Source organism: Aedes albopictus, chromosome 3 (genome assembly GCF_035046485.1).
Source record: "Aedes albopictus strain Foshan chromosome 3, AalbF5, whole genome shotgun sequence".
In the NCBI taxonomy this organism is placed as follows: Eukaryota; Metazoa; Arthropoda; class Insecta; order Diptera; family Culicidae; genus Aedes; species Aedes albopictus.
Genome location: NC_085138.1, coordinates 98,180,656 through 98,252,744, shown reverse-complemented (window position 1 = coordinate 98,252,744; position 72,089 = coordinate 98,180,656). Strand labels below are relative to the sequence as shown.

At 42.5% G+C, this 72,089-nt stretch overlaps 2 protein-coding genes across 3 annotated transcripts in view; both read left to right on the top strand.

Moving 5' to 3' along the window:
* The window catches only part of LOC115256313 (protein ultraspiracle), a 474,548-nt gene extending 445,098 nt beyond the window's left edge, over positions 1 to 29,450 (top strand). For both annotated transcript variants that reach the window (XM_062856938.1, XM_062856937.1), the window contains exons 2-7: positions 8,210 to 8,594; positions 15,517 to 15,718; positions 15,805 to 15,954; positions 28,244 to 28,414; positions 28,478 to 28,703; positions 28,776 to 29,450. In XM_062856938.1, coding sequence (XP_062712922.1) covers positions 8,210 to 8,594; positions 15,517 to 15,718; positions 15,805 to 15,954; positions 28,244 to 28,414; positions 28,478 to 28,703; positions 28,776 to 29,020 — 1,379 coding nt within the window. In that variant the 3' untranslated portion in view covers positions 29,021 to 29,450. The remainder of the gene's footprint in view (positions 1 to 8,209; positions 8,595 to 15,516; positions 15,719 to 15,804; positions 15,955 to 28,243; positions 28,415 to 28,477; positions 28,704 to 28,775) is intronic.
* A 26,639-nt stretch (positions 29,451 to 56,089) lies between these two features.
* LOC134290294 (uncharacterized) lies at positions 56,090 to 61,531 on the top strand. The gene has a single exon (XM_062857395.1). The coding sequence runs from the start codon at positions 56,090 to 56,092 to the stop codon at positions 61,529 to 61,531; it is 5,442 nt and encodes a 1,813-aa protein (XP_062713379.1).
* The last annotated feature ends 10,558 nt before the right edge of the window (positions 61,532 to 72,089 follow it).

Genomic DNA, 72,089 nt, shown 5'->3' with positions numbered 1-72,089 from the left:
TTCCTGCCTACTATTCAACATCGCCCAGGGAGGTGTTATGTGACGAGCCGGACTCAACAGACGGGGTACGATCTTCGCGAAATCCGGCCAATTTGTCTGTTTTGTGGATGATATGGATATTATTGCTAGAACATTTGGAACGGTAGCAGAACTGTACACCCGCCTGAAACGTGAAGCAGCAAAGGTCGGACAGATGGTGAATGCGGTTAAGACAAAGTACATGCTGGTAGGTGGAACAGAGCGAGACAGGTCAAGCCTTGGCAGCGATGTTACGATAGACGGGGATATTTTCGAGGTGGTAGAAGTATTTGTCTACCTCGGTTCCTTGCTAATGGCTGACAATAACGTGAGCCATGAAATACGAAGGCGCATCATCAGTGGAAATCGTGCCTACTAGGGGCTCCAGAAGAAACTGCGGTCAAAAAAGATTGACCCCCGCACCAAATATACCATGTACAAGACGCTAATAAGACCGGTGGTTCTCTACGGACACGAGACATGGACGAGGAGAACCTGCAAGCACTCGGAGTTTTCGAGCGACGCGTGCTAAGGACGATCTTCGGCGGCGTGCAGGAGAACGGTGTGTGGCGGAGAAGGATGAACCACGAGCTCGCTGCACTCTACGGTGAACTCAACATCCTGAAACTGGCTAAAGCTGAACGGATACGGTGGGCAGGATATGTTGCAAGAATGCCGGAAAACAACCCTGCAAAATTGGTGTTTGCTAATCATCCGGTTGGTACCAGACGGCGTGGAACGCAGAGAGCACGATGGGCGGACCAGGTGGAGCGTGATCTGGCGAGCGTTAGGCGTCACCGACGTTGAAGAGCTGCAGCTGCAAATCGAGTATTATGGCGGCAAATTGTTGATTCAGTGTTTTGATGACACAACATCATGAATTTGATGTTGAACTAAATAAATGAAAAAATGAACTTGCAGACTCACCATCTGTTCATTGATTTTTAGGCTGCATACGATTAAGTAAAAATAAACGAGCTTTGGCAGATAATATCAGAACATGGTTTTCAAGCCAAACTAATTAGACTGATACAAGCAACGCTGGATTGAACATAATCAATTCTTCGAATCGTAGTTGAGTGTCTACTATTCCGTGAATCCAACACTGTATCCGTAAAAATGGTAAATGACTCCCATAGATCCACGCATCGAATCTCTGCTTCCTGAAGTCGGTGGCAGAAGTTCAAAGCCATCAACTGATCTAAAGTAAAGAAAGAAGTTTGAAACCCAATCTGGTTCGATGCATATTCATGACTAAACTCAAGTCGTCCTCGGTCTGATTGCAACGCATGCATTTCTCAATGTATGCCATCCACCGATCGGAGAGACCAGAGCCCCAGAGCAGAGATCACTTTTCGGACAATCCCTTCAACCATGTGCAGTGCATCCCGTCGACGTCGAAGTACCTACACGGGGAACAGTTATTGTGAGAGCAAATATGCACCGCCGTTGATGTTCTTCCTCCCGTATGGGATACAAGCAACACAGAGCAAACGGTTGCAGACGGCCGGTCTTTGTGCAAAATTGTGTTACGACGACGACGACAGTGACTCGATCTGGCCCAGATCCGGTCGAACATCTTCTTCCAATAGAGGGGCAGTAGCAGTTGCAGCATCCAGTTGGTTACCACCGGTCAGTCGGCGTCTGGAGATGGGGTTTCGTTTGGATGAACTTGTAAGTGTATGTGTCGGTATATGTGTCAGAGTGCATCTCGTCGTCGTCTCGTCCGCAGCATTTAGAATGCAGTCAGTGGAAGCCGGTTGACCTTGAAATTAAACGCGCTCGCTGCTGGATCATCTCCGATCGGGTTTTGCTACAGTTTTGCACTGTTTTCCTTACTCGGGACGGTTAGTGGTAGCCGGAGTCTGAGTAATTTATTACAGCAACGGCAATAATATGTAAGGGTAGAACAAAGCAAGTTAAACATAGCGGTAGAGGCAAATTGGATCTGGAGATTGAACCGCAGAAAAAAAATCATTCGTCAATATTCGTCGTAGTCCAATGTTGGACTACAATTTGTCCCATTCAATCTACGCGGAAGCGGAATGAAGAATTCTGCTCCGCTGGTCTTCTTATATTCGTCTGTCATTTCTCCGGCATTCGTGCGAAGTGGCCAATCCAATGCAGCATGCCATGTTTTATAATCATGACAAAATCCATCTCTTATTTCACTTAGTATTATTTTTTTACCTCCGAGTATTATTCGCATTCGCAGCACATTTCGTTCAAAGACACCAATTACGCTCCAGCCGACTTCCGTTTGGGTTTAAGCATCCATTATCGCTTTTCGAACATTTATTTACAAGTAGTTTTATCGTTTCCAATCAAAACAATGATAATAAGAATGTATTCACCGTACTTCATGCTTTATCTGATGCACAAAATTCCGGCCATGCCCTAATACCGTGTACCTCCTAATACCGTATATTTGGCAAAAAAAACCAAATATCTTACTAAGTGTATTATTTTCTTTACTGCGTAACTAGTTCAAACGTTAGCATACAAAACCATCTTAAGTAGAGCGGGATAAATTTAGCATATGTGAGTACAGAGTATTAATGCACAGTATTAGGGCATGGCTCGTTTTGCATTCCAAATACAGTGTTTCGACTAAAACTGCAAACTGAAAACATTATTGATACTTTTCACTTTATGAGTCACTTGGGCAAACCTCTAGTCTAGAGAACGCACTTACTTTCAGTCCTGGGCACCCACGGTGGTGCAGAGGGCCGAATTGAAAGATTTCCATCCTGGGCGATTGCCAGCCATCGCCAGGTCGAATTTCTGTCGACTTGCTTGATTTCGTTATTGAGGCTGCGCCGCCATTAGCCTCTGGGTCTTTTTTTTTTCCTTCTAAACTATAGGGGGATAAATCTGCTCAACAGACACCCTAACAGGAAGGTTAGGGTAGTGTGGGGTTAAGGCCGTCTTATACAACACAAGTAAAAGCCAGGACTACTCTCTCCTCGACCCACTAAAACACATTCCTATGGTCGCCAAACCCTACGTCTCTCCGGAACCACCAAGAAGGTATTGCTTCAGAGAGGGGCTAGTGCATATCGCACCCTCAAGGTTAGCTGCCGTAGCCTAGCAGCAACGAACATCGATGACTCGCTCTGGAGAGTCCATCACGGTAACATGCTGGCGCTTAGCCAGTTTCCCGAGTGGTCCTCGCCACTCCCTTTGTTTTCGGAAGGCGGGCAGGGTCGACCCCGCCCGCGCCCAACTGCTTGGCAGACATCAAGAACTGATGCCCACGTGCAACCCGATCTGACCTGCCCGTAAGGAAGGGTATCACTACCCTTCAGGCCCTATCAGATGCACCCGAAGGTTGCAGACACCAGGGTGTCACCTACCCCGACCCTTGCCGGGGACCCCTTTCCAACCGTGGGCTCAGATCCAACCCAGTAGACTGACGCCACGACAGCACCGCTACCGGGACTTCCTCTCCGCGGCCACTTAATCACTGTAAGGGTCGATCTCTACCGCAGGGCACCGGTATGACCTACGAAGCCGACTTCGAACCCCTGGACCACCTCTTGTACTGCATCTGGACTAGCCATTCTCCGAGTCCACGCGCCACCTCCTCTGTAGCTCTCAGACGATATGGGTGATAGCCGTTGAAACGGCATTCCAGCTAATCTCATCCCTACACATTCTCTGGACCAAGTTGTTCGGAGTTGTGTCCTCCCCGCATGTGGCAAGCATGGGGTCACGCATTGTGCGAAAACGCGGGCACACGAACAAAACTTGTTCCGCCGTTTCCTCTAAAACCATTGCACACTGGGCATTCGGGAGAATCCGCATGCCCGAAACGGTGTAGATACTGTCGGAAGCAACCATGACCTGTAAGGACCTGTGTCAGGTGGAATGTAATTTCCCCATGGCGCCTATTAATCCAACTATCTACCCTCGGTATCAACCTATGGGTCCACCTTCCTTTGGTGGAACTGTCCCACGCGCGCTGCCATTTGACCATAGACGCCATCCTGACAGTCCTGCGTATGCCTCTTGTGTCGCGCATTTCGAAGGACACCATGTCCTCACTGATAAGAATGCTGATAGGCACCATACCAGTAATGACGCAGAGAGCGTCGTGTGACACGGTACGGTACGCGCTCGCAACCCTCAGACACATAAGCCTGTAAGTACTTTCCAGCTTCCGTCGGTAGCATTCAGTACTTAGCGCGGTACCCCACGCCGGGCCGCCATACCTAAGTATGGATGTAGCAACACTAGCCAGAAGCTTGCGCTTACTGGCGTACACCGCTGAGCTATTGGACATCATCCGGGACAGTGCCGCAATAGCTGTGGAAGCTCTTTTACAGGCATAATCGACGTGGCTACCGAAGGTAAGCTTATCGTCGATCATCACGCCTAAGTGCTTGACAGAGCGCTTTGACAGGATAGTGCACTCTCCTACACTGATCTCCGTCTGCTGCGCCGACTGCATGTTGTTAACAACCGTCACCTCTGTCTTGTGGTAAGCCAGCTCCAGTTTCCTGGACCGCATCCACGCCTCCACAACCTTGATTCAGTGGTTGGTAGTCAACTTTACCTCCTCGATCGTTTCACCGTAGACTTCGAGCGTAATATCGTCGGCAAATCCGACAATCACCACTCCCACTGGGTACTCTAACCTCAACACCTCGTCGTACATGACATTCCATAACACCGGACCCAGGATGGAACCTTGCGGGACTCCTGAGGTTATGTGAAAGCACTCCGACCCACCTCCGTGTCGTAAACTAGTACGCGATTCTGAAAGTAGCTTCCGAGAATCTTGTACAAGTACTCCGGTATCCCTAGACGCAAGAGCGCATCGGCAATAGCAGCCCAACTGGCGCTATTGAATGCATTCCTTACATCCAGAGTCACTACCCCGCAGAAGCGAATTCCCCTCCTCTTAGGCTCGAGTGCTTTCTCGGCGGTTTTTGTAACCGACAAGATAGCGTCTACGGTGGACCTCTCCTTCCGGAAGCCATACTGGTTGCTCGAAAGACCATTTACGCCCTCAGTGAACCTCAACATTCTATTGAGGATGATCTTTTCGAGCACCTTCCCCGCCGTGTCAATCAAGCATATTGGCGAAGACCACATTATCAAGAAGACTTGCAGCACTGCTGAAAATCGGGAGTCACTGCTAGCAGCGCCACCCCGGATGAAGGTGGCACTATTCATGATAGTGCGTGTAAATTTTCATACTCGCACCAATACACTCTTACACTTTTACACAAAGGTACCACCTTAGCTCACCAGGCGGCGGTGCCGTCGGTGACGCTTGCCATTAGTATGGGAAAAGAACAGAGGTGCATGTCTTCTTGATAAAGTAGTCTTCGATATTGGTCTATATGCCGACGGGTCTCCGGGTGGTTTCCCCGCCTTTGGCAATAGTACCAGGTTCTGCTTCTTCCAAGCTTCTGGAAAAACTCCCTCGTCCAGGCATTTCTGCATAGCAGACCTGAACATCTCGGGAGCCTCTGCAATAGCTACTTTTAAGGCCAGGTTCGGAACTCCGTCCGGACCTGGGGCCTTACCTACGCTAAGGGACTTAGCTATCCCCGCAAGTTCCACATCGGTGACCCGCTCCTCATCGCCAGGCCCAGTCCCCGGCTGTCCTACGAAAGGGGGCCAAGGACTAGGATCATGACGCGGAAAAAGTCCTCCAATGATCCCCTCCAACATCTCTGGAGATTGCTCTGTAGGAGCCATCCAGTCTTGCGAATAATCGCGACCATCACGAGACAATCACTTGAACCGCTTTCTGGAGTCACCCTTCCCAAGGTGATACGAACCAGCTAGCATGTCACGCCTGGAATGACAAACATGTTGTGTGTTCCACCCTTCGCAGCTTTGCAGCGATAGCAGTTGCTGAGTATGCTTCAGGCGGGTTGCGAGAGAATCAATCTCTCTGAGCAACGATGCATATCGGGCGAAGTGAGAGCGTTTGCCGTAGCCAGGGCGAACTGCGTGGTGCGCTCAATGTGTGCGTTTAAACTGAGCTATGCAAAACGAATAGGATTTATGACGTAGTACCGTGCTTGTGATAATACACATGCATAGTTTTACATGCTGTTGCGCGTGCATCTGCTTGAGGCGACGGAGAGAGTCATGACACTCACATGAGCCGTATCCAAGTCAGGATGATTGTAGCAAAACAAGGGTGACCGGGTGACTATGATGGGATTCTGTCTTTTCTGGTGTTAGCGACTGTAGAGAGAGAGAGAGAGCGAATCAGAAACCGCAGAGACAGGGTGATACAAGCTTGGTGTTTATCAGCTTTTTTGTGACTTGTACGCTGATGCTTCGCGACACTGGAGCCATCACACCTCTCGTCTTGGCCATAACGATCCTGTAGGCGTCACCCCACGGGTTCGTATTGGCACTCTGACAGAGACCCTCAAAGCAGGCCTTTTTGCTTGCTCTTATATCGGTCTTACGCGCGGCTTTTGCAGCGGCGAACACCACCCGTCGTTCGTTTCGCTCTTCCTCTGGGCCTCTGGGTCTGACTCTGCTGCGATGTCCTGCTGGGTTCCAGTCTAACGCTTGCTTGCAAATTTCGTTTCCGACCCTGCGTAGAGTGTGGCCGACCCACCTTCACTTTCGCTCCCGAATTTCTGTCGCTATCGGCTTTTGATGACATCGACGTTGGAGATCCAATTGTGAGGCCACCATGCACAAATTATATACCGCAGGCATCTATTGATGACGACCTGCAGCAGCTGTTGAGTGTTCTCCGCGGAAACACACCAAGTTTCACTAGCGTATAGCAGCATAGATTTCACGTTCGAGTTGAAAACTCGGATTCTGGTGAGTCGACTGATCTGGTTGTTTTTCCATACATTTCTTAAACTCGCAAAAGCAGCCCTCAGCTTCTTGATCCGTGCACCTATGTCGATCTTGGTGCCGCCATCGGCCGCCATTTGGCTACCAAGATATTGGAAGCTTTCAACATTCTCCACTGATTGCCCAGCTACCCTAAAGCTGGAAGGGTTGACCGTGTTTATATCCAACGATTTGGTCTTGTTGACGTTGATGGTAAGACCTGCCGCCTTGGAGCGATTGGCAAGATCATCGAGCTTGCTCTGCATACCAGAGCGCCGTTGAGCTAGAAGAGCAACGCCACCAGCCATTTCGAAGTCATTCAGGTGCTCCATAGTAATGGGCTTCCACAGCAATCCACGATTTGGTTCATGGTCAATCACACCTACCAGGATCTCGTCAATTACGATGAGGAACAGTAGCGGTGATAGTATGCATCCTTGCCTCACTCCATCAACGACCCGGATGGGATCGGACAACACACCGTTGTGCAGTACTCAGCACGAAAATGTCCTGTACTGTACTTCAATGATGCCGACGATTTTCTCAGGGACACCCTGCCGCCTGAGGGCTTCCCACATGTTTTCGTTATTGAGACTGTCAAAAGCTTTTTCGTAATAAATGTACATCAGGTAGATAGATTCTTGAAATTCATTGATTTACTCCAGGATGATACGGAGCGTGACAATATGGTCCACACAGGATCGTCCGGCACGGAATCCGGCTTGATGCCGCCAGAGAGTTGCGCCAATCTTCTCCTGTATCCGGTTAAGGATCACTTGACCTAGTTGACCTAAATCTATACAAGGACCAAACTCTTTGAATACTACATTAAATTAACGCTTCCCCTTAATACTGTGCAGCATAATGCCAGCATTCGTAACATACAACAATCGTTCCCAACAAGGATGGAAACATTCACTTGCAAAGAGTTACACTCATTTGCTATTCCCTCAACTCAGAAGCATGCAATCAAAAAACGATGTATGGACGACTTTTGCCTTGTTGATTTGTCTAAAACTTTGCCGAATAGATTAGGGGTCGCACACGCATACCGAAGTCGTGAGGGAGCGGCAAAGGCAACTTTCCACGAGGTGAATGTAAATTACACTCACCTCGTGGAGAGTCCCTTTCACAGCTCTGTCACGACTTTGGGATTCGTGTGCGACCTCTACTCTATTCGCAAACTTTTAGACAAAACCACAAGGCAAAAGTCGTCTATACATCGTTTCTTGATAGCACGCTTCTGAGCTGAGAAAATAGCAAGTGAGTGTAACTCTTTGAAAATGAGTGTTCCCATCCCTGCTTCCCAACGGTACTTATAGTTAAATATCTAATCGAAATACGTCTCCCTTCTTCCCATTCGCAGGTTTCGATGCCGCCCTCGTTGGTCACATGGGTCCTCTGTCGCCCCAAGACATGAAACCCGATCTCAAACCGGACATATCGCTCCTCAACGGAAGTGTGGGCCCGTTCTCGCCGGGCAACAACTGCGGCCCGGCCAGTCCCGGTACGTTCAACCAGCAGGTCGCGGCAGCCCTTCAACAGCAACAGCAGAATGTCAACAACAGTCTCAACAGTCAGCAGCAAAATTCTGGCGGCGGCGGCGGCGGAGGTGGAGGTGGGGGAGGGACACCCACTACCCCCACCAACATGAGCCAACAGTATCCGCCAAATCACCCGCTCAGCGGTTCCAAGCATCTGTGCTCGATCTGTGGCGATCGGGCCAGTGGAAAGCATTACGGTGTTTATAGGTAGGTCGTTCGATTTCCTTACTGCTTGTGCATGGCTCTGCTGGCTGATGGAAGCAGCAGACGCGCTCGTCTAATTAGATGCAAATTGTGATCACATCTCGAACGCCCTCAAGCGAGAGGTTCGGATTTGCAAGAGAAAAGGGTAGACGTAAAGGGAAGGACCGCGCACCATTAGAAATCGCGCTTGCTATTTATGATCTTCGTGTTCTACTGCTACACATCCATCACTACGAGCGCGCGGTTGTGCTAGGCTAGGGCATTCCCGGGGAAAAGATCGCGAAAATTATTCAGCTGACCTCGACATTTGCTTTTAACGCTCCGGGTTGGCGTTAGGCGAGAGAATGATGCATAGCCAGCAGGATCAGCAAAGATCAGCACGCTTCAGAATCAAGCGGTTTTATGAGGGCTCACAGAGAATGTGATGATCGAGTAATGGGGAGTAGGGCAAGTGCCCCTATGAGTTGTGGCAAATTGTTTCTGAATTGAATTTTGTTCTTACGTCATCCTATACATTGTAAATTTTCAGTATGCTTTAACTGTCAAAACAAATCTTTTACGTGTTGTGCTGCAGTTCCTTGCTGAAACTTTGTGGTTCCGCGAAGAATTTGCATATTTATCTGGATGGTTATTCGGAAAACATGTTTAATTAAGAAAAATCTGTATATTCATACTGGAGGTACAACACGAGAGCTCACAAATCAAACAGGCATTTCAGGTAAGCCCACAACTCCGAGAAGATGCTGTAAATTTTAGGTGGACGTGGATGAAACTGGGAGTTTAATTTCCCACAAGGATTTCTCCATTAATTTTATCAGGGACTATTTCTGGAACTCTTATAGAAATACCTACTTCATAGGCTTTCCATATAAATTTCTCAAAGGGGTTCTTCCTTTCACGGCATTTTCCTATGTATTACGCATTAAGATCCTCTCAGAGGTTGTGCCAGATTCCTTCCGGCATTTCCTGAAGATTTCAACAATTCTCTCCACAATTCCTCCGTGAATACCTTTCAGGATATCTGAATGCCGACTGATTTTGCCTGAAGGTTCTCGCAGAGATCTTGCACGATTTCCTCCTACTTTTATAGGTATAGTCCTCGCGCGATTTCTCCCAACATGATCTCCAAGAAATTTCCATGGGATTTTTCCTAGGATTTCTATAGAAGCTTCTCCCATACTATTTCTTAGGTGTTGTCGCGGTGTTTCTCTTAGAGTTTCTTCCGGGATTCTTCTTGAATTTTTTCCGCAATTTTTTTTTCTCAAAAGTTCTTCTCTGGATTTCTCCCAAAATTTCCACAGGAGTTATTCCTGGCATCTCCACTAAAGTTCCTCCCAAGATATTTCTGAAGTTTTTCATGGGTTTTCTACAGCAGTTCATTTCAGCATGTTTTTCAGAGGTTTTTTTTGCGGACTCGTTCCTAGAAACCCTCACGGGATTACTCCAGGAGTTTCTCCAGTAATTCCATAAAAAAAATCTTGTCTAGAAGTTTTCGTGAGGTATTTAAATATTGTTATAAAGGTTCTCTTGGGATTTCTCCTCAAGTTCCCCTTGCAATTTCATTTGGAGTATCTCCCGAAATTTATCAAAGAAGATTTTCCTGAATATTTGAGACTCCGCCAAAAGGGTTTCCTGAGTTTTCAGAAAGCCCGAAAGAAGAAGGTTTCATGGGTATTTCAGAGCGTTTTAGGACTTCCAAATCGTACCTAAAACCTCCTTCAACGCTAAAATACATCTGAAACCCTCTATTTCACCCTAAACCCTCCTGTTATTCCCTGAAACCCTTGAGACTCCCTGAAACACTGACACTCCATGGAACCTCATGAAACCCTATTAAAAAACCTGAAGCGCCCCTGAGACCCACTGAATTTCTTCTGACCCCGTAAACGCTCTGATATACTCTATCAAACCATCTGACCCCCTGAAACTCCTTAAGATTAGCTTTAATACCCTCGATAATCTGGAACCCTTCGAAACACCCCTAAAACACTTCTGGATACTTCTCAGATCCTCTTAAGGACAGACTTGTTAGAATCCCAAAATGGCCGCCACAATGGCCGACTTTGGTACCTACTCACGATTTCAAGGGCACAAATCTCTTCGTAAACAAAACCAGCGCACCTGATCTTTTTATTTTAAGCTTATTATAAGTGAGCAAGAACAGAATAATAAAATTCTTTGTTGTGTGAAGCTTGCTTTTTGAGATTTGTGCGTTTGAAGTTTGGATGCACTGTTGAAGCGGGATGTTAAGACGTTTGTCCTTAAACGTCCCTGAAACTCTCTCAACACAACTGAAATTTACACGTTAATAAAAACACAAATAAAAACACTGAAATTTCCTTAAACGCACTCAAACTGAAACCTTGAAATTTCCTAAAAACATCTGAAACCCGTAAAGCCGATAACCTCGTTGAAACTGCCCTAGAAACTTCTTTAAAAATCCTCTGGAACCCCCTGAGCCCCCTGAAAGCTTATGGACATGTTCCAAGAAACTTATGTATGTTTCATGGAACCTCCAAAAACTCTTTTCAAACTCTCTAAAACTCCCTGAAATTCCACCGGAACCCATGAAATAAGCCTCTCTGCGACCCTCTTATACTCTTCATTAGGACTCCCTAGAAGTATGCAAACTTTTAAAAGAAGTTCCCAGAGAAACTACTGGAGGAATCTGGCGAAAAATTCAAAGATAAACTCGGAGAAGATGTACTTCTGAAATACCGGAAAAATCTTTGAAACTGTTGGCATGTTGGAGTTACTAGGTGCACTAGCGCCACGTGGTGGTGAAATTCGGAACTATGAAATCCATCACCAGAAAGTGGTTTTTATTCTGAACAACTTTGCCGAAGACAGAATGTTGCTATCTTGTCGATGTAACGAGAGAACTCGCTAAAAAGACATGGCACTTATAACCAATCTGGGAACAAAACGGAACTGGAAGAAATTAAAAATGTGGAATGAATGATTCGCCTGGTTCTCACCGGTTCCATCAGTTTTTACTACACCTTTCTAAGACATTGTAGGATTCCGATAACATAAAAAGATTGAAACTTGGTCACTAACTACTGACTGAGATATAAATGTGCAAAAAAAATAGTTCCACATTTTTTTTTTTTGCCTGTCGATACTTTACGTTACAAAAACCCTGTTGGTATAAGCAGTGTTAGCCAGTTAGTCTAACCAACCCAGATCCGTGAACTTATGTGAAACTCAGAGATATCCCAAAATACATTTGACGGCTACGGTAATGTTATATAGCATCAAGTTACGATTCGTAATGCTGTGTAACTCTATATAGCCAAAACAGAAACTTCAATTGCTGTAGACACTAGATTTTAAACACAATAATAGTTTGGATGACATCAGCTGAACTGATGACGTCGATTGAACAATCAGAAAATTGATTGGATATGATAGATTACATATCGTCCCTGGCCAAGTTCGCAGGGGTTGACGGTATTAAAGTGAAGGAGTTTCATTTTGATTATTGTAATGTAGTGTTCTTTAGTGAAACATATCACCTTTTTAACACTTTAATGCGCCTCCAACGGTTCATCACGAACCGGCTGCTGCAGATGGAGTATGGCTGATCATATGCATCAGACATGCTCGATAAACACGGAGGAACCGCCAGGGCTCAGTAGAGTCTATTCCCAAGCAACAGTTCCAAGTCGGTTGGATTTGAGAAGGTTTTGATGATCGTTACAAATCCGAATAAAAGTATTATAGGATTTGTGACAGGTTTTGGAACCTTTAACAGCCAGCTGACTTTAAAATGTTGTTTGGGCTCTATTTCCCACGTTTCTCGATTGATTTTGATTAGTAATTCATTAATGTCATAGTCGCTTTTTCGATTTTTTACCATGTTAGTTGGTCATATTTTCTTTAAATAATGCAATTAAAATCAACCGACGAATTGATAGTGGGAAGGAGATTTGCAGCACTTAATTGTGCTGATAGATTCGAAGCTAACGTGCGAACATTTAAACGCATTGTTGACATCAATGCGTTCGACGTGACATTTTGGACAAAAGCTGACTGCTTTTTATTAACTGAACAACGTTACTTTTGTATGACTAGGTTGACATTTCTAGGCCACGCATGAGAAAATGACATGGTTTATCGAGGTAGGACCGATAGGATAGAACGAATTTGAATATTTTTCATAGTATTTGTAGGGGGATGAATACATAATAGTTGACAAGCAATTTTTGTTTTATTACAATCAACTGACCAACTTTGCGTATTTTTGTTCTTTTCTTAGATAGTGTTATGACACCAACAGAAAAATATCAGGAGTTCAGTTACATGTTTCTGTGGGTTTTTCACCGATGACAATTTAAGGACACAAGAGATGAACACAGAGAAGTAGAAATCAAGAAAACAATTTGACAAAGAATCGACTATATTTTAACATACGGGTTCGACTGATTCGATGAATCTATCTAGAAGTATCTAGAAGACAATTGATGCTAAGATTGGAATAGCTTGCAGTTGGGACTAGACTAAAATAGTGGCCAATAGAAAACAATGCGCTAGACAGCATTATCATTCATTTTTTTAAATATTTACCCGTAGGCTTTTCGACGGTTGACAGTACGGTATTTAGCTGAGTACGAAGATACGGATTAGTCGGTGTACAGATGACAGGGTTCTCACGGGAAGTGCTTCAAGCGAGGCTTACATAACAACTGACAATAAAGAAACATATTTTCCTTGACTTTCTACTGACCGAACACACGTGTTTTTGTTAATCTCCTAGGCATTATTAAGACATGACGTATGTGCATGACGCAACAACTACCAGGACACAGTTCCATACGTCTCTTTTTAATAACGACATTCAGCATATTTCCAATAAAACTATACTTCAATAAAGCAATGACTAAAACTGGTATGATAGAACAGATTAGAATGACTTAATTGACTATTACCTTGGGAATCTACTTCGAATAACTGACAAATTGACAAGAACCTAACTAAATACATGGACCATACTAAAAAAAACCATTTGACAAAAAGAAAAAAAGGGAAACTTTTATTATAACTATTTTTGTTCAACGCAGGCCAAAACAGTGTCGACTTGGGCCACGATATGCCTACGTACTTCTGTGTGTTGAAACAAAAATAGAGGCTCATAGAAGCAAACGTAGGGAAAGGGTGCGGTGTTAGAACATAAGCACAGTGTGCTACCGCCGTAATCACTATGAAAAAAAAAAAAAAAAAAAAAGATATGATAGATTACATATCGTAGCTTTGTATAATGCTAAAAGTTACCGTTACACCCATAGACTTTAGAATGTATTCTCAAGTACAGTTTGGATAATCTAGGATATCCCAACAGATCTGACACTGTCTGTCTATTGAACTTTCAGAAGACTTACTGGACATGATAAAATACAAATCGTAGCTTTGTATAATGAAAGAAGTTACCGTTACACCCGTAGACTTTAGGATCTAAACTCAAGAACAGTTTCGATGACCTAGGATATCCCGGCTAATCTGATACTGTCTATTGAACTTTCAGGAGACTTATTGGACATGATAGAATACAAATCATAGCTTTGTATAATGACAGAAGTTAGCGTTACACCCATAGACTTTAGGATCTAAACTCAAGAACAGTTTGGATGACCTAGCATATCCCGGCTAATCAGATACTGTCTGTTGAACTTTCAGAAGACTTATTGGACATGATAGAATACAAATCGTAGCTTTGTATAATGAAAGAAGTTAGCATTACACCCATATACTTTAGGATCTAAACTCAAGAACAGTTTGGATGACCTAGGATATCCCGGCTAATCTGATACTTTCTATTGAACTTTCAGGAGACTTATTGGACATGATAGAATACAAATCGTAGCTTTGTATAATGAAAGAAGTTAGCATTACACCCATAGACTTTAGGATCTAAACTCAAGAACAATTTGGATGACCTAGGATATCCCGGCTAATCTGATACTGTCTATTGAACTTTAAGAAGACTTACTGGACATGATAGAATACAAATCGTAGCTTTGTATAATGAAAGAAGTTACCTTTACACCCGAGGACTTTAGGATCTAAACTCAAGAATAGTTTGGATGACCTATGATATCCCGACTGATCTGATACTGTGTATTGAACTTTCAGAAAACTTACTGGATATGATAGAGTACAAATCGTAGCTTTGTATAAGAATAGTAGTTACTGTTACACCCGGAGACTTAAGGATCTAAACTCAGAGCAGAAGCATTTAGACGTTTTGAATAAAAATCTCAAAAAAAAAGTTTAGAACAGGTTTCTGCTTCTGGCTCCAGCTTGACCGAATTCCTAAAATGAGCAGGGGTACTGAAAGATGTTTTAGCATATTTCCTATTCATTGAACTGCATTTTTGGCAACAATATTTTTTGGTTTAAAGCTCTGAAATTTTTAGAGACTAACTTAGTAAAGGGACGAAATTCTGTCAAATACATTGTGAAGTTCTTCAAATGTTCAGCATAGACAACCGTCCAAACGCAAACTATAACCGCACCTTTGCAAACAGCGCCAAGAAATTATATCACGTTCGATGACTAGGTATTACTAACTTAGTTTTCAACATCAGATTACCGTAGGTCACGCCTGGAGTGCAGCAAATCGACCACAATAATTTTGATTATTATTAATAGAACTCACGACTTGTAGATGCTCCGTAGCCCCTCGACACTGCACCGGTCATAATTAATTACTGCCCGCATAGTCGCTCTCCCCACACAGAGCAATCTCGTGACATTTGGAATCGGTTCCCATAGTGTTCGGCGATCACCTAGCTGCTTATAGTCAGAGTTAGATTGCAATTTGCATCCGCGAGACTGGGTGGAAATTAATCACTGCTGTGTTCTCATTTGCATTCTAACACTCGTTTTCCCCATCTTTTTTCCCCCTTTTTCTACTGCCGCGCAGCTGCGAAGGATGCAAAGGATTTTTCAAGCGGACGGTACGGAAAGACTTGTCCTATGCCTGCCGGGAGGACAAGAACTGCACGATAGACAAACGCCAAAGAAACCGCTGCCAGTACTGCCGGTATCAGAAATGTCTCGCCTGCGGTATGAAGCGGGAAGCCGTCCAGGAGGAGCGGCAACGGAGTTCCAAGTTTTCCATTAAGGTGAGTGGAAGAGGTTTCCGATCGATTACGGCGATGTTGCACGATCTACGATTTACGTTCTTTTTTTCTGTTTTCTTGCTTTTTAGAGTGAAGAGATCAATTCGACCAGTTCGGTGCGGGACGTGACTATCGAGCGAATCCATGAGGCTGAACAGTTGAGCGAACAGAAAAGCGGTGATAATGCGATCCCATACCTCCGGGTCGGGTCCAACTCGATGATTCCTCCGGAATATAAGGTACGTTTCTTCAAGTCAATAAGATCTATCTATTGATCTACTCTTGTAGGGAAGATTTGGGCAAATTTTAACAGGAATATCTCGATAACTTCTCTGTATTTGCATGAGAATATCAGTCGGGTCCTTCCCGCTTGAACCATCGTTTCTAGATTGAGCATAATCATAAGCGTAGATGATTTAGAATTGAAGAGTATTTAGGCATAAGAGTCCGTCGCCTTGTCGCAGTTCCCGAAAAGATTCGGATGAACTGGATAGTTTACCCGAAACTCTTACTCGGTTTTGCACAGCGTCCATCGTTGCATTAATCAGTCTAGTCAGCTTCCCAGGAAAGCCGTTTTCATTCATGATTTTCCATACCTCTGTGCGGTCGATAATGTCTTATGCTGCTTTGAAGTCGATGAACAGGCGATGCGTTGGGACCTGGTATTCACGGCATTTCTGGAGAATGTGTCGTACGGTAAGAATCAGATCCGTTGTCGACCGGCCGTCGATGAAGCCGGCTATATAACTTCGCACAAACTCATTCGTTTTAGATGACAGACGACGGTAGATGATCTGGAATAGCACTTTATAGGCAGCATTCAAAATGGTGATTGCTCTGAAGTTCTCACCTTCCAAATGGTCGCCTTTCTTGCGAATGGGGCAGATTCCCCCTTCCTTGCACCCCTCCGGTAGCTGTTCGGTTCCCTGATCCTGACTATAAACCGGTGCAGACAGGTGGCCAACTTTTCTGGGTCCATCTTGATGAGTTCAGCTGCGACATCATCCTTACCAGCTGCTTTGTCGATTTTGAGCTGATGGATAGCATCCTTAACTTCGCTCAGCGTGGGAGTTGGCTCATTCCCGTCCTCTGCTGCATTGGCGTAATCGTTCCCACCGTTGTCGTGGTATCCCGTGTCTATGTATTCCACGCTATTTAGGTGCTCATCGAAGGTGCCTTTCGATCACCTCACAATCGTCCGTCAACAGACCTCCGTCCTTATCCCTGCATATATCGACTCGCGGCACGAAGCCGTGGCTGTATGCGTTGAGCTTCTGGTAGAACTTCTGTGTTTCATGGGAACGGCACAGCAGTTCCATTTCCTTGCCCTCCGTTTCTTCCAGGCGGTGCTTTTTCCCCCGAAAGAGGCGGGTCTGTTGTTTCCGCTCGTTTGTTACGTTCCACGTTCTACCAGATTCCTTGCTGCAGCATTACCGCCCATGTTGCGTTCTTCTCCAAAATCGCTCTGCACTCCTCGTTTCGTCGATTCCTTTCCACGTACCCAATGATGCTCTCGGATGCGTCGTTGATGGCTGCTTTTACTGTTCTCCTGTAGTAGTCCTCTAGAGAGGCAACAACGAGTTCGCCGTCATCTGGCAACCTTAGGAGTCTGGCCAAAGTTGACGCTTTACAAATTTCGTATGGTCGAAAGTCTACGAGGGGGGAGGATGGGTTTCTGAGATGGCAAAAAATGAGTCTACGTTGTTTATGGACAGCGCCAATGCCATGAAAGGCTGAATCACAAAAGGGCTTGTTCACAAATATCATAACGCTGGAGGGGGTGGGTGGGTGTCCAGAATAGTGTTACAGCTCGAACAAAAATAATTTTTCGCCATACAAACACTGTAACAAAAGGGTGGGTGGGTACACTGAACAAAAATCCCCGCCAACAATTGAATGAAAATTGCCTCATCCGAGCCCCATGCCTAATATAAGATGATTTGAAGAAGGCCGTCATTCAATTGCCGATTTGACAGAATCAAAACAAGAAATATAAAAATCATTCAAAGTTAGCATTATACTCATACAGTTCAATGTCAAAACAAATATAGGAAAGGATGATGGTCATTCAAAACTCATCCAATAAAGCGGATGCAAAATAAATGAAAATAATTACGAAACCAAATATTGTGTATATGGGAGCTTTTCACTTCTGTATTATTATTTTTAAACATTCTGGCAAAAACTAATATCACAACCATTCCAACTAATTTGAGAGATAATCCAATGAAGTGATTTTCACAAGGATTTTCACTCAAACTAGTTGGAACGATTGTGATATTAGATTTTGCCAGAATTTATGAGAAAATGTGTACTACAAATATTGTTTGGTTTTTTTTTATTTTACTACCTCTAATTCTAAATGTTAAACACTGTAGCATCACTGCCATTTCCACGACATAATCCTCCTTGTATAAATTGGTGCCACTTGAAATGGTTTCCCACTGAGATTCTCTGGAAAGAATAAAAAAATGAAACAATTATCAATATTGTACCAAAAAATAATCCACAGGAATTTACCGGAAAGTGTTAGAATAATCAACAGGCGATCAACAGGAGTATTTGGCACTCAATATTTCCTCTATCGCGAGACTTTTCGCTACAAAGTAAAAACAATACTTCAACTGCCACCATTTTTGAGGGTACAAATAGCGCGCCAACAGCAAAATAAAAGGGGAACCAACAATTGAATGATATTCGTATTGAGCTTTGCAAGGATTTCGCGACGATCGTGCAAATGGTCAATCTTTGACAGCACAATGTTCACACATCCAACAACAAAGGAAGCAGTGCATAAACAAACCGATTAGTCGAAACACCACCCCAAAATAACGCTCCGTTACTGGAAAACTGTAGCGGCGACATCAACCAATGTATGCTGAAACCGGTGTGCATATTTTCTGGTGGGACAATTTTGTTTGCCTGTGCGTCGTATTTGGCGCAAGATCGTCAATAATGGGATTAGCAAGAAATATTTGCAGCTAGTTTCGAAACTTCTGTCATACCGAAGATAAACAAAACTCCATCGTTATTGTTTTGAAAATCATTCGATCGTTTTGACGATTGATCACATGACTGAATGATGATTCATTCGTTTGGTTGCGGGGATTTTAGTTTGGTGGTTGGGGGCTGTCCATTAATTATGTAAGGGTTCATGGGGGGAGGGGGGGTTTGAGAAATCTTACGAGCCATACAAAAATATTTTGGTTCTCATACAAAACATCTTACAAGGGGGAGAGGGGGTGTCGAAAAATCATAAAATTTCCCTTACGTAATAAATGGACAGCCCCTTGAATGATTTTCGGTATGAAGCACGGCAGTAAATGCTTTCCGATAGTTTTGTGACGATAATCATTCACAACACCCTGGCCAAGTTCGCAGGGGTTGACGGTATTAAAGTGAAGGAGTTTCATTTTGATTATTGTAATGTAGTGTTCTTTAGTGAAACATATCACCTTTTTAACACTTTAATGCGCCTCCAACGGTTCATCACGAACCGGCTGCTGCAGATGGAGTATGGCTGATCATATGCATCAGACATGCTCGATAAACACGGAGGAACCGCCAGGGCTCAGTAGAGTCTATTCCCAAGCAATAGTTCGAAATCGGTTGGATTTGAGAAGGTTTTGATGATCGTTACAAAACCTAATAAAGGTTTTATAGGATTTGTGACTGGTTTTGGAACCTTTTACAGCCAGCTGACTTCAAAATGTTGTTTGGGCTCTATTTCCCACGTTTCTCGGTTGATTTTGATTAGTAATTTATTAATGTCATAGTCGCCTTTTCGAATTTCTACAATGTTATACTTTATTATATTTTATTTAAATAAAGCAATTAAAATCAACCGAAAAGTTATTGTGCGTTGCACGAAAAGCACAATTATGGCGACTACTTTCCTAGGCCTTATGTGATGGTCGAAATTCGATCGCAGTGCAAATAGCACGTGCAGTCGCAGCACTCATCACACCACCCGGCCATGTGTTGACCCTTTCTTGAAGAACTATCAAAGAGCGCTGTGATGGAAATTTTGAAAACAGGTTCGTTTCCTTAGGCGACTATCTCGCGCGTATCTTCGATTGCGGGTAAAAGTAATCGCGAAAGTAGATTTTATTTTGATTCGTATAATAATAGTGGGAAGGAGATTTGCAGCACTTAAATTGTGCTGATAGATTCGAAGCTAACGTGCGAACACTTGACGTGACAGTTTGGACTGGACAAAAAACTGACTGCTTTTTATTAATTGAACAACGTTACTTTTGTATGACTAGGTTGACATTTCTAGGCCACGCATGAGAAAATGACATAGTTTATCTTGATAGGACCGATAGGACAGAACGAATTTGAATAGTTTTCATAGTATTTGTAGGGGGATGAATGCATAATAGTTGACAAGCAATTTTTGTTTATCTCTTAGATGATGTTATGACACCAACAAAAAAAATATCAGAAGTTCAGTTACATGTTTCTGTAGGTTTTGGACCGATGACATTTTAAGGACACAAGAGGTGAACACAGAGAAGTAAAAATCAAGAAAACAATTTGACACAGAATCGACTATATTTTAACATACGGGTTCAACTGATTCGATGGATCTGTCTAGAAGTATCTAGAAGACAATTGACGCTAAGATTGGAAAAAAGCTTGCAGTTGGGACTAGACTTCAATAATGGCCGATAGGAAACAATGCGCTAGACAGCATTATTATTCATTTTTTAATGTTTACTCGTAGGCTTTTCGCCGGTTGACAGTACAGTATTTAGCTGTGTACGAAGATACGGATTAGTTGGTGTACAGATGACAGGGTTCTCACGGGCAGTGCTTCAAGCGAGGCTTACATAACAACTGACAATAAAGAAACCTATTTTCCTTCGCAGTGGACATCTGACCGAAGATACGTGTTTTCGTTAATCTCCTAGGCATTATTAAGACATGACGTATGTGCATGACGGAACAACTAGCAGGACACAGTTCTAGACGTATCTTTTCAATAACGACATTCAGCATATTTCCAATAAAACTACACTTCAATAAAGCAAAGACTAAAGCTGCTATGATAGAACAGATCAGAATGACTTAATTGACTTATTGACTATTGGAGATCTACTTCGAATAGCTGGAAAACAAGAACCTAAACTAAATACATGGACCATACTACAAAAAAAACCAATTGACAAAAAGAAAAAAGGGGAAACTTTTAGTAAAACTATTTTTGTTCAACGCAGGCCAAACAGTGTCGACTTGGGCCACACACGCCTACGTACTTCTGTGTGTTGAAACAAAAATAGAGGCTCCTAGAAGCAAATGTAGGGAAAGGGTGCGGTGTAGAACATAAGCACAGTGTTGCTACCGCCGTAATCACTTTGAAAAAAAAAAAAAAAAAGATAATCATTCACAACACACCGCAAGCAAAAAATCATTCATAAATTGTGTAAATTTTAGTTTTATAACAGGATGATTTTTATTTATTTGAAGGCAGTCAAATCATTCTGTTGTAAAATCATTCAAAATTCAGATTCTGCGGATCTGTAACGCATTGAATGAAGATTCATTCTTCGTACGGCGGGGGTTTTCATTCAGAGTATCAAAAAAGGCCAATTTTGGCGTTATGAAATTTGTGAATGAACCCAGGCCCGAAACACAAAAGGTCGAATCACGGAAGTTCGGAAAACACAATGGTCCGAATGAAAAGTCAAAACGACTTGATTCTTATCTTATTCATATTCTTCTTCATCCTCTTGCTGGCGTTTCGACCCAATTGGAACAAAACCTGCTTCTAATGGTTGACAATAAGAAGCAGTGAATCAAAATTCAACCACCGCGCAACAATAATGACAATGTCGCAACTTGCATTTGTTGCGACAATCCACCCAATGCGACATATGTTTGTCCCAACTTGAACAGAATGGGATAATGATCGTGCACCACGCGTTTATGGATTTTTAAGCCATGCATTGCGATTTCCGAGCGGTTAGGGGGATTAGGGGCATAATGGACACCCGGGCCGAAATGGACACCCCTGTTTTTGCCGAAACCGTTGACTTTTATGTAAATTTTTTAATGCATAAGTGTAAAGGAACAAGTCATTGTTCTATTTTTCAAAAGTACCATTTATATACCTTTAAAATAACCAAAATATCATAGAAATTGAGGTATGTTTTTTATATGGTGGATTTCTTATAATATTGAAGCAGCAGCAAATAAGGTATTACGAGTGACTGAGTGTGTACACCATACAAACAAGTGAATTGTTAACTTATCTACATGTATACGTAGATTTAGCAATGGATGAAGTATTATATTTTTGATCAGAACACACTGAAAATAGCAATTTCAATTTTGTAGTCTATTCGGGGCAAAATGAACACTGGCAATTACGAATGGATGTACGCATATTGCATTCTGTTAGGCGTTTTAGAGAGTTTGAAAAAATTCAATCCGATTATTTTAGCCTAAAAATGAATTAATTAACTTTGAAGTTATGTAAACTCGTCTAAGATGGAGAATTATATCTGTGGTATTGATCTCCGTAGGCACATTACTCAACTGGTCGATATTCTCAAAGATACAGCATAAAATATGCAGGGGTGTCCATTATGCCCCGATGGGTGTCCATTTCGCCCCGTACCTTTCCTGCCAGCCCCAAAAAACACACGGTTTTCAATTCATTATTTCTTCACAATAATGACATTCTACCAGGTGTAAATGATTAAAATACGTAGGAAACAAGTTAAAATTGTAAGCCAACTGATAATATGTTAAGTTTTTGTCTGCTATACGTGCCTAACATACTCATTTGCTTAGGGTGTCCATTATGCCCCTAATCCCCCTACATCGAGTCGGTGAACACTGCAACGCTGCTGAAGATCTATCATCAAAAAGCTTCGATTTTCGGTTAGCAATAATTGATTAATCACGAGTTGAAAAGTAAGCAACAAATTCAGCTTCCGTTTTGTCTGCAACAAAAATTTTCGCGATCATGTCATTATCCAGTTGGGATAAAGAGTAATCGCCGCGCCTTCTTTGTTGCGTGTTTTGTGACTCTTTTGTCTGACAATTTTCTTCACTGATAAGAAGGAATAGAAAGAAGATCCATCTTCGTCAGTAGTAACGTTCTGGAGTCAGTACAAGATCTTTTAGTAATAAATAATTCATAGATGGTGTTGCATTTTTATCATTTTTTGCCATTCTCTTGCCCCTTTATATGCTACCTAATACATGACTTGCTTCTCTTTCAAAGACTCATCTTCTCCTCTATATGAAGTCACAGACAAACAGACGTAAAACTCTTCAAAACGGCTTGGAACATGCATTTAAGGATCATTTCAAATTTCATTCGATTTCCGCGATCATTCCACCAGAGGAGCTAGTGTTCGATCGCTTTGACGTTTGCCCGTGTACACGTTGCTGAATGATGCAAACGGAAATTATAGGCGATTTGTGTAGCGATGTGCATGTTAGACAAACGTCAAATCGAAATCCATTATGGCCGACAGTGTTCCGCGCAGTTCTACCAACAGGTGGCAGTGTGCTCATAAAAAAGACACTGGGCAAAAGTTTTTGATGAATTTCCTCTAAGAGTTACATCTGTTTGTCTGTGTTTAAGTTATCCTCGCAGGAATCCTGGGGAAATTAGCTCGAGAAATCCAGACTAAAAATCCAGAGAGAACCCCTAAGAAGTATTCTGGAAAGAATGCTAGGAGAAATCTTTGGAGCCATTTGGGGAAAGCCCAGGTTCAGAAATTCCATGAGGAATCGAAAGAAAAAAATGAAGAGGAATTCCTGAAGGAACTCCGGCAGAAAACTCTAAACGAATCCCTGAAAATCGTGGAAAGATTTCTGAATGAAGGATACCCTGTAAAAATCCCGGAGCAAATCAACACAGTTAGAAAAACCAATGTACAATTGCATTGAATGTCATGCACATAATTGGAGCGTGGCATTAGCTGTACTATTACATGACGCACTATTTTGTAGCATGCTTTCATTATGTACTCATGTAAAACCAATTTCTTGCTTGAAGTTTACAAATGCTTGTCAGGTGCCACAATGCTCTTGATTTTTAGGGTTTTTCGGAATGAAAATGGCAAAGAATTAGGTATTTTACAAACAAAGATTTTATTCAACCGCCAACATTATATGGTTTGGTACAAATTAGAACATCGTAAAACACATGGCTTAACCTTTTGGAGTCGGATTGTTTCGCCATTGCTGCCGTTACCTCGCTTGCCGTAGCCGCTAGCGGCCGCTAGCTGCTGCCGTAAGCCCTCCAGCCCCAAAGGGTTAAACCTTCCATCACATTTTGAGCACTTTATATGGCTTATCATTCTAGAGAACATAAAACGCCTGAATCCTCGTTGGCATGCATTTCCATCATATTGACCGCAATCAAATCAATTTGGTTTCGCACCCGGAAAAACTTCCACACTTGGTTCGGCGATCTGTCGCTGCTGCTGAAAATACCTCCGCTCTGGTTTCTGTATATTATCTCCTGGTAATCAGTATTAAACATTAGTATTTGAATCAAAATAGCACAAGTAACGCAAAAACTTACTCGAAGGACTTGGATCGTAGACAGAAATTGCACTTTTCAGTAGCTGCCCGTGCCGAGACCGGTTTGTTTACTACGACGCCATATTGATTTGCACTGCAACCAGTTTTACAGCTAAGTCATGTAAACTTGTAGGTTGAATGATGTATTTTTCTCTTTTTAACAGACAAATGTGAGCAATCTAATGTTTTTCTATTTTCAAACTGAAAATATGATAAACAAGATCGATTGCTGATCGTTTACATGACATCTAGTCGAAATATAGATTATGCAGGAGTTTACATGGCCAAAGATTACATTGGTTTTTAATTTACGTTACGAATAATATTCAAATTTTCTTGCTGTGAATGAAGAAAATCAGAAGAAATTCCGGAGGAAATCTCGAGAGAAATCTTTGAAGGAATCTCAACCCAGGAAGAGTCCGTAAGTAGGTCGGCTCCAGAGGCACGTTTTTGGGAAATTTGTGAATGGAGGAATCTTAAAAGGAATCTCGGATTGAATTTCGGACGGAATCCCCAGATAAATAAACAAAGGAATCCCGTGATAAAACCCTCAAAGAAATCTGGCAAAAATCAATGAAAGAATGCCTAGATAAATCCCTTAAGGAGTATGTAGTGAAATTAATGAAGAAATGCGCAAAGAGAACTCGGGATGAATCAGCTATAATGAATCACTGGAGGGGAATCCCCAAAAAATCAGAATTGTGACTGAAAGAATCTCGAAGGAATCCCAGGAACAATTCCTGAAAGAATTCCTGGCAGTGGCGATTCCCTAACCTCAAATCTACCTGTTCCACAAGTATAAATATCGATTGTGTATGAACTATCAAGTTTCTAACCGGTGTACAATGACATAAAATGATGATTCTGTTTGTTTCCGCTCTGTTTTTGTTTATAAATTTGCCGGAATTACTGGTTTTTGGATCGTAGAGCAGGTAAAAAGTGAGGTTACGAAACGCTACTGTCCTGGAGGAATTCCGGAAGGAATTTATATAACAATTGTGGGATATTAATGAGTGAATTCTTGGTGAAATTCCGGAACAAATCAATCCTTCAGCAAAGCAAATCTGCAAAGTCTGATAGCAAATTGAAAACTAATTTTGATGTTGTGATATTTCAAATTTTGATAACTCAGATTGTTGTCGTTTTGGTCGTTTTAACGGTTAAAACATCAGAAATGAGAGCAGAAAAATGTTCCTGTGACAGCAAATTGAAAACAATTCCTGCTATCGATGATAGCAAATTGATAACTGCTTTTGTTATCAGCGCAAGTAAAATGAAAAATCGTTGAATGTAGAGTTTTTCGATCGATATCAAATCATAAATGCAATAACATAATTACACTAATGTTATATCCCTAGAATTACTTTACATAGTTTACTGAAATATTTAAAAACTAAATATTTACATTAATTCAAAATGACAGCAAACCGAAAACAAAATTTGTAATCAAATTAAATAAAGATAAAATTATATCAAAATGTGGTATCAATTTGTTACTGAATACAAATCAAGTTTTCGATTTCTGTAATTTTGTTGTTGGACTTTGCTCGGGTAGAAATCAATGCAGAAATCTCGGAAAGAACCCCTGTAGTAATCCTGCGAGAAATTTGAAAGAATTCTTTTTGTTCTTCGAGAGAAATCCTTAAAGGAATCTATGGACGAATCCCAGAATAAATCGCTAAAAGAATCCCGATATAAATCTCTAAAGCAGGGGTTTTCAGATCGTGCATTTGGTGCACCGCATAGACATGACAAGTGCACTGCTGCACTTTAAAAAGTCCACCTAGTTTTTCGCATTCATTGCCTGTTTAATGAAAAATCATCATTCGAATAAATGAGAACAAGTGATCCATGGAAAAACTATCTTAAGGCGCTGCAAGGGACCGAGAATAATATTGCCATATTTCACGCCGGCTAGGTTGTCTTAATTCATAAAGGAATTCAGCACCTCGGGTGTTCACGAAAAATTATGGAAGCAGTCTACCAAATATTATGTTTTTCCCCAAGAACTCGCCATGATGGATATTCACAGACATCCTACAAGGAATCTGCATTCTTCAATGTATCTTCAGTAACTTTGCTAAAAAGATATCAGAAGCTTTTTATGTTTCTCATGTTTTGCATAGCACTGGAGAAGAAATCTGTCACTGCTCTTTCAATCATTTCACCGATAATTCTAAAAATAACTTGTTTATTATTTTCAAAGGAATCTTCCTCCGAATTTACCAGATCGCCACGAAGGAATTTACATGAATCTTTCAACCATCTTGATAAAAAATGCCTCTAATTTCTCCAGAAATCCAGTATTGGTACTGGAATTCATCCTTGTCCTTCTGCTTTATAACTCCTGCATTATTTTTTCCATTAGCCTGCTCAGAATCTCCCACAGCATTTCGAAAGGTTTTGTCCAAAAAATTTCAAAGATATTTAGCAAGAAAATATTCCAAGTCGAACAATTGTATTTTTTTTTTCAATATACCTCAATAGATAAGATACATGTAATCTATAAGACAGTTTCATAATTAATGTGGGAAAAACTTTTCACCGCTGAGTGTATTTGCCTAAAAGTAGGCAAATATCCATGTGCCAAACCACATTCGAAATTTATGCAACTAATACCCGCCATTGCAGGGAAATTAGCGCATGGAAAGTATGTGCTGCAAATTGTATAAGGCGCAGATGTATAGTGTTTCCTGAAAAGTATGAGTCGCACTAATGGAAAGCATTTATTTATCCCCAATGCAAATATCCATGTCTTGGGCACATAGCTGGAATGAAGATTTTTTTCCCAGTGTAGTAGTTTTTTAACGAATTTGAAATTGCACTTTATATCAATAATGAACATGTGCACTGCAAAGCGATTTATTCCCAAAAGGTGCACCGCAAGCTAAACGGTCTGAAAATCCTTACTCTAAAAAAATCACAGAATGAATTCTTCAAAGAATTCCTAAAGGAATCTAAAAAAACATATCGAAAGGAACCCCTGAAGAAATCTCAGGAGAAATTCCCAAAGATAACTCAGGAAAAATCAATGAAGGGAGACCCAATAAAATCCAGGAAGACATTTGGGAGGAATCCGTGAGATAATCCAGTACGGTATTCCAACAGGAATCAATGAAGGAATCCCGGGAAAAACCCTAATAGAATTCTGGCAGAAACTAATTAAGGAATCCCTATATAAATCCCTTAGAAAAATAATGATGGAATCTTAACCCTCTAATACCCAATCCCGCCTTTAGACGTGGTATATTTTTGTTTCGTGGAAAATCATTTTTTAAATTTTTTGGCTGATATTTAGGACTGTTCTGTATATCTCAATATGGTTTTTGGAGTATTTTAAAGCGTATTTTCATTTTTTTTTAAATCATTGAAAAACTGATGGTTTAGTCACCTTTTAGAAGTCATTGTTTATTTTGTATTGAATCGCTACAATTAACATATTTTAAATTTTTCCCAAATGATTCTATCTTTGTTTAATAGTTTAAGGGAATCGAATACACTCTAAAATTATTTTCCTTAAAATTACACGGAAAATAATTTTTTTTGTGAAAAAAAATTTAAAATAATATTTTAACAATAATCATAAAATCTCAAAATGTTTTCGTCTCAAAAAATCCGTTCCCCAAATTGGCTTCCAGGAAAAATATAAAAATGTGGGGATGTTCTAAAATAAAAATTAGAAAAATCAAAAACTGAAATTCACGAAATCGAGAATTAAAAAAAATCATCTTCCAGAACATGTTTAAATCGATTTTAGATGACGAAAAATGATATTTAGAACAAAATCAAAAATTTGGGTATTAGAGGGTTAATGGATTTCCGGCGTGAATTCAGGAGAACATTCTACAGGATTCCCGATATAAATTCGAGATAAATGCATTTTTTTTTAATTTTAGCCTTTACTTAGATTTTTAGCCTTAGGCTAGTTCATCTTGGGACCAACGACTCTTTACCCTATGCATCTTACTTTATTTCCAGGGAGCCGTTTCGCACCTTTGCCAGATGGTGAACAAACAAATCTACCAGCTGATAGACTTTGCCCGCCGGTTGCCCCACTTTACCAACCTCCATCGGGACGACCAGGTCATGCTGCTGCGGTGTGGCTGGAACGAGATGCTCATCGCGGCCGTCGCTTGGCGGAGTATGGAGGTGAGATACCATATTTTGAGATGTTCATCATTTTCATAGAACAAGATTTTTCATCAATTGCAGTACATCGAAACGGAACGCTCCCCCGATGGTAGCCGGATATCGATTCGGCAGCCGCAACTGATGTGCTTAGGACCAAATTTTACCCTGCACCGGAACAGCGCCCAGCAGGCTGGGGTTGACACGCTGTTCGATCGCATTCTGTGTGAGCTCGGAATCAAAATGAAAAGACTGGATGTGACCCGAGCTGAGCTTGGGGTTCTCAAAGCGATCATACTGTTTAATCCCGGTAAGTATTTCACGTATGTTTTACCAGCTCCATTTGAAATTTAACGGATCGTTTTTCCCCGGGGGTACTCAGACATTCGAGGGCTTAAGTGCCAGAAGGAGATCGACGGGATGCGGGAGAAAATCTACGCCTGTTTGGACGAACATTGCAAACAACAGCATCCCTCCGAGGATGGTCGATTCGCACAGCTTTTGCTGCGGTTACCGGCCCTGCGATCGATCAGCCTCAAGTGTCTCGATCACCTGAACTTTATACGGTTGCTCAGTGATAAACATTTGGACAATTTTATCATCGAGATGCTCGATATGCCGATGTAAGGAAAGCATCCTAAACTATAAAACAAGCTAACTTGTGGTTCGAATCAAACTAAAAAAAATGAAAATGAAATCAAACACGTTCACTGCATTCTTCTCCTCATCACATTATCGATTATGTTTATTTACTACATATTTCTGTAGACTTTTACTTTCTGCGGCTGTAGAAAGCTTGAATTTTAGGAATTTTCTCATTTCCTAAAAACCTTATTCTATGAAGTTTTAAGCAAGTTGTAGGACTCAGTAACTTATTAAATGATAAATTTATTTTAATATATATAAAGTATGAGTTTAAAGTAATGAAAATGGTGCAAATAGATTTTATGAAAAATCGATCTAAGATTACAAAAAAGAAACACTGTTGATACAAAAAAAGATGATGAAATAAACACGTTTAACTTTATTCGCAGATAGATAAACATAGAACATCTAATGGGCTGGGTCGGTAGTATTCCTTTGAAAGAAAGCCATACAAAATAATAGTTTATAACTTGGTATACCGACATTACAATGATCGTCCTTAGCATGCGTTGCTTGAACACTATATTTAAATCATTTCTTTGCACATTGCAATTAGAATAATAACATATACATACACAGTCAACAATAGTAATCCGCAATATTCTGTTTGCGGCTGCCGCTCTTAATGCTCGGTCACGCCCAATAGCTCCACCTGGTCCGCCCATCATGCTCTCTGCGCTTCACGCCTTCTTGTTCCAACCTAATCTTTAGCGAACACCAACTTTACAGATTTGTTGTCCGATATTCTTGCATCATGTCTTGCCCATCGTATCATTCCGGCTTTGGCGACCTACTAGTTGTTGGGTTCAAAGTAGAGTATAGGTATTACACACCCTCGGAAGTCTGCTGAGGACGATTTACTCGAGCACCTTCCCCGCCTTGTCGATCAAGCATATTGGTTTATATGCCGACGAGTGTCCGGGTTGTTTATCTAACTTCGGAAATAGTACCGGGCTCTGTCGCTTCCATTCTCTGTGTAAATTCCCTCGTCCAGACATTTCTGCATAGCAAACCTGAACATCCATGTGCTGCCTATGCCCGCATATCAGTCCCATATTTGCTGGATTTCCTATCCATATGGGACAGTTATGCGATCATAGGCAGTGTGCCTCTGCAGTGGAACAATTTCACATGGTTTCTTCAAAAATGTTAGAACCAGTTCTGTTATTGGTCGTGACTATCCCATGACGATGAACAAGTAGGCGTTTTCATCGTCACAAAATGAAACGAGCTCTTCGTCATGTCATTTCGCAATAATCAAGCGTCATGACGAAAACTTCCATATTGTTTTGAAATTAAAATTTTCCCGTGGTCAAAGCAAATTTAGGCTAGTCGTTGTATTTAATAGATAGAGAATGTATGTATTCATGATTTAAAGGATTCAAACAATAACAAAATCCATCGATGTGCTAGTAATTGCTTTGATTACAACCATGTCACGCTCCGTCATTACCGAAAAATGAGCGAATATTGTTAGACTCTCTTGGTCATCATCTCCTGATTCGATGACATTGAGAGAGGCACTTCTGTAAAATTCACGTGACGACTCGTGTTGACGCTGACGCTTTCCAAGCCTGGTTAGAACTACCTGAGCGGTTTCGTATATGTACAAGGAATTCCTGGTATTTCCAACAATCAACAAGCATTCTTAAACTCTTCCAAAATCTCAAAATAAGGAATTTCTAGTATTTCTAAGAGACAGGAATTTCACATAGATTCTTCAAAAATCTTCGAACTAGCTTAGCGGACTCAGATGTCGGCAAGGAATTTCTAAAAGTCGTGAATTTTGATAGAATCTTCGGAAATCCTCGATCTACCTCAGCGGACACAGATAAAGAATTCTTAGTACATATTTCTAAAAGTCCAAACTTCTCGAACAACCTGAGCGGTTCCAGATATAAACAAGGAATTCCTTGTATTTTCAAGAATAAATAATTATTTCTAGATTCGCCAAAAATCCATAAACAAAACTTTGGCGGTCCATAAGTGGACTAAGGGCCGATTTCTTCACCCTGGCTTAGGCGTTAAGCCAGGTTTAACTATATGGGTAAGCCTGGCTTACGAGTTAAGCCGAGGTGAAGAAATCGGCCCTAAGGGCTGATTTCTTCACCTCGGCTTAACCGGTAAGTCAGGCCTACCCATATAGTTGAACCTGGTTTAACACTTAAGCCAGGGTGAAAAAATTGGCCCTAAGAATTCCTAATATGTAATAGTCTTGAAATTTACCGAAGACTACTTTATCAAGAAGACATGTAACTCTGATATTTTCCCATACTAACGGCAAGCGTCACCGACGGCACCGCCGCCTGGTGATCTAAGGTGGTACCTTTGTGTAAAATTGTAAGAGTGTATTGGTGCGACTATGAAAAATTACACATACTATCATGAATATAGGGGTCCCAGAAAGTATAGGCACAACTTTGTATAGTGAAAACACAATCATTTTTTTAACAAACAACAATTTTTATATTTTTGTATTTTTATTCAAGGTATTTTAATTGATACCTGTAAAGAGTTCACACATTAAAAAGGGTTTTTGTATGCAGAATATTAAAAATAAAAAAAAAACATCTTTCAAAACTTCTGCACAAACTACTTTTTTACGGTTTTGCCAAATATCCAAATTAGAAACATTTTTTTCGAATTTTTTTACATGATATATTCGAAAACATGTTTCCTCAGATGGTTGACTGAATTTTTTTTACAAAAATATGTTTTGCCTGTACGTACGGGTATTTCAGAATTTTGAGAAAACTGGAAAATTCGCCTTTTCTATTTCTGGACATGCCCACAGACATTCGAGTTTTTAAACATGTTTTAACGAGAATAAAAATAATTCAATCTACACTTTATACAGCTGGAGCATTTATTTTACTTATAGGGTAGAAGCTTCAGTTTTGGCCAGTCCGGAGTTTTGGCCATAGTGCGGTATTGAGCCTGTTGCGATCTAAATCGGCGTAAAGTTAATTTTTACTAGTAGATCCTAATACAATATGATGATTACAGCTGTGAAAACCACACATTTTGATTAAAAACTAGAAGAAAAAAATATATTTCCTTAAAAAATCTGCTCCCATATATCTATTTTGGCCAGGGTGCTTCTAATTTGGCCACTCCCATAAGAAATACACGTGATTGGCCAAAATAGAAACCAAACATAAGAATAAACTGCGGCAGAGCTTCTATTTTGGCCAGTGCCACTTTTAATACAAAAATCAAGTATTGGCTTGATTTCTGCATTTTTCCTTCAAAATATAGATTGAAACCTTTCATTTGACGCATTGGTTGTTTTCATAGGATTATTGGTTATTTTTCTAAAAATGATTTCCCTTAGACTGGCCAAAACCGGTGCCCGCACCCTAGTGAAATTAAAATGTAATTTTCTGCATGTTGTGTATATATTCAGAAGCTTGTTTTCATCGACTAGAAAAACGGGGTTTTAAAAATATCGATTTTAGTATTTAAAATTAATTTTCCGGTTCAAAAGCATATGTTTTCAATTCGAACTAATGGTTGTATAAAAGATACGCATATGGAATTACACGGAAATATTTTTTGAAATTTTTACCGAGTTTAATTTCATGCGTAGGAAACAATTTGTTAAGAGATGTTATTGAAAAATATAGCAATTTGTGCAGAAGCTTCAAAAGGCCTTTTAGGGAATGTTCTACCGCTTTCAACTTACCTTACCTTACCGGTCAGGCTAAGGCCGGGCTGGCCTCTGCTGTACATAGTAGCCGCCTCCACTCCACTCGGTCCATGGCTGTTTGTCTCCAGTTCCGCACTCTGCGTAGGGTCCGCAGATCGTCCTCCACTTGGTCGACCCACCTAGCTCGCTGCGCTTCACGTCTTCTTGTACCGGTCGGATGACTCTCGAGAACCATTTTAGTCGGGTTGCTATCCGACATCCTGATGACGTGACCCGCCCACCGTAGCCTACCGATTTTCGCGGTATGGACGATGGTTGGTTCTCTCAGCAGCTGATGCAGCTCGTGGTTCATTCGCCTTCTCCAAGTCCCGTCTTCCATCTACACTCCGCCGTAGATGGTACGCAACACCTTCCGTTCGAAAAATCCAAGGGCGCGTTGGTCCTCTGCACGTAGGGTTCATGTTTCGTGCCCATAGAGGACGACCGGTCTAATCAGCGTTTTGTAGATGGTTAACTTCGTGTTACGGCGAACTTTATTCGATCGTAGAGTTCTGCGGAGTCCAAAGTAAGAACGATTTCCTGCCACAATGCGCCTCTGAATTTAACACCGCTAGCCATCATGGTTTCCCATTGCGGAAATCATCATGGTTACAGGTCGCAAGCCCTGGCAAAGTGTGGAACGTTTTGATGGCTGTGATCCCTGACCATCATGTAATCAAAATCCCAGGGATACTCAAGTGACCATACTGCTGGGTTGTGGGGGTTGCGTATGTGAGGTGCATATATTGACAAGCATTGCTATGGATCGTTAGGGCTGAGTAGGAGCGGGGAATGGATCTACGATTGCTGAATTGCGATTATACCTACTGGCATAGTCGTGGTTTAACAGTGGTGGCGCCGCTTATCGCTTGTGTTCGGCCTAGGTGGTTTGTTTAGGCGGTGCGGGTAGGTCTGTATGTACTTCGTACGTGCAGTGCGTACGGCTTCAGCATTGTGGTTACTTGGGTAGTGTAGGATAATTGGGTTTGGGACTGAGGAGGTCGTCATTGATTCTGCCGACACCATTGAGTGCTCATTGTTGGCGGTTGTGTTGGTGACGATTTCTTCAGCTTTATAATCTCATTTATACCACGCACAAACTTTGGGAAGAAGGACTGCTTTGTAATGCAAGAGAGGGATTTAAACTCTGCGTTACGGGTTGGGTGAGGTCATGCAGATAGAAGCAACCCAGGTGACCGTGCGGCTCGGGTCGTGATGGATGCAAGAGCGCAGTGTGTGTGGGGTGCGCTATCCTTTGGGTGCAGTTGAGTTCGGGTTGGAGTGGAAAGAGACTCTTCTCTACCCTAGATCGGTTTCAGTTGTACGGGCGGGATAGTGTTTGTCTTATTTGTGACGTGTTGTGCGTGATTTGCGGCCCGAGCTGCGTGGTTACTTGGGAAGTATTGTGCTCTGCAATCTAGATTTTGGTTTTAAGGTGAAGCTATGACTGGGCTGTGCCTCGGATTTGTCGCAGGTCGAGAGAGCTGGTGGCGGTTTGTGCTGGAGGGTTTGCTCGATTGGTCATTCACTGGTGGTGGCCAGTCGATCGACTGTTCACGCAGCCTGTCATTTGGTTCTTGGGGTTTGTGCTCTCGAGGTTCGGGGCGTTGCTTCATTGTATCTTCACTTTAATACTAATATTCCTTGTTTGATTAACTGACTATTATTCCAGGCGCTTAACTCATTCTATTTCATAGATTGCCAGATTTGAGGGTAATGGTTCAATAGGGTGTTAGCAATCAGAGTGGATTAGAACGAGTTGGCGCCTACAATACACCAACACTAACACACATACACCAATACTTACACGCACACATGCACCTACAACTAGCTGTAAAAGACCAGTGGGCGGGACAATGGTGCCTACCCAACAGTTGTAGGTGGGGTGTTTGGCTTAGCTACATAACTTGGTCCGGCAAGCCCATAAACATCAATTGGTAGACGTATTGCCTAGTGAAAAGACAACGCAGATGGGCGAAAGCCAGGGGATGCGTTGATAATAGCAGAATAGCAGACAATGCGCCTCTGAATTTCTCTGCTGGTGTCGTTGTCGGCGGTCACCAGTGAGCCCAAGTACACGAATTCTTCAACCGCCTCGATTTCATCACCGTCGATATAAATTCGGGGTGGCGGGCGCGGTGATTCCTCCCTGGAGCCCTTTGCCATCATGTACTTTGTCTTCGACACATTAATGACTAATCCAATTCGCCTGGTTTCACTCTTTAGTCGGATGTACGTTTCCGCCATCGTCTCAAATTTACGAGCAATAATATCAATATCATCGGCGAAACCAAGCAGCTGAACGGACTTCGTGAAAATCGTCCCACTCGTGTTTATCCCCGCTCTTCTTATTACACCCTCCAAAGCAATGTTGAACAGCAAGCACGAAAGACCATCACCTTGCCGTAACCCTCTGCGAGATTCTAAGGGACTCGAGAGTGTCCCTGATACTCGAACTACGCACATCACTCGATCCATCGTCGCCTTGATCAACCGTATCAGTTTATCCGGGAATCCGTATTCGTGCATAATCTGCCATAGCTGTTCTCGACCGATTGTATCATACGCCGATTTGAAATCGATGAACAAGTGATGTGTGGGCACGTTGTATTCGCGGCATTTCTGCAACACCTGGCGGATGGCGAACATCTGATCCGTTGTAGCGCGTTCACCTATGAATCCAGCCTGATATTGCCCCTCGAACTCTCTTGCAACCGGTGATAGACGGCGGCATAAAATTTGGGAGAGTATCTTGTAGGCAGCGCTCAGTAGTGTGATCGCGCGGTAGTTCCCGCAATCCAACTTGTCGCCCTTTTTGTAGATGGGACACACGATACCTTCCATCCATTCCTCCGGTAATACTTCCTCCTCCCAAATCTTGGTAATGACCCAGTGTAGTGCTCTCACCAGTGCTTCTCCACCGTATTTTAGAAGCTCGCTTGGTAGTTGATCTGCTCCAGCGGCTTTGTTGTTTTTCAACCGGCCAACCTCCTCCTCAATCTCTTGAAGGTCGGGGGCCGGAAGTCTTTCGTCCTAGCATAGCATAGCATAGCATAGCATGAATACTTGCACAAATCTTGGATGGAGTTGCAAAGTTGAATATTTCCATTGACATTGCTGATGTCGCTACTATCTACAATGTCATAGATTCACTCAGCTCCACACACCTGGCCAAGTCCTTGCAAGCATTTATAAATCCCTTCATCAACTTAGAAAGAGCCCAGAACTGAAGCATCTTCCAATAGATGAAAGGATGTTGAAAATAGCGAATTTTCAACTTATATGCAGTTATAAAGTAAATATACTGCCCATATTCGCATAGTCGATGTAAGCGCCAGTGTGCTTTTCAACATACTTTTGGAATTTTAACAATGAATAAATATAAAGTTCAAGATTTTTTCCACGTTGACATCTCAATAAGGGTTAGATCTTGTGATCTTTTAAATAAAAGTTGTCACAAATATGCACACGCGTTAGATATTAGCTTTTGTACGGTGGCATTGCCAATCAATGGTGGTTACATCGACTATGCGAATATGGGCAGTATACCGAAGTAGAATTATTTATAAATGAATAATATTTGAAAGATCTCACCAATTGTTGTGGGGTTTTTGTGGTTCATTGCCGATCATCTAATTCCGGGGGCCGGAAGTCTTTCGTCCTGTGCACATACTCCTAGATCGGTTACCACGCCACCTTCGGTACTTGCAACGTCGCCATTGAGGTGCTCATCGTAATGCTGCCGCCACCTCTCGACCACCTCACGCTCGCTCGTGAGAATATTCCCGTGATTATCTCGGCACATGTCGGCTTGTGGCACAAAGCCTCTGCGCGAGCGGTTCAGCTTCTCGTAGAACTTTCGTGTGTCCTTAGCGCGGTACAGCTCTTCCATCGCTTCGCGATCTCGTTCTTCCTGCTGGCGCTTCTTCATCCGGAAGACTGAGTTCTGCCTGTTCCGCGCCTGTTTGTAACGTGCCTCATTCGCTCTCGTACGGTGTTGCAGCATTCTCGCCCATGCTGCATACTTCTCGTTTTTCAAATGTTCACATTCGCCGTCGTACCAGTCGTTTCTGTGATTCGGAGTCGCGAAGCCTAGTGCTGTAGCCGAGGTACTACCTATGGCGGATCGGATGTCCCTCCAGCCATCTTCAAGTGTAGCTGCGCCAAGCTGCTCTTCCGTTGGTAGGGCCATTGCTAACTGCTGCGCGTAGTCTTGAGCCACTTCTACGTTACGAAGTTGCTCGATGTTGAGCCGCGGCGTTCGACTTCGACGCGTGGTGATAACTGTCGAAAGTTTTGAGCGCATGCATACAGCGACTAATTAGTGATCCGAATCTATATTCGCACTGTGGTATGTGCGGACCTTGGTTATATCTGAGAAGAATTTACCGTCGATTAGAACGTGGTCGATCTGGTTTTCTGTTTGATGGTCGGGTGATCTCCAGGTGGCTTTGTGGATATCTTTGCGGGGGAAGAAGGTGCTTCGGACTACCATACCACGGGAGGCTGCAAAGTTTACGCATCGCTGGCCGTTATCATTCAATACGGCGTGCAGGCTGTTTCGCCCGATTACCGGTCTGTACATTTCTTCCCTTCCTACCTGCGCGTTCATGTCGCCGACAACGATTTTCACGTCACGCGGCGAGCAACCATCGTATGTTTGCTCTAACTGCGCGTAGAACGCTTCTTTCTCGTCATCAGGTCTCCTTTCGTGTGGGCAGTGGACGTTGATGATGCTGTAGTTGAAGAAACGGCCCTTAACTCTTAACATGCACATCCTTGCGTTGATCGGCTGCCACCCGATCACACGTTGTCGCATCTTGCCCAACACTATAAATCCTGTTCCCAGTTCATTGGTGTTGCCACAGCTTTGGTAGAAAGTAGTCGCTCGATGCCCGCTTTTCCACACTTTCTGTCCAGTCCAACAAAGTTCCTGCAACGCCACGATGTCGAAGTTGCGGGGATGTAGTTCGTCGTAGATTATCCTGTCACATCCTGCGAAACCTAGTGACTTGCAATTCCATGTTCCAAGTTTCCAATCGTAGTCCTTATTTCGTCGCGTGGGTCTTTGCCGATTGTATCGAGTCGTATTTTCTCCTATGTTATTCGCAATGGGGATTTTTACGGGTGGCTTATTGGGCCTACGTCAACACTCCTGTCTCGCCGGAGGGCCATCGTGCCAGTTCTGTTTAACGTCCCAACCAACACTGGGACGACCACGCTGATGGGGCTACCACCTTGGATCTAGCTGGGCGTGGTGCAGCGTTTCTTACTCAGCCGCTGGATGCTAGAACAGACGCTGTTTGAGCCGCACCTCCTTGGTGAACAAACGCTCGAATCGTACCTCCTCAATCTAGCTGACGTCAGAAGGACCACAGTGCTCAGGCTGCACTACCAGCTAAGCACACAACTCTTAGCTGGCGGTCTTTGTCATCGCTTGACCCGTGGAAGCATGAGGTAGGAACTTGTGAGGACCAGAGCTATGTTGGACGCTCTCCTTTTCGACTCACCGTTTTGCAGCCCATCCCCTCTCAACGGTACCAATAATTAATTGTAGGGGAACTGGGGGTAAGACGCCCACGTTAAGGAAGAGTCCAATTTCAATCACGAAACACTTTATAATACACATTTTTTTGGCACTAACATGAAGCACCAACATGTTTCCTTCGAAATGGAAGAAACCATAAACCAGTTTTATGTTTTACTACTGAAAAATTCAAATTTGAAAAAAAAAGTTTGATTTTCAGAATTTTAGTTTTAATGCGGGGTAAAACGCGCCACTAGCCACAGCTAACGCCAAGATGCCAAATTGTGTACATATATTGCGACATTTGCACCCATTTAGACTCGGCCGAAATTCATTATCATCACAGTCGAATTTCGCACACGACTTCGCAGTGGCTGGCATACACAAGTTCGGTTGAGTTCATCACAGGGGTGTCGAATGTACAACAGGTAAACAAAATATGTTTGATTAGTGTGAAATGTGGCTGAAAAAAAATGATCCAATGGATTCTCAAATTATCACAGTAGCCTAAACATTAATGAGAAACCCAATAGCGCACTGCATGAAATTCTTCCCTTCTCTTTCACTCTTACAGAAATTTTGTAAACAACAAGGCCACGAAACTTCAAAATCCCATATAAAATCAAAACAATGCAGTGCCCTATACTTGCGTGCCTGGTTTATTGTCAACTGTTATTGTTCGTGAATGGTATACAGTCATTACATAATTATGGATCACCTGTAATTATGGGTCAATTCCATGTAAACGTCATAGTGAGCTGTTTTATCAATAATTACTACAAAATGACGCATGGCTGTGTGATTAGTGAACTTATTTTTAGTAAAAATGTGCTGTTGCTTGGTTCCAACTTGTGTTCTACATAATTTGTGCCAGAATCTGGATCTAAATGGCTATTTTAATGTAAATAACTAGGGGTGGGCATTTTACCCCACATATGCCTCAGAAGTTTGGGCCCTTGTAAAAAGTTGTAAGGGTCAAATTTGATACATTTTCCGCTTGGTACACAAATAATGGGAGTATGCAAAACAGTTTGTGTGGATAGCGAGAAAAAAAATCTTTTAAATGATGTAAAATAGTGCAAACATTTGACAGGCTAAAATTACATCAAAAGTAACCAAAATATTTTTTCGAAGTTTTTGTACAATTTTTTTAGTAAAAATATGTAAACTCAAGTGTAAAGAAGCATTTTTATTCTTATTTTAGCGATTGCAATTGAAAAAAAGTACTGAAAATAACGTGGTTTGCCTAAAACAAGGGTGGCGCAACTTGCCCCCTATGGGCGTTATGGCCGCAGTTCCCCTACTATAGGAATCTTCACTAAGCACAGTATTGCTGCAGCCGTAACCACTTATCTTAACTTAGACTGACTGCATTGCATATGTCAAACGGTTGCCCCTCCGTGATTGCTCTGAACTGGTAATGCATTGGCACTGAGATCCAACTGAATAAGGGCCTGGGACACTCCATTTAGTCTCAAAGTGTAATTTAAGCAGCTTATACATTTTAAATCAATACCGACGTCGGCCAAGTACTTACAGCCAGTTGGAAATGGGAAAAAAAATGTCAGATTGTGATGGTTGTTGCTACTAGAGATCAAGAGCACTCTGCGTCTGAACAACCAGCACGGTTGGGGTATTTGTTAGTAGGGGAGGATGCTTGATCTGAAAATCTTCTTTGGCCGATCCATGAATATATTGAGGTGATAGATTGTATGCTGATTATTCTGAAGGAGAAACGGCACAGTTCACTTGGTTGCATAACTTGTAGACGTTATCTGATAGATTGACACTGTGCTGTGAAAGTTGGAACGAAGCCTTTTTGGATAAACGTACGACTCGTGTTGAAACTCGTTGCATAAGTAACTATGTTATATCCCCGATTCCAAAATCTATCTCAATTTGAAACTCAGTGTCATTTTCGAAGCAGGCTAGCAACACTGCAATTAATTGAGTTACCGAAACAATACAAACATTGTCCTCAGCATCATCAGTCAGTCGAGCATTTTCGAGCTTTCTGCATCCTTATTCGACGATGGATGTAAATGAAAGCATACACCGAGAAAGTCAAAACAGACATTCGTAGAATTAGATTTTTGTGAATTGCTTCCGGAACTGGAGGAAATTAATTCGAATTGCTATTTTGGAAGGCTTCCCTGCTGATTCTGCTGGAGCTTACAGTTACCGCTAAAGGAAAGTGTTTCTGAAAGGACGAAGTTCGACGGTGTAGAACGTCCTGAGTGGTGTAGAGTGAGTTATGCGACTGAGAGAGAGAATCGCGTTGCCCATGTGACACTATCAGTCGTCGTCAAACACACGTGTCTGGATTTTCCAGCAGCTGATATTGTGTGGGTGAGGAAAATCTCCCGCGCTCGCGTACATACTCTCTCGTTGTTGTGAGTACTATGCAAGGAGAATACATTTTACTAAGGTGGCGCAGATAAACATTGCAAACCACTGGTTGTCTCTTCCACTCTTCTGGTGTTCTTATGCAACTAAAATAGTGACGTCACTATTTCAGTTCCATAAGAACACCAGACGAATGGAAGAGACAACCAGTGGTTTGCAATGTTTATCTGCGCCACCTTAGTAAAATGTATTCTCCTTGAGTACTATGCTCCTTGTGGAAAACTGTCAGCCACTCAGCAGGATATCCGAACACAGTGTACAGTGGTTTTAAATGGGAAAACCGTGATACTCAATGAAGATTTAAATTCATAGTCTCTAATGCTATCTTTAGCGAACTACCTGATTATTGTTACAACAAATATTGGTATAATGTAAACATGTAAACATACAAACAGTGAGATAAAAATGCATTGTTATATAATTTTAATAATCTACAACTCTGCAGAAGACGCCATGCTGCATTTTCTCAAATTCAACCGTTACTAACATTCCCAGCCACTGTGCAGTGGGGGGGTTGTGAAAATGAGAGTGCCCTATGTTGTTGTTTGGCCCGATTTGTCCACCAGCAGTCAGCAGTGGTGAGCATATTAATCGGAGAACATAGGATTGCAAGTTTTAGTTCGGAAAATTTTTAGCTCTGATTTTTTTGTTCGGTTCCTGTAGTTAATTGAAATTTCACTAACGAAAAACGGAAATTTATCGTCTTCCGGGGAAAATGTCCGGCCGGGCAAACGTTCATTTCCCGTGCGAATAGTGCCAATATTGATCGTGTTCAAAGTGTGAAAAATCTCCCAAGCGGAGCCTAGTGAAGTGGATTTTTCCCTGGCGCACAGACGGAATAGACAAGGACGTCAGAAGCGGTGGAGATGGTGCAGGAACGTGGGAGAAAAAGGATTTATAATAATAGTGAATGAACTGAGGCTGAGGAACATCGCGTATCAATCGATTCATTGTTTTGCTGATTAGTTCAGGATCCATGTTGTGTTCTATCCTGTGGATGATTATGTAAGACCAAAGTCAACTTAGTAATGTAAGTACAAAGTGGCCCTCCCCCTCACACAAAATCGTCGCCAACCGAAAGCAGTCAATGACTTTCCCTTCCAATCAGCAATCATCGGATGTTAGTGCCTACCAAACGAGAGCATTGGTAGGACTTCTTTGTTTGGCTTTTCTACCTCCCCGCGTCCTCCTTCAGCATGCGTTGTCTGGCTTTTCGCGAGAATTCATGTCCTTCGCAACAACAACAGAAATATGTACACGACGACGACGATGGCGGTGAACAGGATGCACAATGAACAATGCGATGCTGCTGCCGCCGCCAGCACGCAGGCTGTTGCTGGTTGCTAATGTTGACGATGATGATGATGATGCTAAAAATCGATTTTTATGCTTTTGGCTCCCACTTCGTTGTTTCGACTTGAGTGCAGCAGGTCACATTCCATTATTTTCATCCTCCCCCGCGTAGCGCTAGTTTTACAGCTGGTGACGGAGGTAGCTGTGGGAGTAGGTATGATATCCGTAAAATTAATCATTTTGTAGGTCATAGAAACTAGCAGGGCCCATATAGCCGAGGCGGTAAACGCACGGGTATTCAGCATGACCATGCTGAGGGTGACGGGTTCGATTCCCGGTCGGTCCAGGATCTTTTCGTAAAGGAAATTTCCTTGACTTCCTTGGGCATAGAGTATCTTCGTGCCTGCCACACGATATACACATGCAAAATGGTCATTGGCAGAGGAAGCTCTCAGTTAAAAACTGTGGAAGTGCTCATAGAACACTAAGCTGAGAAAGCAGGCTTTGTCCCAGTGAGGACGTTACGCCAAGAAGAGAGAGAGAGGTCATAGAAACTATCATAATATGATCTATCTTTCTACAACGCACGATGTTTTGTTTTAAGCAATCAGGAGTTTGTTTTTACAATGACAGGCCTAGTAGAGAGTAACTATTTAGTAATTTGGTTCCAATTTTCAGGTCAGTCACTATTAAATACCCCTATTCCTAACGCTTTTGAACTAAAGTCACTGTTTCTGTTGAAAAGCCATTATTTTTATCTAAAAACAATGATTTTCTCATAGAAGCTTCTAGTCTCAATTACTGAAACAAATAACTTTCGCTCAATATCCTCGAAAATAAACAGAAGCTTTTTATTCAGAAAATTCGATTTGGTAAAACGGAATATTTTGCATGAGTCGTTAATTTAGATGTTAATTGACCAATTTACCTTTTGATTGCTTAAAAAAATATTTCCATGCTTAATGGCTTGCAGTCAAAAATGCCCAAAACCGCATATTTTGCTCTATAAATTGAGGTATAGCTCAAAATTGTGACGTGTTGGAGCAAATCTGAGCCCGGATTCGGATTCAGCGGCCCAAAATCCTTCGAAGACACATAAGTTTGCTCTTGAGACAGACCAAAAGTTATTTTTTGTTACGCTGTGTTATACATGTTTTTGCTTAAATTTCATTGTTTTGCTGATCATCAATAGTTTTGACTGATCCTTGACTATGAATTATTACCCATCATAGTCTGTTGAAGTTTTCATCCCAGAGCTATTCTAAGGCCTCCAAAGTACCCCGAAGCTTGTGTCACAAATCCAACATTCTATACCAAATTTTATACACGATGAATCATCACAGAGCATAGTCTACGGTACCCAGAAAGCCTCAAAGCACTCCTAAAAAATTCATGGTACTTGAATTGGGTGATCTAGGTCATCCATACTACTCTGGAATTCATTTTCTTAAGATCAACAACATCTACCATCATTTGTGTTCACTCTGTTCAAGAAATTTAGTCACGTTGATGTCCACTAAACCTCGCAATGCTACGACCAACTCGATGTTGTGGTAGTTGGACATTCCATGAAATACAAATGGCCTCCAAATCATTTTCAAGTTTGGGTTACGATATCCACATACTGTATCATGCTTAAATTGTAAAAAACTATTCGTGGAATGTAGTCTATACTGCTGATAGAGCCTCAGTGCACAACTATAATGCTTTTGGCACATTCATGGGATATTCCAGGCTTTCCAAACTATTTTGGAATTAGGACCTTCAAGGTCTACAGGCTCTACTCTTGTTTCTGTTCACTCTATCGGCATAATTCTTCCACAATTGTGTCTGTTGCACCTCATTATATTACGAGTATCTCTATGTGTTGCTATTTGGGTGTCCACTACTGGCAAACAAATCGACCCAATGTATTTTGAAGTACGGGTCGCAATATCTTTTTTCTTAATTTTTATTGCGGAGATTCCACCTGTTTAGACTCCTGCGCGAAAATTAGTTGCGTGGATTTTTCTTGCGTGGGCCCACAGATATAAAAACAGACCGCGTCCTGGTTAATATTTTACGCTGCGTTGTTAAGTACCCATTTGGTGATAGTTTTGCATTATAAACAAACATTTATAATTCGTCCACGCTGAAAATGAGCCTAATTATTTATTTGCGTCGGAATCAATAAATCTTTGCAACGGGCAATACTACCGTTTATTTTAACAAGAGCTAATTCTACACTTGGTCGCAGTATCTGTAATTCTTATGCTATTTTTTTTATTATAGCGAATGCTCGCGGAATATAATCTACGCTGCTTTTAGAGCCTCGGAGCGCATTCTGATAACTAAGCAACATTCACCAGGTGATCTAGAAATGCCTACAGGAGTCCCTCCTGGAATTCCTCCAAGAATTCCTTCAGGAATTGCTCCAAGACTTTCGCCAAGAATTCCACAAAGAAAAATTTCTGCCAATAATTGCTCCAGGAATTTTTCAAAAAAAATCCTCGAAAATTCTTCCAGGAATTCTTCCAAGAATTCTATCAAAAATTCCTACTAGAATCCTTCCAGGAATTTATGCAGGAATTCCTTCAAAAATTCCACCACAGATTTCTCCAAGAATTTCTCCAGAATGTCCTGCAAGACTTCTGCCTTGAAATTCTCCAAGCATTCCTTCAGGAATTCCTCCAAGAATTCCTCAAGGAATGCCTCCAAGAATACTTCTAAAGAACAGGAACCTGTAGGAAATCTTCCTGATTTTTTCCCCAAAAATTACTCCAGGGATGTCTCCGACATTTCTTATAGGGATTTCTCCAGGAATTCCTCCAGGAATTTGTCAAGAAATTTTTCAAGGAATTCCCACAGAAATTACTTCAGGAATTCCTCCAGAAACTTCTTCATGAATTCTTCGAAGAATTCTTCCAGGAATTTCCCCAGGATCCTTCAGGAAACCTTTAGAAAATACTCCTGGGATTAATCTAAGAAAACGTACGAGTATTTTTTCAGGGATTTCATCAGAAAATCCTCCAAAAATTTCTTGAGGAATTACGCCGAAAATTCCTACCGAAATTACTCCCGGAACTCCTTCAGGAATTTCTTAATAAATTACTTTTGGAATTTTACCAGAAAATCCTCCAGAAATTGCCCTAGAAATTATTCCGGAAATTCCTTCAGGAAGTGCTCCAGGAATTCCTCTTATAATATCTTCAAGAATATCATAATGAAATCATCCAGAAATTCCACCAAAAATTCTTCAAGGAATTTATCCTGGAATTCCACCAAGAATTCCTCAAGGAGTTACTCTAAGAATTGATTCAGGAATTCTTTCAAGACTTCTGCCTAGAATTCCTCCAAGAATTCCTCCAAAAATTTCTACAGAAATTTCCCTAAGAATTTCTCTAGGGGTTCCTTTCAGACTTCTGGCTAGAATTCCTCCAAAAATACCTTCATAAATTTCCAGGGATTTTTTCAAGAAATTCCTTCAAGAGTTCATCCAAAACATCTCCATAAATTGTTCCAAGATTCTCTGAAAACCTTCAGAAATTCCTCAAGAAAATACTCCTGGAACAACTCTAGGGAGACTTCTTCCCAGAATTCCTCCAATAATTTCTCCAGGAATTACTACAAGAATTTTGTTAAGAATCCCTCCAAAAATCTCACCAGGAATTTCTCGAAGAATTCCTCTAAAAATTTCTTCAGATATTCCTCCAAGTCTTCTGCTAAGAATTTCTCCAAAAATGCGTCTAAGAATTTCTCCAGAAATCTTATCAAATGTTCCTGGAATTCTAATTCTGAGCATGAGCATGAGCATAGATGACCGTACAATTCGTAGTTGCTACTCCGTGATTGACCAGAACAATCGAAATTGCACAAGGAACCAACAAACGGAGCTTGGGAGTAGCTACCGCTCTCAATGTGCACAGTTCGAGAATTCCAGACTTTATTAGTCAATAACGGCGCCGGCCACGTCCTTACGGTCATCGAGGAAGGAAAGGAATGTTAGTGTGACGTACGTTGCTACTAGAGACCGAGATCACCTCATCTTCTCCACGACTGTCACGGGAAGGAGTTTTTGTTAGTGGGGAGGGGAGAGTCACATGATTTGGATTCACTTTGGTAAGTGATTTGATTCATGCAACCTTTACTTGAGTCAATACATTTATTCATTTTGACTAAAATATTACAAATGTCGACACCGAAGATGACGAACCATTCAAGTTTGTGTGTAAATGTGAAAAATAAAAGAAAAATATTTATTATCAACTGAATGTGCATTGAAAACTAGCGCCGACACATGCCGTGACGAACTTTTCAATATTAGTTAGATAAATACACAAAAACCAGAGCAGAATTTTATACATCCTTTAGCATTAATTATTATGATAAAATGGAAAGAGCTCACCAATAAACATCCTTCGAAGTGTCCAGTGCGTATGTGCTGCAGCATCTTCCACAAACTGGCCTCTTCTCCGAAATCACACTGAACCGCTACAACTATACACGGGTACGACGATGTGCACATTCAAATTGACGACGTTGACGACGCGGCCGGTCCGAATGAAAAAAAGCGGCCTCTTCACTTCGCCACCAAAATCACACTCGCACGCGGGAATTTTCGTCACCACCGAGAAAGTAAAGTAAATGCTGGACCAAGCGCACACACGACCCGACCGAATGACTTTGCGAGACCGACTTGAGTTGGAGCGCGCGGGAATTTTCGTCACCACCGAGAAAGCAAAGTAAATGCACGATCAAACAGACACACACGACCCAACCGAACGACTTTTCAAATGTTCCTGGAATTCTAATTCTGCTCCAATACTCCAATACAATCGAAAAATCCTCCAAGAATCCCTGCAGGAATTTGGCCAGGGATTCTTTTATAATCTCCTGTAGGGATACCTCCACGGATTTTTCAATGAATATCCCCAGGAATTCCTTCAGCAAATCCTTCAGAAATTCCTCCAGAAATTCCAACAGGAATCCCCCTAGGAATTCCTCCAAGAATTAATTCGGGGAATCCTCTAAGAATTCATCCAGGAATTTCTCCAAGTCATCCGCCAAGAATTACTCCATCAATCCCTTTCAGAATCCCTTTCCAAGAATTGTTAATTGTCAATATTTCTTTCAAGAATTCCACCTAGAATCTCTGTAGGAATTTCTCCAGGAATTCCTTGAAGAATTCTTTCAGCAATTTTTCAAAGAATTTCTACAAACATACTTCCAGAAAAAAGTTTCTGGAGGAAATCTTGAAGGAATTCCTGGATTACTTTCTTCAAGAATTCATGTAGAAATTTGTGATAGATTTTTTAAAGAATTTCCTGGGGGATTTCTTAGAGGAATTCCTGGAGGGTTCCTGTAAGAATTCATGAAGTAATTTCTGGAGGAATTCCTAAAATAATTCCTAGAGGAATTCCTGGAATATTTCCGAGAGGAATTCTAAAAGTGTTCCTTTAGAAATTCTTGCAGGAATTCCTGCAATAATTCTTGGAGGAATTCCTGGAATAATTTCGGGAGGAAATCCTGGAGGAATATTTGGAATATTTCTTGCAGGAACTCCTGTTGTATTTCCCGGAACAATTCCTAAAGCAATTCTTGTAATAATTCCTGGAGGAATCCATTGATTAATTCCTGGAGAAATTCCTGTGGTAGTTCTTGAAATAATTCCTGGAGTATTTACTAGATAAATTTCTGAAAAATGTTCTGGAGTATATCCTGGAGGAATTCCTTGAGGAATGACTGATGGAATTCCTGGAAAAAATTCTGGAGGATTTCGTGGGGAAATTCATTAAGGAGTTCTGAAGGAATCCTTGTAGGAATCTCTAGAGAATGTTTTGGAGCTGTTACGGGAAGAATTTATGGAGGAATTAGTTGAGGAATTCCTTAAAGTGTTCCATGAAAAATTCCAAGCGCAAGCTTTGGAAGAATCTCTTGATAAATTTCAAGTCCCTGTAAATTTTTGATAGAATTCCTAAAGGAATTTCTGTTTGTATCCGTTGCGGAATTTCTGAAGGAATCCCTAGAGAAACCCCTGGAGGAATCCCTGGTTGAATTCGTGGAGGAAACTTTGAAGGATTTCAAGGAGAAACCCTTGCTTGAACCCGGAGGAATCCCCTGATAAATTGCTGGAGGAATGCTAGGAGGTATTCCTGGTGGAATCCCTGTAGGTTTTCCTGGCGGAATTCCGGGATAAATTCCTTGCTTGGTTGCATAACTTGTAGGCGTTATATGATAGATTAACACTGTGCTTAGATGAAAGCTGGAAGGAAAGGGCTTTTTTACAATCCGTTTTCTAGTTCTAGTGATGGTTACGACCATACGAATATACATGAGATGTATTTGTAGGATAGAGAGAAAGTAGATAGAAAGATGTAAAGTATAAGGAAAGGGACGAGCCGGGGATTGAACCCAGGACCTTCTGCGTATGGCGATTGAGGGAATGATTCATTCATTTATTTAGTCAACATCAAATTCATTATAATACTGAATCAACAAATTGCCGCCATAATACTCGATTTGCAGTTGCAGCTCTCCAACGTCGGTCACGCCCAACACTCGCCAGATCACGCTCCACCCGGTCCGCCAATCGTGCTCTATGCGCTCCACGCCTTCTTGTACCAACCGGATGGTTAGCAAACACCAACTTTGCAGGGTTGTTGTCTGGCATTCTTGCAACATGCCCTGCCCATCGTATCCTTCCGGCTTTGGCCACTTTCTGGATGCTGGGTTCGCCGTAAAGTGCAGCGAGCTCGTGGTTCATCCTTCTCCGTCACACACCGCCGAAGATCGTCCTTAGCACCCGTCGCTCGAAAACTCCGAGTGCTTGCAGGTCCTCCTCGAGCATCGTCCATGTCTCGTGTCCGTAGAAAACCACCGGTCTTATTAGCGTCTTGTACATGGTACATTTGGTGCGGGGGTGAATCTTTTTTGACCGCAGTTTCTTCTGGAGCCCGTGGTAGGCACGACTTCCACTGATGATGCGCCTTCGTATTTCACGGCTTACGTTATTATCAGCCGTTAGCAAGGAACCGAGGTAGACGAATTCCTCCACCACCTCGAAAGTATCCCCGTCTATCGTAACGTTGCTGCCAAGGCTTGTCCTGTCTCGCTCAGTTCCACCTACCAGCATGTACTTTGTCTTAGCCGCATGCACCACCAGTCCGACCTTTGCTGCTTCGCGTTTCAGGCGGGTGTACAGTTCTGCCACCGTTCCAAATGTTCTAGCAATAATATCCATGTCATCCGCAAAACAGACAAATTGGCCGGATTTCGTGAAGATCGTACCCCGGCTGTTGAGCCCGGCTCGTCGCATAACACCTTCCAGGGCGATGTTGAATAGTAGGCAGGAAAGTCCATCACCTTGTCGTAGTCCCCGTCGAGATTCGAATGAACTGGATATTTCCCCCGAAATCCTTACGCTGTTCTGCACACCGTCCATCGTTGCTCTTATCAGTCTGGTAAGCTTCCCGGGAAAGCTGTTCTCGTCCATGATTTTCCATAGCTCTGTGCGGTCGATACTGGTGCAGACAGGTGGCCAACTTTTCCGGGCCCATCTTGATGAGTTCTGCTGCGATACCGTCCTTACCAGCCGCTTTGTTGTTTTTAAGCTGGTAGATGGCATCCTTAACTTCCCTCATCGTGGGAGTTGGTTCGTTCCCGTCCTCCGCTGCACCAACATAGTCATTTCCTCCGCTGACTTGGTCCTCCGTGCCTGCATTCTCTTCGCCATTCAGGTGCTCGTCGAAGTGCTGCTTCCACCTTTCGATCACCTCACGTTTGTCCGTCAGGAGGCTCCCGTCCTTATCCATGCAGATTTCGGCTTGCGGCACGTAGCCTTTGTGGGATGCGTTGAGCTTCTGGTAGAACTTACGTGTTTCTTGTGAATGGCACAGCAGTTCCATTTCCTCGCACTCCGCTTCTTCCGGGCGGCGCTTTTTCTCCCGGAAAAGACGGGTCTGTTGCTTCCGCTTCTGTCTGTATCGCTCCACATTCTGTCGGGTTACATGCTGTAGCATTACCGCCCGCGCTGCATCCTTCTCCTATAGAAACGCTCTGCACTTCCCGTCGAACCAATCGTTTCGTCGACTCCGTTCTACGTACCCGATAGAGCTCTCGGCTGCGTGGTTGATGGCTGCTTTGACTGTACTCCAGCAGTCCTCTAGAGGGGCCACATCGAGCATACCCTCGTCCGGCAACGCTGCCTCGAAATTCTGCGCGTATGCGGTAGCGACATCCGGTTGCTTCAGTCGCTCTAGATCGTACCGAAGCGGCCGCCGGTACTGTACATTGTTAATAACGGAGAGTTATGGGCGCAGTTTAACCATCACCAGGTAGTGATCAGAGTCGATATTAGCGCCACGATAGATCCTGACGTCGATAATGTCGGAGAAGTGCCGTCCATCAATCAGAACGTGGTCGATTTGAGATTCCGTTTGTTGTGGTGATCTCCAGGTGTAACGATACGGGAGGCTGTGCTGGAAAAAGGTGCTACGAATGGCCATGTTCTTGGAGGCGGCGAAATCGATGAGGCGTAGGCCATTTTCGTTCGTCAGTTGGTGGGCGCTGAACTTTGGAATGATACCATCCTCTAATCCTCCACGGAGCCACCATAAGAAGTCGGTGCAATATTATGCCCTTACTTTAGCCTACATCTACTCGCTAACTACCTGCTGTTCAGTGTAATGCCTATTCTTGAAATGTGCGTCATAGAAAAAGTTTATAGTCGATCGTTACCTTTAATCCTCTGCTTCCCATGTTTGTTATAGAGCAGTGTATTTAGTACTGCTTGCAATTGGAATCGCTCACGCAGTGCCGTAGTGGACAAAAGAGCTGTAAAATTGGTTAAGTGATGAAGAGAATAAAAAAATTTAAAAAATCGGTCAAAATGTGTGAGTGTCAATTTGAAGTGATCGCAGCAAATGCGCGTGAGCGGCTGCGATTTGAAATCAATGTCACAGTTTTTCTTAGTGCCACGGTGTTTTCTTTATTTAGCCGGCGGAATCGTGGTGCGACTCGTGGCGCTACGCCATCCAGTGAAGTTTTAATTATTCTATATAGTGTTTTCCATCGGAAGAAGCATTAAAAAGAAACGGTCACGTATTTGATTGCTTCGATGTGACTCAAGGTTTGGCCAACAAAAGCTTGACAAAAAAAACTTGTGAAGTAGTTAACTATTCGAATAGGTTATGTGAGACTATTGACAAAATTCGTGGTGAAATGGAGTTCCTAGCTGTAGGTATCTCCTTCGAAGCGTTACTACAACAATAAAAGCGGAAAACTGGCAAAGGCGTGCTGTCTTATCTTGGGATTATTTTTACTGAACAAAGTCCGTTGCTGTATGGAAAACTGATTCCGGACGTTTGATTATTTGGTGAGATCTTTCTAATTTCTTTGAGATGTCTTGATGTTAAAAGTGTTGGGCCTGTAAACGTTTCGTAATTCAATCCCTTACAATTAGGGTAATTTGCCAATTGTTGCACGGCTTAAAATTCGCCAATTATTGCACACCCCATAAGAAAAGCAAGGAGTGTGCAACAATAGGCGAATTTTTAGCTTTGCAACAATAGGCAAATTACCCTATTTTAGTACAACCGGGAAAGAGATCACCATATTTTTATCTCGTTTCAGAGAGCGAGCAATGGCGCTTAAACCTAGGCTTTCGAGTCAAGACATAAGGGAAAATCCTGTGGTCCATCCCAGGAAGAGGAGCCTATAGTTGGAATGTGTTGACATAGTAGGAAATCGTCCCTGCCCCGAGCAGTGCCGGATTTAGGCCTCGGGGGGCCCGGGGCAAACCCTAAAAAGTGGGCCCAGAATCAAAATTTCGAAAAAAAATGAACCATACAATTACGTTTTTTTTTCTTAATCTTATATATTATTTTGGACCTAATATTGAAAGCTCCTGATTTCTGAACTTCTCCAAAACTCCGACGAATAGAAAATTATTCGAACATTTAATTTGATGTTTGATTCAAATGCTAGCGTAAATGACATCTCGTTCAGATAGTACATATATTTTAAACTTTCATCCAAATTGAAAACATTTATACAAGTCTAAGAATTTAGCGTTCAGTTTTGATGGGCTGTTTGGGCTCGTTCGGAAGTTAACCATCAATGTTAACTTCTTTTCCCAATCAGCCTAGATAGCTGTGTAGTGTCGGTAGCGGTTGTTTCAATTGGCTAAGAATAACACTACGGATCGCCTGATGCAGTGGTAAGAGTCCACTAAACAGGTGACCCCTAATTCATGGTGTTATGCGGCTTTATGCTTACCGTGCCAAAGAATGAATGGTTAGGGGGGTCTAATAAAAACCTAACCACAAACGGAGCCTGTGGAGAATTAGGGCGTCCTCCACAGTATTACGCCCTTACTGCGCTAACCGGAGCAATAGTGCAGTGGACCTTGTGTTTCTCCGAGATAATCAGTTGCCCTTCTTAAGTCTCAAATTTGAGGCTAAATAAGGGCGGGATTATTCAAATGTTGTAAATTAGCTTACATTACTACCTATATGGGTTCGCTTAATGCGTTTTCGCCATTGGCGTTTTTCAATCGACACCGGATTGGTTTGTCGTTGATATTTCCTTTTTGTGCTGTGATTGTGAAGTGTGTAATCCTGTCTAGTTTGGGTAGTGGCTACGGCTAGGAAACCTCAGATCAATTTTCAGCGTAAAAAGCGTGCGTGGCCCAAGTGGCTCTACTTCAAAATCTCATTTTCGTAGGGTAACTTCTGTATAGGTTACCTTGTGAACCCAGTTTTGCTTCTTTCATTATAAATGAAGTGTCGTGCCTCGAGCAATAACGTTAACAGTATTTTTCAACCTTTCCTTATGGATGCCTTCAAGCAAGCTCTTGTATTCAGCATATTTTCGCTGATATTTGGCAGTATTGCTACGATGATTACGTCATCTGAAGTAGCTCAAACATAAATTTGAGATGCTTCAGTTTGATGGATTATTTAGGTGGTCCAGTTCATGGATAACTTAACATAGAATTGCACCTAACCAATCTCTGCATGAGCAGAATTTGTCATGAGTTGACTGATTGGCATGTGTCAGATGAGGAGTCTCCATTTGACCTTCTTTACACTTTTGAGTGTTCCTTCGCAAAATTTGCGTTTTCAGACGTCCCTGCTCAACGAACTAGGGAACCTGTACTAATTGGTTGCAATCACATTTTGTGGCTAACTCGCTTCCATTGCTACTCCAAAAGAGTTTTATTGTGGTTTTGTACCTACAACGCCCTCCATTGTGGTATCCCATAACTATTGCTTTAAAAGAAGCTTGTACTCTGCGGTCTGTGCGGACTGCAAGAGGTATTCCTGAATGGAACTCTGATCTGTTCAAGTTCAAAATATCTTCGGATAAACTATTCTTTTGTATAGTTACAAATCTCTAGCTTCCGCTTGAGAATTATAGCTATATAATCGACTTAGTGGGCCCTAAGAAGCTCTGCTTAATTCAAATCTCCAGGAGGAAATGGGGTTTTGTCCTATTTTTCTCCAGAGGGATTTGAGTATTTCAAATATGTGTCGAACTGTTGTAGTTTTCTATTGAGTATTTTCATGGCGTGAAATTACTCCACAGTTTTATCCAGAAAGGGTGCGTGCGTTGTATAAAGATGGAATGAGTTTCAGATTTATCTGGTTACCTCGTTCTTTCTGAAATGCTTGAAACGCATTGTCGATTATTACATCTGTGATGTTTGTCTGGCTAACATGCCTATTCATGTGAACACACATGCCTCCCAATTTGGGATGTCCACAGTGACTCTTTTACACAAAGTTGTATATGTTTTCAAGAAAGTACTCGCTCAAACGTAGGTTTTGCTTGGGTGTTTTTCTTGAACATTGAGGATGCTTTCGATGCCGTGCCTTTCAATGTCATATTGAAAGTCGCATGACGTCACAAGCTGCCTCCAATGAGCTATAGGCTCTCTTTACGCTTATGCGTTTTACAGTGTCCTTTTCAGGGCACTGATTAAACCCGTTGTGGTAATATGGGCTATGAGCTCTCGTTGCGCTTATGCGTTCATTCCCTTTTCTTGGGTACCCCTTTCTATTTCATCACCTTTCCCTTTCCTAATCCCATTCCATCCCTTGTCCCATTCTCCCTCAGGTAAATGATGAAATAGGCTTATATTTATGGCGATGGCACAAATGTCCCAAATGGAGGATAACGTGCCTCTGGAGCCGGCTTTCTGATACCAAGACATAAGGGAAAATCCTGTGGTCCATCCCAGGAAGAGGAGCCTATAGTTGGAATGTGTTGACATAGTAGGAAATCGTCCCTGCCCCGAGCAGTGCCGGATTTAGGCCTCGGGGGGGCCGGGGCAAACCCTAAAAAGTGGGCCCAGAATCAAAATTTCGAAAAAAATGAACCATACAATTACGTTTTTTTTTCTTAATCTTATGTATTATTTTGGACCTAATATTGAAAGCTCCTGATTTCTGAACTTCTCCAAAACTCCGACGAATAGAAAATTATTCGAACATTTAATTTGATGTTTGATTCAAATGCTAGCGTAAATGACATCTCGTTCAGATAGTACATATATTTTAAACTTTCATCCAAATTGAAAACATTTATACAAGTCTAAGAATTTAGCGTTCAGTTAAAAATCTACTAAAACATGCAGCAACTTTATTTGAGATTGCACGGGATCGACGGGTATTTCAAAATTCAGATTATATAAAGGTTAGTCTCTTGGGAACAACTGTAGTAATAAATCTTAATATCTTCAGTAAAACCAAACATAACGATATGGAAAGTTACAGTTTCCAGGACACTCGGTTTTCAAAACTAGCCTCAACTCCCAAACATCTCCAGAATTCATCATCTTCCCGGGTAGAGGCGAATGGCAAACCAAAAACAAAATAATAACAAATTTTATTATCACAACTTATTTTGACATTCATGAGTTCTTCATGAAGGGCATAGAATAACATGTAAATAGCAAAATATGATATCATATCTGTTTAGACCCTTGAAGGTCGGTCCGTCTGGCAACGCAGACACATGTTCCACAAACGCAGATCAGTTCGTCCCATTTCTTCCCATTAGTAACTGCCCCATCTCTATCAGCAGATAGATGTAGATAGCACAGGTAGTCCGATCGATAGCTACTGATCGGTATCAATCGGTGTCATATTCACCACTGACCTCATCGTATCGCAGAGAATACGAGAGGCAGTTTAGTCTAATTCCAACCACTCGTAGAAGCGAAACGCGTCGCACTCGCTCTACATCAATAAAACGGTCGAGCAATAAATTCGTTGTTTCAGTAAAAGTGCTTTTAATATACAGTTGTTTTCGACCCAAGTTCTGCGTCGCGAGTTTGAGTGCCTATCCGAAGATCTTTCGCCAACGGTCCCGGTAAAGTGTATGAAACATTTTGGTCCTTCGAGCCGGATGACCGTTGGACGATTGATACTGGACATAGTGCACATAGTTGCATAGTGCTTTCCCGCGAACTGCGGACCCGCCGGTCAGTGAACCGGCTGTTGAACAATAGTGCCCCGGCGTTGATAGAAGATCCGCCATCGTGATGTGGCTCAACTGAGCGAAGAATAGTGGATGCTGCTACAACAACGGTTCCAGATTATCATTGGACGCGGCGCACGTGCAGTTAATTGGAGGCGGCGGTGTACGACGACGACGGACGTCCGCTCGACGGAAGCGTAGGAGCGAGCGGATAAACAACGAGTATTCGTCTAGGACCCTGGATCGGCAAGGGAAGTAAATTGCATGTTATTTGTGGTGGCGCCATGCATGTAGGGCGCACCGAAAGAAGTTGTGGGATTCTCAATAAAATGGTGGTTCAAATTTGATCTTTTATTTGCATGCGAATTTGTGTTCCCTGAGTTGCTATTGACGGTTGGTCTTCGGTTCTGCTGGCTATTTTTCGGCTCGTTGTTTCACCTGGTTGGTTCCCCTCGCTTGCAGTCAAATTTGGTCGTTCTGTCTCCAGTCAATTTGTGGGTCGTCGAGTAGAGTCGCGAAGCGCGGAGTGATTGAAAGTGCAAGTGCTAGTGCAATGAACTGAACAGTAGATCCCGGTGTGTGCACTGTGGTTCAAAAAGGTGATAGTTTGCGAACTTTTATGGACAATACAGTGTGATTAAGATACTATTTGAAGTGGTTCGAGAGTGCTTTAAAAATGTCGAGTGATCTGAAGGAGTTGAAGTCTCAGCAGCGCCAAGTTAGGAGTACGTTTGAAGGCATACGGCAGTTCATCGGTAAATTCAAGCGGGAGAAGCATGAAGTGCAAGTCGAGACAAGGCTGGAAATTTTGGAGGAAGCGATGCAAAAGTTGTACGTACTCCGGAGGAAGATTGAGGTGCTCACCGAGGAAGCTGATGAACGGGAGTTGATGGAGTCGAAAGCCGACCCGGCGGACTTGCATGATCAGTTAGAAGCACTCATCGAAAAGCGGCAGTTAGAACACAGTTCGATCATTCAGCAGGCTGAGGATACATACTGCGAGTTGAAGTCGTCCCTGCAACGTCTGCGAGCCAACCTAGTTTCCGGATCATCCTCTGGCCCATCCGTGGCGTCAATCCAAGGCCCAACAGCTCTATCCACGGTAAAATTGCCTGAGATTCGTCTACCTAGTTTTGGCGGTAAAATCCGAGATTGGGTGACGTTTCGGGACATGTTCAGGAGCCTAATCCACCGAAATCAGCAGCTCACTGACATCGATAAATTCACATATCTCAGGTCGTCGCTTGAAGGCGAAGCGCTTCGGGAGATAGGGATGATTGAGATTACCGCTGCAAACTACATCATCGCCTGGGAACAGCTGCAAAAGCGGTATGAGAATAAAAAACTCATCGTCAAAGCCCATATCGATGCCCTATTTGCAGTGGAACCATTAAAGCGAGAGAACTACGACTCCCTCTGCCATTTGATCAGCGAGTACGACCGCAATCTCCAGATGCTGGACAAAATTGGCGAGGACACGTCGAAGTGGAGCACGATTCTTGTCCACATGGTGTGTTCTAGACTGGACGCAGCCACTCTACGAAACTGGGAAACCCATCACGCCTCCACGCAGGTTCCAACGTACGATCAGCTGATGGAGTTTCTACGGAAACACTGTGCCATTCTCCAATCGATAGCCCCAGCGAAGTCAGCCCAAATGGAAGTGAGGAAGCCCAAGTTCACCGTAAGCCATGCTCAAACATCTGCGCCAGCGTCTAGCCGGTGCCCATTTTGCTCCGAAGAAATGCATTCAGCGTTCAAATGCCAAAGGTTCATCAAAATGAAGATTCCCGAGCGTTATGACAAAGTGAAACGGTGTGGTTTGTGTCTGAATTGCCTGTCTCCATCGCACCTGGTTCGAGCGTGTACCGCTGGCGTGTGTCGACATTGCCAGAAGAAGCATCATTCGCTCCTCCATTCCGGAGGCTTCAACGGTGGAAGGTCTGCTGCATCAACGCCGCAGAATGACTCCTCCGGCCCACAAGTTCAGAATCGATCACAGGTGACAAACACACAGCAAACACAGCCACAAGCCCAGAACCAACCAACTCACACTCAGGCAGCTGGTCCTAGTACTAGCTCGTTCCCCATTGCAAACACAAGTTCGCTTACGCAAACACCACCACCACCAACCACCACAGATCCCACACTTCCAAGCAATTCCCTACCCGCCACTATACACACCTCTACACGTCAAGTCTTGCTGTCGACAGCGCTCGTTCGTGTGTCGGACAGATATGGAAATACCCAGTTAGCCAGAGTTCTTCTGGATTCTTGCTCGGAGTACTGCTTCGTTACCACGAAGCTCTCTCAAAAGCTGAGACTAGCTGAAACGTCCAGCTATCTATCAGTAGCTGGGATTGGAGGTTCAGTAGTGCAATCTACGAAGAAGGTCGAGGCTACGATATCTCCACGATCCTCCAGCATCTCCTCGTATTCCGAAACGATCCAGCTTCACGTGCTTCCAAAACTCACTTCGGAATTGCCGATCAATCCAGTAAATGTCCACGAATTGGCCATTCCGAGTGGAATGATTTTGGCGGATCCGAACTTCCACAAGCCCGGTCCGATCGACATCATATTGGGCGCGGAGTACTATTACGATTTGCTCCTCGAGGACAAGCTGAAACTATCCGACGATGGACCGACGCTGCAAGGTACCGTGTTCGGATGGGTTGTCTCAGGACGAGTTCCTGGGAATGTCGTCGAAGTTCCTACAACAGTCACTCATTCCTGTTCCACACTCGAGCTGCGAGAACTCATGGCCAAGTTTTGGGAACTGGAGTCCTGCAATAGTTCGAGTACGTTGTCGGTTGAAGAAGCTGTATGTGAAGACATATTTGAGAAGACGACTGTTCGAGACAGTGAAGGAAGTTTTGTCGTCACTCTTCCCAAGAAGGAGCACGTGATCAACCAGTTGAGAGACTCTAGGACCACCGCACTAAAAAGACTTCACGGAATGGAGCGACGATTTGCAACGAACGACCAGTTGAAGGCACTCTACGTCGACTTCGTCCAGGAATACCTGTCCATGAATCACATGCGTGAGGTCGATGGTGGAGAAGACAAGTTGGCATATTATCTTCCGCATCACGCCGTACTCAAACCTGAAAGCACGACCACCAAATTGAGAGTTGTGTTCGACGGTTCTTGTCGTTCCTCGTCCGGCATATCGTTGAACGATGGACTAATGGTAGGACCAGTCGTTCAGGATGACTTATTCTCCATCATTTTGCGCTTTCGATCGTGGGAATTCGTACTGGTAGCGGACATTGCCAAGATGTACCGCATGGTCAAGGTTGCGGAAGACGATCAGCCACTTCAACGGATTTTGTGGAGGGATTCGCCTGATCAGCCTGTCAGGACCTACGAATTGACCACAGTCACCTACGGAACCGCATCAGCGCCCTATCTGGCAACCAAATGTCTCCAACGACTAGGCACAGAAGGAGAAGCTTTACACCCGGTAGCTGCAAAGGTTGTCCGTAAAGATTTCTATGTGGACGACTTGCTAACCGGTACGGACAGTATAGAAGAGGGAAAAACACTTGCATCGGAGCTGATTTCCCTGACGAATTCAGCAGGCTTCAACTTGCGCAAGTGGAGCTCGAACAATCCCGAACTACTGTCGACGATTCCATCAGAGCTTCGAGACGATCGAACAACCCTAGAACTCGATTCGTCTACATCCGTTGTCAAAACCCTTGGACTCATCTGGGAACCTTCAAGGGACAGCTTCAAGTTTGCCGTTCCACGCTGGAGCGCAGAACCAGTAATCACCAAGCGTGTCATTCTCTCCGATACCGCTCGTATCTTCGACCCCCTCGGACTCATCGGTCCGGTCACAGTTCAAGCTAAGATTTTCCTTCAGCAACTCTGGAAGGAGAAGTCGGATTGGGACGAGCCGTTGCCAGATTCCTGCCAAGCCTTTTGGAACGAGTTTCGTTGGAACGCCAGCGCGATGGAGTCTCTTGCTGTACCGAGGTGGATAGGCTTCAATAGCAAGTTAGCATCCGTAGAACTACACGGCTTCTGCGACGCATCAGTAGCAGCATATGGTGCTTGTTTGTATTTGCGGTGTGAAACCACCGACGGATCGGTCACCGTTCGACTGATAACTTCGAAGTCTCGTGTGGCACCATTGGAAGACCTCTCTCGCAAGAAGAAAAAGCAGTCGATTCCGCGGCTGGAACTATCATCAGCGTTACTTCTTAGCCACCTCTACGAAAAGTTCTGCACGAGTGTCCAGATTCCCGCCAAGGCTTACTTCTGGACAGATTCCATGATAGTCAAGTGCTGGTTATCCTCGCTGCCGTCGCGTTGGCAAATCTTTGTTGCCAACCGGGTTTCAGAAATCCAGCATATCACCAAGTCTGGAATATGGAACCATGTCGCCGGCGCTGAAAACCCGGCAGATATAGTTTCCCGAGGAATGACACCAGCCCAGCTAGCGTATCAGACTCTATGGTTTGAAGGTCCTTTATGGTTGCGCCAAGATCAGTCTACTTGGCCAAAGTCAGCTACTGTTCAATCGGAGTTGGACAGTGCGCTCTTGGAGGAAAGACCTTCAACATCAGTTCCCGTTCAAATTAAACCACCCAATCCCATTTTTTCGCTACGATCGTCATTTTCGGCGCTCGTTCGCATCGTTGCCTGGATCCGTCGATTCCGGCACAACGCAGTTTCAAGAAATCGATCCTGCAAACGAAGCGGAAATCTATCTACGAAAGAGCTTAACGAATCGGAATTGCAGTTGGTGCAGTTGGCACAGTCGGAAACCTTCCCGGCAGAAATAGCGGCATTATCCAAGAACCAACAAATCAGTCCATCATCGAAACTTATCGCAGCAAATCCCAGTCTGATGGAGGGCGTACTTCGTGTCGGCGGCCGGTTGCAGAATGCTCCCATACCGGAAGGCCGAAAGCATCCGTTGATTCTCCATCACCAACATCCACTGACGAAATTGATAATGGAGCATTACCACCGTAAGCTTTTTCACGCCGGACAGCAACTTTTGATTAGCTCCGCCAGGGAGAAGTTCTGGCCACTACGAGCCCGCGATGTCGCACGTTGGACTGTCCACCGATGCGTGTCGTGCTTCCGGAACAAGCCCAAGGTCCATGAACAGCTGATGGCCGATTTACCCTCCGTCCGGGTCACACCTGGATCAGTTTTTCTGAGAGTCGGAATCGATCTCTGCGGACCGTTCTACATCCGATACCCCGGCCGGAAAAGTGCACCGATAAAATCCTTTGTATGCATTTTCGTTTGTCTGGCCACCAAGGCCGTACACTTGGAGATTGTAGCAGACCTGTCAACCCAAGCTTTCCTGGCGTCGTTTAAACGGTTTGTTGCCATTCGCGGCAAGCCACGATTGGTCATGTGTGACAACGCAACCAATTTCGTTGGAGCAAACAAGGAGCTCGAAGCACTCCGTCAGCTGCTGAACGACCAACAAGTCCAACATGCGATGGTGAATGCGGCACTAGAAGATGGAATTGAGTTCAAGTTCATTCCGCCGCGCACCCCCAATTTCGGCGGACTTTGGGAGGCGGCCGTAAAATCCTTTAAAGGGCACTTTCGGAAGACTATCGGAGACCGAGTGTTGACCTACGACGAGTTCCACACCGTGGTTCACCAGGTTGCAGCAATCCTTAACTCTAGGCCATTGACTCCACTGAGCAATGATCCGAACGATTTCTCTGCGCTCACTCCAGGTCATTTCCTGGTAGGTCGACCGCTCACGGCGGTTCCAGAGCCGGACCTGCAAGAGGTTCCTGAAAACCGGCTCTCCCATTGGCAGCGTACCCAAGACTTCGTTCAGCAACTGTGGAGAAAATGGAAGACGCAGTATCTCTCCGATCTGCACAATAGAACGAGATGGTCTCGAAAGCGGGACAACATTCATGTCGGAACCATGGTTTTCATCAAAGAGGACAACCTGCCACCCCAGAAGTGGCGGCTAGGGAGAGTCACCGAGATTTTCCCGAGTCAGGACGGAAACGTCCGCGTGGTGAGCGTCCGTACCCAGGACGGTGTCTTCAAAAGGGGAATTTCAAAGATTTGCATCCTGCCTATCCGGGACAACGACCAGGAGTCCCCATCAGAAGAGCAATAGTTTTTCCAACGAGGTGCTTCGGCACCGCGGAGGGCCCCAAATGGCGGTCCTCCGCAGTCCAGTTAAGTAATTGTTTTATAATTCAATTCAAAAAGCTCAAGGAATGTTTATCCCCCATAGCTACACCCGCGTCCCGGCCAACGGGACGGGCCGGTCATCACCTAGAAGTCGTCAGAAGTTCATCCGTTTTCCAAACCGTCATTCGTCCGTTCCGCATGAAGCTTGTCCTGTGTAGAGTGTCCTTCCCGGGACATCCCGGGACAAGAATTCCCGGGATTTGAGTGATTTCGGGATTTCCCGAATCCCGGGATATCATTTCAGAAATCCCGACAATCCCGGGAATCCCGGGATGAAGACAATATGTAGATAAAGCTGAAAAATATCAAGGCAAAAACTTTATCTGGCCATACTTGAAAAAAAAAATCAATCATTCATGATAAACTTGGTATCATGTTATGCTTTTCATTCATCTTTTTCTATTTATTGGTTTATTCAGTAGCAGCAAGAACAAACTGGACATAGCCCACATACCATATTACATTGTAATTTTGGAAATCTGAGACCAAACTTTTACTGTATTATGTAAATAATTTGAATTTTTCAGAAGTGAATTAATGAATCTCAATAACAAGTACAAAAGTTTTAAAATTATGGAAAACCGCAATTGCAAAAAGAGTCCAACCTTTTGTATTGAAATATTCGGAAACTAAGAGTTCACTAGGTACTCTAAAGTTATATTGAAGTGCGATTTCTCTTAAACTATTTGATATCGGTAGAAAATTACTTGCAATAAATTGACTACTAAATAGTTGAAATCAGACTGTTCTTGGCGAACATAACGTTGATACTTTTATATATATTTCGTTATTGATAAATATTTGTACATCAAGTAGTAGTGCAGTACATTGTATAGACATTTTATAATACTTCTTGTGATGGATACAGAAATAACCATAACTTAAAAAATGAATATTTCAACTGCACAAAAGCTAAACAAATCAATTTTCTGGGTTTCATTGAAATTTAAAAAAAATCCCGGGATCCCGGGATTTCCCGGGATTAGCTAAGTATTTTGTCCCGAATCCCGGGACACGAAAATTGGCCGGGAAATGGACACTCTAGTCCTGTGTCGTCACACATGTTCTGTCCAAGGTTTTGGTGCACGGTCTGCTTTCCCAATTCACAAGGTCTTCCTCATCACCTCATCAAGGTCGTCATCGAATGTCATCCCGAGAGCGAAGGGCCCTTCGCTCGTTCCGTTGGTCCTACCCGACCGGTCATCAAGCGAATTGATCACTCGCACTGAAGGCCAACGTCAATCCAGGATCAGCACTATAGACGTCCATAGCATGCGACCACCAAACCAATCGCTACTACTCCGTAGCATCACCGCGGTGCCAGGGGCACCCGCGGAGGCCCGGACGCAAGGGCCTCCGCTCCAGGCAAGTTGTTTCGAAATTGTTCATTTCCTCGTAAAAAGCTCCCCATGTTTTGTAGAATCGTGCACCAGTTCAGGCCAGGAGGCCTGCACCCATCGGCGGCAGAGGCCCGTCGAGAGATACCAGGACACCGCCCCCAACGTTGAACCCACCCAGCTCCATCTGGCGAATCGAAGATGACCAAGGCCAGCAGGAATCCATATCCCAGTTTTCGTCCGTATCCGATTGGAATTTTTTCACCATTTCCGGACGGCAAGCCCACCGTCACCGAAGCAGAAGATGCAGTTCGTCTCCAGTACAGCTGTACCTAAATCGGTCAAGGTCACCAGTCACCACAGCAGCAGCAGCAGCAACGGACCAGCAGTTTCCCGAAGTTTTGTTTACACCGAACCAGTGATAGTATAGCAATGAAATCTTGAAATGAGTGTGACAGAAACCGTAGTATGTAGGCAGAAATAGCTAGAATTCTAAATTACAGTAGCAACCAAAATTTGAATTAGTTAGATAGGTTGAAATCCTAGTGATTTCAAGGCGGCCGGCATGTTTAGACCCTTGAAGGTCGGTCCGTCTGGCAACGCAGACACATGTTCCACAAACGCAGATCAGTTCGTCCCATTTCTTCCCATTAGTAACTGCCCCATCTCTATCAGCAGATAGATGTAGATAGCACAGGTAGTCCGATCGATAGCTACTGATCGGTATCAATCGGTGTCATATTCACCACTGACCTCATCGTATCGCAGAGAATACGAGAGGCAGTTTAGTCTAATTCCAACCACTCGTAGAAGCGAAACGCGTCGCACTCGCTCTACATCAATAAAACGGTCGAGCAATAAATTCGTTGTTTCAGTAAAAGTGCTTTTAATATACAGTTGTTTTCGACCCAAGTTCTGCGTCGCGAGTTTGAGTGCCTATCCGAAGATCTTTCGCCAACGGTCCCGGTAAAGTGTATGAAACAATATCAAAATATGCCATTTGCTTGCCATTTATTAAATGATTTAAAATTTAGTAGAATAACTAGTGAATGTCTGATCTTGCTATCATAACTAATTTTGCAATTGCTGAATGTCTTTTACGACTTAAATGAAACATCGCCGTTTTGGCACTTATTATTAAAATAATGACAAAACTTGAAATTTGATTATTTTAATGAAAATATTTGCCATTTGTTTGCAATTACTTCCCATCCGAAAACTTGCAATAAATAACAACATTTACACTTGTTTTGTTTGCAAAGAGAATAACTTATTGTGTTATTGTTCTGTTCTCAATAACTTAAGAATGGTTTATTTTGCAATTCCCAGTCTTAATTTTTTTTTGTTCTTTGTTTGTCATTGTAATGTCAAAATTTGACATTCACTATATATTTCATCGAACAATGTCAGTTATTATTTTTGCCCTTTTGTCACTTATTTCAAACAAACCAAAAGTTAATTTTGTAATTCAGTAATTCTGTTTTAATGACAAAACTTGCCATTATTTTGCAATTCTCTTCTACCCGGGTTCTCTTTTTCATGATAGCAGCGAACTGATGCAAATAAGTATAAGACATTTGTTTCCAAAATATAATCATAATCAACAAACGTATGTATAATTGTATAATCATTGTGAAATAATAGATAAATTTGTGAAACTATTGAAATTTATATTTATGTACAATTACTCAAAAGCTTAATCTTTCTTGCACTCTGCTTAGAGACACTTTTTGTAGTAACTTGAAGTCACGGAAAAGTGTTTCCACTCGATAAGAACTTTCAAGGGTTTTTAGAGAAAATCGCATATTTTCAAATACTGCACCAAAAATTATGAAACTTTTGATTTCGAATTATTCCTAAGAGAAAATCCAGATAAATGGCCAAACATAGTTTAGATACCTTTATGAACCCTATTATAAGTTCTTTTTTTAGTGTGACGTCCTCACTGGGACACTTCTTCTTACCTTAGTGTTTTATGAGGAGTTCCACAGCAACTGTGGAACTGTTATTAACAAAGAGTTTCCTTTGTCAATGACCATTTCGTATGTCCATACCGTGTGGCAGACACGAAGACACTCTTTTCCTAAGGAAGTCAAGGAATTTCCTTTACGAAAAGTTCTTGGAACGATCGGGAATTGAACGCGTCACCCTTAGTATGGTCATGCTGAATATTCACGTGAATTTCATATGATTTCGTTGAAAAATATAAATAGTATTTCGGATTCTTGGGGGGCCCCCTTCATCGGGGGGCCCGGGGCACTTGCCCCCTTTGCCCCCCCCTTAAATCCGGGCCTGGCCCCGAGGGGTTAATTACACCCTTGACAAACATAGTTGTTTTATTTTCCTAACTGTCAGTTCTTTACAAGACTCCGACCAATGTGGTCGTAATAAAGTTGCTCCCGAAACTTATCCGTGTCGCATTCATTCCGAAGCTTCCACTTCAACAGAGTGAAATTAATTTCCTTAGCAACGTCACTCCCAACGTTTTTGCTTTACTTTTATATCACATACTATACGGAGCAATTGATACGAGATGTCCTCGTTCTATGACTTTTACTTAATGTTCAATAATGCTGCACAGTAAGTCTAGCCGGTTCAATACTTGTAATGCATCACTGATTCACTGCAAGCATTGATAGAAAAATGATGACAAGAAAAATGATAGAAGTAGTCAATTCTATTATTTTCCAGGATTCTTTCAAGTGATGAGTGTGTATGTGTAGAATAGACTAGACTAGACTAGACTAAACTAAATCGGTCAAAAATTGTCGAGATAGAAGGAACAAAACATAAACACTTTTGGTAAAAGTACTGTATCTTGACGAACATAATGGCACATGGGTACTAGTAATAGGATGCATTATTGATGATCTCATACGGTCAAAAGGGCGACGATGAATTGCCGAATTGGCCGTCACGGTGTGTCAACCCGTCTCGAGGGCAGCCTTTGTCGGTTTTATCGATGAACATAATAAAGGATCGACGACAGCCAGCCACACAATTTGTCCTCACTAGATTATCTCCCAAATTGGTGGTTATTGATTTATAGGGCTGATGGGACTACAATTCAATGGCACTGACACAATTGCCGGGTTTCTTTCCTGACCGACATCAATTTGCGTTTAATGCGGCGATGGAGACTCGTTATACTTTTCCGAAGGATACTTTTTCCAATTTAGGAATGTTTTGCCGTAACTTATATTTTCATAAGCATATTCAGTAGACCAGGGTGTAGAAGTAGGTATCATACAAACAATGTACAAACGTCTCATATGTAGGTTGTGGGACTGTTAGCCGTTAAGGCAGTAATTAATGGCTTGCGGCATTATCCGGGAAGGCTGCTAGCGTTTGCAGCGTTAAGATATTGCAGTGTGGAACAATCTGGTGCAAATGATAGGTACATTTGTGGACCAACAGTCGAGAAGGGCGGGTCAGCTTGTCCTGTAAACCCTCTAGTCGTACACACTTAAATTTAGAAATCGATTTTTACTGAAATTCAGTATTGACCATTACCAACATTTTGATTGTTGGATTCTCGGCAATTACTGAGGCCAGTAATATATTTTAAGTGAGTTGTTCCATCTAATCGTAAGAATGAGAGAAGCAAAAGATTCAAATGATTGTTCAGTCCTTTTTACATGTTGATCTTAATTTCACCAGTCATCGCTTCACTTGTGGTTGCGTGGTGATGTTTAACATTGCATTGCATGAGAATCCGTTCAGTAGGGTAAAATTATACCCGTAAGCGTGATAGTAGAGTGATGATAGTCTTGTGGAATAGTGGAAGACATCACTTTTTATGCTGAGGTATCCAAGCGTTGGTGCAGCTCAAATTTCATTCTTTGGAGTGTTTAGAATTAACAAAAAATGTATTTATTAAAACAAGAGTTCAAAAGGTGAAAACATACAGGGGATAGACAAAATGATCGGGACAAGCAAAATTTTCCCTTCTCAAAAAATATTCAAACAGCTGTAACTTTTCGAGAAGTGCATCAAATATTCTCAAATTTTTCTGTAAGTGGATCAACTAGCTATATATCAGTGGACAAAATTTGAAAAAGATCAGGCTATTCTGCACGATGTTATAAAGATTCTAGAAAAAGATATATTTATCCGATAGCCAACTTTGAGCTGTTATATCTCCGGATTCAATGAACCGAATGCAATGGAATTTTTACCATTTACGACTTATATAATGAGCTCTGAAAAACGTTTGACTTAACTTGAATTTATTAACAAGAGAAAAAGTTATAGCGATTTCATTTATTTTATGATGTTTTAGTAAATTGGTCTATTTTTAATATGCATCCCATTTCTTTTTCAATTTATTTTCGGCTTTGTTGTTACTTTCCTTCAAAACATATTTATATTCAAGACAATTGGAGAGAATATAAATGAACTATAATTAGCATCTTGAATTTTGAAACGATGTTGAAATTAAGGAAAATTTGATATTTTATTAGAAAAATAATCTAATCGTTAAAATTTTCTTCCGTGTTAAGAATTTTAATTTTAGTCAAAAGCTTTTCAAAGCTCATTATATAAGTCATAAATGGTCAAAATTTCATTGCATTCGGTTCATAGAATCCGGAGATGTAACAGCTCAAAGTTGGCTATCGGATAACTATATCTTTTTCCAGAATCTTCATAACTTCGTGCAGAATAGCTCGATCTTTTCCAAATGTTGCCCACTGATACGAAACTAGTTGATCCACTTACTGTAAAAATTTGAGAATATTTGATGCACTTTTCGAAAAGTTACAACTATTTCAATATTTGTTGAGAAGGGAAAATTTTGCCTGTCCCGATCATTTTGTTTATCCCCTGTATGTTCCTCTGTGCTTGATTTGATTGATTGATTTGTCTTTATTATAGAGACTTTCAGCCCTTGGTCCTCTGTGCTTCAAAACCTTAACCATCCTAATGAATTACTGGATTAGTGGATAACTGACACTGAGGAGAATTAACAAGTGATAGTCGAAATACGCGCATTTGTCAAAGGATAAGCAAAATTGGGCGGAATTAAAAGGTACAAAACTGATACACTCATTCGAAGAGGGTATTCTGCTTAGAGGGTTTGAAAAGTCGGTACAAGATAAACTTTGATGATTGTTGAAACAATCTACAAACTTATAATAAAATTGGTAGTCTTATGATTTCCTATGGATCTCGATAACTTTAGATAGAAAGCTTTGAGATGTTGATTACAGGCTTTAATGTTATGAACCACATTAGCTGATTATAATACCACCATTGCTCTACCCATGACGACTATACTATGGAAATCGCAAATATAGACCATCACCAACGAATCTTATCTCAGCGTCCAAAAACTATTATTCGTTGCATCGCACGAAACGCTACATCACTATAGGCACGTAACCGACACCATTCCGACCATTTTAATGGCTGAAAGCAAAAAACAACGACAAACGAAAAAAAAAGATCTGAAATAAAAACTGTCAAGAATGGATACCCGTCATACTTTTTCCCAGGCGTTGTTGTATTGCCGCCACCATACACCATACATTTCATACCGGAAGAAAGTCAGACATGTTGGGCACGAAGAGGACAGCCTGACAGATGCAATTCTACGGAACATGTAACGGAGCGCGCCTCATGCTATCCATCCGTTCTGTGGTCATAAATAATTTGCAATATCATTCACAACATTTTTTTTGTTCTCTGCTTTACTAGCGAAGCGTGATGATGGGAACAAATATTTTACTCATTGTTTGGATATTCGTTGTTCAAGAAATTTAATTTTGTTCAGATATTCCAACCGTTCGTGGGTGGGTGGTCTGAATTTTAGTACAATCCATCGGCCAATTACGAACCATTTTGTACATACCATTCCACCACAGCTCATAAGAATGGGTCCCTTCAGAGTATTTCGTCTCAATGTTTACGGTTGGTCGAAATTGCTGTCCCAAATATTCATATCAATAGCTTTTCACTCTCCCTCCTGATACGACACGGAATGGAAAGTACGAAACCTTTTTTCCTCCCGAAAAGCTTATCCCTACTGACTGTTAGCACCGTTCATGAACTTGAAGAAATAATTTTGCCCGAAGTTAGCCACTTGAGGTGGATTTGTAGTCGATGCTCATATCCCGTTCGTCACTCTGCCACAATGGTCTAGAAATCAGTTTTAAGAGTATAGATTAGCCTGCCACGTCAGGTTACAGATCAATGTGATGATTGCAATCGTTTGTATCCACATCAGACCGAATATACCTCTGTGTCTGCACAAACTCATGCGGATGTCGGAATGTTGGTGGGGTATGGTTGGCAAAGGGCTCACGCATTGGTGCGTGGATGCCAGGCGTAAAGTGATAGATTAGTGCAATTATTACTATGAAGTTAAAGCGACACAGTGCGCTTGATTGCATAACCTGTAGGCGTTATCTGATAGATTGGCACTGTGCTGTGAATGTTGGAAGGAAGGGAAACGGCTTTTTCAACCGTTTCTGGTTCTAGCGATGGCTATGAACATATGAATATACATGAGTTGTTTATATAGAGAGGAGAGTATAGAAAAAGTGGATAGAAAGATACAAAGTAGAAGGAAATGGACGGACCAGGGATTGAACCCAGGACCTTTTGCATATGAATCAGAAGCGGTAGCCATTAGACCACCAAGCCCGTCTTTTCCTTGGCCCATTCTGGGATTCGAAAATTTTCCAACGCAAATTCCCTCGCAAATTTGCTTCTTGGACCATTGCGCACAGATCAACCCACTACCTCCTTTCTGTGGCACACCGACTGTATCAGCCAAGCCGATGAGAACACAAATTTATCGAGGATTTATTTTGTCAAATCCCAATGGATAATATTATATCACACGACACGAAGGCCCGGGCGGTTGTGTGACCGGACGACCGACCGGATAACCGCTGTGCAATCCTGACATGTAACTTTCGTCACATTCATTGTAGGGGTATGTACGTGGGAGGGATCGGGGGGATTTAGTGGACGGATGGAGGGTCAACTTTCCGTTCCCTTCCCAGTCAACTTCGACTCGTAGCTCCTCTGCTCTGTGTGTGTACATTATTTGACTTTTCCCAGCTTCGGTGTTTCATTGAGTGGAAAAACATTTTCCGGATTCATATCGGTCCCAATTGAGTGGGAACGATTGGGTTTTTGGGGGTGAACATGAAATTGGTACCATCGTGTTCTATGAGCACTATTACAGATATTAACTAAGAACTTTCTTTGACAATGACCCTTTTCTGTATTCGCTTTCATTTTCTAAAAAAAATGTTTCTACGATGCTTCGTTCTTGAGTTATGATTTTTCAAAGAAAAGACTTATATGACACATTTGGACATTTTTCAACAAAATTGGTTATAACTCAAAAACGAAAAAAAGTGCATTCCAAAAATTTCAGCGATTAAAGCTTATGGAATAACCTTCTCAAAAATATTTTTTTTTTTGATATTTTGTTACAAGTTCGAGCATTGTGTTTTCCGGATTTTCTTTACGAATTTTTTCAACTGTGGAAAATTTTGTGGAAAACTTTTTCCTTCTCATATATTTTTTTTGATTTCTGAGAAAATTTGTTTTCATTTTCTAAAAAAAAACTTTGTTTCTATGATGCTTCGTTCTTGAGTTATGATTTTTCAAAGTAAGTAGTGTCAGGGGGAAAACAAAGAATTTCCACCTGAGTTTTCCGGGAAAATAGGCGACCCTGATTTTTTCTAAATTTTTTTTTGTTCATGTATCCAGGAGCCCTGCCTGTGGAAAAAGATTCATGAAAATCTGAGACCCTTCGGCCCAATCCCGTACGGTAATAAAAAATGTCCTTTTTCCGCCGAGTCGGACCCTTTTAGAAACTTAAGGTTTCCAAATACTTCAATGCGTTACGAGATTTTATTAAAAAAATAAGATATTTTTCACTATAGTTTACCCAAGCATACATCTGAATAAAAATAATTGTGGAACATCCCTATCCGATTGATGCCAAACGATAACGGAAAAATCATGAAGCCACTTCAAATGTCGAATGCCTTACACATCTGCTGATCTTTACGTTCGGCACCTGGTATACCGTCTCTCCCTCCTATCTTTATCGTTTAACAGAACGAAACCATTTCATAAAAAAGGCAATACGCTTCCGAAATACTGGTGTCAATTTTTGTTCACTTCATACATACCCTCCGTCGTCATTTCTAGATATCCAAGCACATGCAAAGGAGAAAGTCTTTTCATCCATAACTTTCGTAAGATGTTCTAGTCACTAATGCTAGGCGAGAGGAGTGCTGCAAAATATGGACATCTTCAGAGGTATGTGTACACTTACATAGACGACGTCACGGCCCTGAACTTGTAGTAGACGGTTTATATTAGAGTCTCAGACAGTGTGGGCGATCTAAAAAGCACTCTTCCGGCCGGAAGAGATTTGCTTGCCCATTTTCCACCGCTTATTTATGATATAGCATACAATATAATCCATTCCTCATACAACGAGGGTGAACAGGTGCCAGATCATATTTTCAGCGAATCCAAAATGCAACCATTCAATGTTTCTATTGCTCTTCTAAAAGTATTGGGCTGGCATTTTTATGTCTACTGTTCTATGGATGTTCTGAACATAAGCATAGACGTCGTATAATTCATAGTTTATACTTTGTAATGTTATGTTAAACATCTCAAAATGATTGCATACATACATTTATTTACATTACATCACATTGAAGATAACGCGTAATCAACAATAGCATGTCACAATACTCGGTTTATTTAACGCACTCCATTCTCGATCTAGCCCTTTATTCTCCAGATTACGTTCTATCTGTTCCACCTACGTTTTTTCGCTACGCTCTTTGCCTTCTTGCACCAACCAGATCCGTCGCAAACACCAGCTTTGCAGGGTTGTTGTCCGGCATTCTTGCTACATGCCCTGCCCACCGTGTCCTTCCGGCTTTGGCCACCTTCTGGATGCTGGGTTCGCCGTAAAGTGCAGCGAGCTCTTGGTTCATCCTTCTCCGCCACACACCGTTCTGCTGCACACCGCCGAAGATCGTCCTTAGCACGAGTCGCTCGAAAATTCCGAGTGCTAGCAGGTCCTCCTCGAGCATGGTCCATGTCTCGTTTCCGCAGAGGGCCACCAGTCTTATTAGCGTTTTGTACATGGTGCATTTG

Bases quoted from the DNA above. Each gene is read 5' to 3' on its own strand.
- LOC134290294 (XM_062857395.1), top strand. From the start codon at position 56,090: ATGTCGAGTGATCTGAAGGAGTTGAAGTCTCAGCAGCGCCAAGTTAGG.